Genomic DNA, 70,872 nt, shown 5'->3' on the forward strand with positions numbered 1-70,872 from the left:
GCATGTTGGCCGGAGAGTGCTTCTCGGGCCGCGAACTGCAACCTTGCAGGTACCTCCCAGGTTCCCGGCCCAACGAAAGCCCCCAGACCCAAATGGAGAGGGGCTGCTTGGGGACCCCCTGGGGGCACTTCAGGCCAGCTAGGTCTTTGGGTCCTGGCTCCTTCGCTTTGGGAGCTGTTGCTGCAGTTGGGCATGTTGGCCGGAGAGTGCTTCTCGGGCCGCGAACTGTAACCTTGCAGGTACCTCTCAGGTATACATGCCCAACGAAAGCCCCCAGACCCAAATTGAGAGGGGCTGCTTGGGGGCCCCCTGGGGGCACTTCAGGCCAGCTAGGTCTTTGGGTCCTGGCTCCTTCGCTTTGGGAGCTGTTGCTGCAGTTGGGCATGTTGGCCGGAGAGTGCTTCTCGGGCCGCGAACTGCAACCTTGCAGGAATCTCCAGGTTCCCGGCCCAACGTAAGCCCCCAGACCCAAATTGAGAGGGGCTGCTTGGGGGCCCCCTGGGGGCCCTTCAGGCCTGCTAGGTCTATGGATCCTGGCTCCTTCGGTTTGGGAGCTGTTGCTGCAGTTGGGCATGTTGGCCGGAGAGTGCTTCTCGGGCCGCGAACTGCAACCTTGCAGGAATCTCCCAGGTTCCCGGCCAAACGAAAGCCCCCAGACCCAAAGTGAGAGGGGCTGCTTGGGGGCCCCCTGGGGGCACTTCAGGCCAGCTAGGTCTTTGGGTCCTGGCTCCTTCGCTTTGGGAGCTGTTGCTGCAGTTGGGCATGTTGGCCGGAGAGTGCTTCTCGGGCCGCGATCTGCAACCTTGCATGAATCTCCCAGGTTCCCGGCCCAACGAAAGCCCCCAGACCCAAATGGAGAGGGGCTGCTTGGTGGCCTTCTGGGGGCCCTTCAGGCCAACTAGGTCTTTGGGTCCTGGCTCCTTCGCTTTGGGAGCTGTTGCTGGATATTGGGCATGTTGGCCGGAGAGTGCTTCTCGAGCCGCGAACTGCAACCTTGCTGGTATCTCCCAGGTTCTCAGCCTAAAGAAAGCCCCCAGACCCAAATGGAGAGGGGCTGCTTGGGGGCCCCCTGGGGGCACTTCAGGCCAGCTAGGTCTTTGGGTCCTGGCTCCTTCGCTTTGGGAGCTGTTGCTGCAGTTGGGCATGTTGGCCGGAGAGTGCTTCTCGGGCCGCGAACTGCAACCTTGCAGGTACCTCCCAGGTTCCCGGCCCAACGAAAGCCCCCAGACCCAAATTGAGAGGGGCTGCTTGGGGCCCCCCTGGGGGCCCTTCAGGCCAGCTAGGTCTTTGGGTCCTGGCTCCTTCGCTTTGGGAGCTGTTGCTGCAGTTGGGCATGTTGGCCGGAGAGTGCTTCTCGGGCCGCGAACTGCAACCTTGCAGGAATCTCCCAGGTTCCCGGCCCAACAAAAGCCCCCAGACCCAAATGGAGAGGGGCGGCTTGGGGGCCCCCTGGGGGCCCTTCAGGCCAGCTAGATCTTTGGGTCCTGGCTCCTTCGGTTTGGGAGCTGTTGCTGCAGTTGGGCATGTTGGCCGGAGAGTGCTTCTCGGGCCGCGAACTGCAACCTTGCAGGAATCTCCCAGGTTCCCGGCCCAACGAAAGCCCCCAGACCCAAATGGAGAGGGGCTGCTTGGGGGCCCCCTGGGGGCCCTTCAGGCCAGCTAGGTCTTTGGGTCCTGGCTCCTTCGCTTTGGGAGCTGTTGCTGCAGTTGGGCATGTTGGCCGGAGAGTGCTTCTCGGGCCGCGAACTGCAACCTTGCAGGAATCTCCCAGGTTCCCGGCCCAACGAAAGCCCCCAGACCCAAATGGAGAGGGGCTGCTTGGGGGCCCCCTGGGGGCCCTTCAGGCCAGCTAGGTCTTTGGGTCCTGGCTCCTTCGCTTTGGGAGCTGTTGCTGCAGTTGGGCATGTTGGCCGGAGAGTGCTTCTCGGGCCTCGAACTGCAACCTTGCAGGAATCTCCCAGGTTCCCGGCGCAACGAAAGCCCCCAGACCCAAATGGAGAGGGGCTGCTTGGGGGCCCCCTGGGGGCCCTTCAGGCCAGCTAGGTCTTTGGGTCCTGGCTCGTTCGGTTTGGAAGCTGTTGGTGGACTTTGGGCATGTTGGCCGGAGAGTGCTTCTCGGGCTGCGAACTGCAACCTTGCAGGTACCTCCCAGGTCCCCGGCCCAACGAAAGCCCCCAGACCCAAATGGAGAGGGGCTGCTTGGGGGCCCCCTGGGGGCCCCTTCAGGCCAGCTAGGTCTTTGGGTCCTGGCTCCTTCGGTTTGGGAGCTGTTGCTGGACGTTGGGCATGTTGGCCGGAGAGTGCTTCTCGGGCCGCGAACTGCAACCTTGCAGGTATCTCCCAGGTTCCTGGCCCAACGAAAGCCCCCAGACCCAAATTGAGAGGGGCTGCTTGGGGGCCACCTGGGGGCCCTTCAGGCCAGCTAGGTCTTTTGGTCCTGGCTCCTTCAATTTGGGAGCTGTTGCTGGACGTTGGGCATGTTGGCCGGAGAGTGCTTCCCGGGCCGCGGACTGCAACCTTGTAGGTATCTCCCAGGTTTCCCGCCCTAAGAAAGCCCCCAGACCCAAATTGAGAGGGTCTGATTGGGGGCCCCCTGGGGGCCCTTCAGGCCAGCTAGGTCTTTGGGTCCTGGCTCCTTCGGTTTGGGAGCTGTTGCTGGACGTTGGGCATGTTGGCCGGAGAGTGCTTCTCGGGCTGCGAACTGCAACCTTGCTGGTACCTCCCAGGTTCCCGGCCCAACGAAAGCCCCCAGACCCAAATGGAGAGGGGCTGCTTGGTGACCCCCTGGGCCCCTTCAGGCCAGCTAGGGCTTTGGGTCCTGGCTCCTTCGGTTTGGGAGCTGTAGCTGGACGTTGGGCATGTTGGCCGGAGAGTGCTTCTCGGGCCGCGAACTGCAACCTTGCAGCTATCTCCCAGGTTCCCAGCCTAAAGAAAGCCCCCAGACCAAAATTGAGAGGGGCTGCTTGGGGGCACCCTGGGCGCCCTTCAGGCCAGCTAGGTCTTTGGGTCCTGGCTCCTTCGGTTTGGGAGCTGTAGCTGGACGTTGGGCATGTTGGCCGGAGAGTGCTTCTCGGGCCGCGAACTGCAACCTTGCAGGTACCTCCAAGGTTCCCGGCCCAACGAAAGCCCCCAGACCCAAATGGAGAGGGGCTGCTTGGGGGCCCCCTGGGGCCCCTTCAGGCCAGCTAGGTCTTTGGGTCCTGGCTCCTTCGGTTTGGGAGCTGTTGCTGCAGTTGGGCATGTTGGCCGGAGAGTGCTTCTCGGGCCGCAAACTGCAACCTTGTAGGTACCTCCCAGGTTCCCGGCCCAACAAAAGCCCCCAGACCCAAATGGAGAGGGGCTGCTTGGGGGCCCCCTGGGGCCCCTTCGGGCCAGCTAGGTCTTTGGGTCCTGGCTCCTTCGGTTTGGGAGCTGTTGGTGGACGTTGGGCATGTTGGCCGGAGAGTGCTTCTCGGGCCGCGAACTGCATCCTTGTAGGTATCTCCCAGGTTCCCAGCCCAAAGAAAGCCCCCAGACCCAATTGGAGAGGGGCTGCTTGTGGTCCCCCTGGGGGCCCCTTCAGGCCAGCAAGGTCTTTGGGTCCTGGCTCCTTCGGTTTGGGAGCTGTTGCTGGACGTTGGGCATGTTGGCCGGAGAGTGCTTCTCGGGCCGCGAACTGCAACCTTGCAGGTAGCTCCCAGGTTCCCGGCCCAAAGAAAGCCCCCAGACCCAAATGGAGAGGGGCTGCTTGGGGGCCACCTGGGGGCCCTTCAGGCCAGCTAGGTCTTTTGGTCCTGGCTCCTTCAATTTGGGAGCTGTTGCTGCAGTTGGGCATGTTGGCCGGAGAGTGCTTCCCGGGCCGCGGACTGCAACCTTGCAGGAATCTCCCAGGTTCCCGGCCCAAAGAAAGCCCCCAGAACCAAATTGAGAGGGGCTGCTTGGGGGCCGCCTGGGGGCCCTTCAGGCCAGCTAGGTCTTTGGGTCCTGGCTCCTTCGCTTTGGGAGCTGTAGCTGGACGTTGGGCATGTTGGCCGGAGAGTGCTTCTCGGGCCGCGAACTGCAACCTTGCAGGTACCTCCCAGGTTCCCGGCCCAACGAATGCCCCCAGACCCAAATTGAGAGGGGCTGCTTGGGTGCCCCCTGGGGGCCTTTCAGGCCAGCTAGGTCTTTGGGTCCTGGCTCCTTCGGTTTGGGAGCTGTTGCTGGACGTTGGGCATGTTGGCCGGAGAGTTCTTCTCGGGCTGCGAACTGCAACCTTGCAGGTACCTCCCAGGTTCCCAGCCCAAAGAAAGCCCCCAGACCCAAATTGAGAGGGGCTGCTTGGGGGCCCCCTGGGGGCCCTTCAGGCCAGCTAGGTCTTTGTGTCCTGGCTCCTTCGGTTTGGGAGCTGTTGCTGGACGTTGGGCATGTTGGCCGTAGATTGCTTCTCGGGCCGCGAACTGCAACCTTGCAGGTACCTCCCAGGTTCCCGGCCCAAAGAAAGCCCCCAGACCCAAATGGAGAGGGGCTGCTTGGGGGCCCCCTGGGGGCCTTTCAGTCCGGCTAGGTCTTTGGGTCCTGGCTCCTTCGCTTTGGGAGCTGTTGCTGGACGTTTGGCATGTTGGCCGGAGAGTGCTTCTCGGGCTGCGAACTGCAACCTTGCAGGTACCTCCCAGGTTCCCGGCCAAACGAAAGCCCCCAGACCCAAATTGAGAGGGGCTGATGGGGGCCACCTGGGGGCCCTTCAGGCCAGCTAGGTCTTTTGGTCCTGGCTCCTTCGGTTTGGGAGCTGTTGCTGGACGTTGGGCATGTTGGACGGAGAGTGCTTCTCGGGCCGCGGACTGCAACCTTGCAGGTACCTCCCATGTCCCCGGCACAACGAATGCCCCCAGACCCAAATGGAGAGGGGCTGCTTGGGGGCCCCCTGGGGGCCCTTCAGGCCAGCTAGGTCTTTGTGTCCTGGCTCCTTCGGTTTGGGAGCTGTTGCTGGATGTTGGGCATGTTGGCCGGAGAGTGCTTCTCGGGCCGCGAACTGCAACCTTGTAGGTACCTCCCAGGTTTCCAGCTTAAAGAAAGCCCCCAGACCCAAATGGAGAGGGGCTGCTTGGGGGCCGCCTGGGGGCCCTTCAGGCCACCTAGGTCTTTGGGTCCTGGCTCCTTCAGTTTGGGAGCTGTTGCTGGACGCTTGGCATGTTGGCTGGAGAGTGCTTCTCGGGCCGCGAACTGCAACCTTGCAGGTACCTCCCAGGTTCCCGGCCCAACGAAAGCCCCCAGACCCAAATGGAGAGGGGCTGCTTGGGGGCCCCCTGGGGGCCCTTCAGGCCAGCTAGGTCTTTGGGTCCTGGCTCCTTCGGTTTGGGAGCTGTTGCTGGACGTTGGGCATGTTGGCCGGAGAGTGCTTCTCGGGCCGCGAACTCTAACCTTGCAGGTACCTCCCAGGTTCCCGGCCCAACGAATGCCCCCAGACCCAAATGGAGAGGGGCTGCTTGGGGGCCCCCTGGGGGCCCTTCAGGCCAGCTAGGTCTTTGGGTCCTGGCTCCTTCGCTTTGGGAGCTGTTGCTGGACGTTGGGCATGTTGGCCGGAGAGTGCTTCTCGGGCCGCGAACTGCAACCTTGCTGGTATCTCCCAGGTTCCCGGCCCAACGAAAGCCCCCAGACCCAAATGGAGAGGGGCTGCTTGGGGGCCTTTCTCCTGATCAAACCACAACTGAGCAGGACAATCACCTTTCTTTTTCTCCGCATTTGACAGGACCCCCTGGCAGGAATCAGCATGAGACTCTTTCCTCCTGTGAAAGGAATGGGTTTCAGGTGAACATTTGGGCATTTCTCAGTGTTTCAGAAGAATAAAATCAGGTAAAACAATTCTACAAATCTCTGCTCTGCAGTTCAGCAAATTAGGGACCACAATCCAGAAAAAATCCTGTATATCAAAAAAGACAGACCTTCTGCTGCAAGGGCAAGCTGACAGCGTGAGAGCTCACATCAGAGCCCCATAGCACCAGTGGCACCCTCAGCCGGCAGGAAATGGACCTCCCCAAATGACCTTTCCAATATCTAATAGAACAGGGAGAGGCAGTCCTTGGGTCTTCAGTGAGAACATTTTGCTCAGGGAAGAGTGACCCAAGTTCTCTCTGCCTTGTTCTCCTTGCACAGGGCTCCATGCAAAGAGGCAGGGAATGTCCAAGGGCAGCTTCATTCCCCACTTCCTCCTCCCACCCATGGCAGACACAAGGGAGCTGCAGTGGGTTTCTCAGTGCTGTGCTGCACACGGCCAGTACATGTTCCCTACCCCTCTGCAAGGGCAATGCTGTTGACCAGTTCTTCTATGAAATCCCCCAGATCCTCAGCCTTGCATGCTCAGATGCCTACTCCAAGGAGATTGGTCTTCTTGCATCTAGTACCGGTTTAGTTTTGAGGTGTTTTGTGGGCTACCTGGGGAGGTTCATGACCAGTAATACCTTTTGGCCCTCTCACCTTTTCTTTGGAGCTAGTGCTGGACATTTAGCAGTTTTGAAGATGGACACTAGTAGAGGCCGAAAATGACATCAGGCAATGTTAGGACCATTCCCTTGGCAAGGAATGCCCTTACCCCAAGGTTACTGGTGCTTCTAGTGCACAACACTGGGAGATTTTAGTCCAGAACTTTCTTTCATCCCTCACACTCTTTGTTTTGGAGATATTTCTGGACGTTTTGCAGTTTTGAATGTGGACTCTGGTATAGCCAGAAAAGGAAATCAGGCAATTTTAGGACTGTTCCCTTGGTAAGGAAAGCCGTGAACCCTAAGGTTACTGTGCTGCTAATGGGCTACCTGGGCATGTTGAAGGTCAGGAGCCTCTTTAATCCCTTGGACCTTTTTTTTTTTTCTGTTTAGCACATTCTAAGCTGGACACTAGTAGAAGCAAAAATGACGCCAGGCAATGTTAGGACTGTTCCCATGCCTAAGAAATGTCCTGACTTTCAAGGTTCGTGGTGGTTATTAGGCTACCAGGGGAGATTTCAGGTCAGGAACATCTTTTATACCCTGTTACCTTTTGCTTGGGATCTGTTACTGGACATTTAGCAGTTTTGAAGGAGGGCAGTAGTAGAGCTGGCAAATGTTTTCAGGCATAGTTAGGACATTTCCCTTTGCATTGAAAGCCCTGATCAGAAAGGTTACTGGAGCTGCTAGTTTGCTACCTTGGCAGTTTTCAGGCCTGGAAGATGTTTTTTGGGGGAGCTATTGCTGGACTTTTAGCATTTTGTAAGGTGGATGGTGGTAGAGACCGAAAATGATGTCAGGCACTGTAAGGACAGTTGCCTTGGGTTCAAAAGCCTCGAACCCCAAGCTTACTGGGGCTGCTAGCAGTCTGCCTTTAGAGTTTTCAGACAAGGAACATCTTTTAACCCTCACAATTCCTGTTCTAAAGCTCTTGCTGGGTGTTTAGAAGTTTCATAGACTGACACTGGGAAATGACAATATTGCACCCATTCCCTATGCTAGGAATTTCCTGAGCCTCAGGGTTACTGGGGCTGCTCGTTTGCTACATGGGGAGGTTTCAGGGAAGGAACTTTCCCTTTCGCGCCATTTCTTTGGGAGCTAGTGATGGGTGTTTAGATTTTTGAAGGTGAATGCTGGTAGAACCACAAAATTATGTCAGGCACTGATAGGACCACTGTCTTGGCTAGGAAAACTCTGAGCCTTAAGGTTACTGGGATGGCTAGTGGCCTTCTATGGTAAGTTTCTGGCCAGGAAACCTCTTCAACCCTCTTAACTTTTCTTTACGACCTACAATAAAGTTGGGAGATTCTCCCTGGCTCTCCTTTTGTTATTAATGTACTTATACAACTAATACCAAGAGGAGGGCCAGGGAGAATCTCCCACCTTCATTGGTTGCTGGGAGGGCGGGGGGTAGGGGCAACCATTCTGATGGAGGACAAAGAAAAGCCTGAGGTACTAATGCCTTTCTTTCCCTCAGTCTTTAGTAGTAAGACCAGTTTCTCTGCTGATACCCAGAGAAGAAAGATGGGGACAGGAAGTAGACAGAAGCCCCCATGATCCCAGGGGAATTTGTTAGTGACCTGCTCAGCCGCTTTGATCTGCACAAGTCGATGGGTCCAGATGGGATACACCTGAGGGCACTGAGGGAGCTGGCAGAAGTGCTCACCAAGCCACATTCCCTTATTTACAGGCTGTCATGGATGACTGAGGTGGTTCCGCCTAACTCAAAGGTGGCACATGTGACACTCATCTACAAGAAGGGCCAGAGGGAGTCCCAGGGAACTATAGGCCTGTCAACCTGTGCTGGGGAAGGTGATGGAACAAATCATCTTGAGTTCCATCATGTAACACAAGCAGGAACTCAGGCAACCAGGCCCACTCAACATGGGTTTAGCAAAGGCAGATAGTGCTTGACCAACCTCATGTCCTTCTATGACAAGGTGACCTGCTTAGTGGATAAGGGGAAGGCTGAGGATGTGGTCTACGTAAACTTCAGGGAAGCCTTCATCACTGTCTCCACAGCATCATCATGCAAACATGTGTACACCTTTCCAGGAAGACATGATGCAAAAAGAGCAGAGCTTTTCATTATGGAGTGTCTGGGTCACACAAGATCAGGAGATACTGCATCAGCAACGGGATGAATGTGCCCCACGTTATTAGAGAATAGACAAACTAGAAGAAAAAATAAAACAAACTAAAAACCTATTAGGTACAGACTGGTCAAATGTGAGTTACATGGTCAGTAATACACAGAAGAAGATGAGCAGTTTATTTGTGCTTAGAAACATCCAGGCATCAGTTTCCACACAGCATCCTTCAGCTCCTCTTTTCTCATGCTGTAGATGAGGGGGTTCACTGCTGATGGAAACACAGAGTAAAGAAATGACAATACCAGGTCCAGAAATAGGGTGCAGATGGAGGGGGGAATCAGGAAGGCAAACACACCAGTGCTTAGAAACGGCAACTCATTCCTTTCCTTTCCTGGGGGTCGTGTCTCATGGGGAGACAAGGAAAGGTGATTGTCCTGACCAGCTCTGGTTTGATCAGGAGAAAGGACTCTACTGGGCAGAAGGATTTCTCCACAGCTGAGAGAGGGAACATCAGAGAGGACTTCAGTATCTTTCCAAGATAGTTCCTTGGAGCTCCAGGGAAACCTTGAAAAAGCCCAGAGGGGATGGACTATGTAATGCCTTCACCTGCTCCTTTGCTGGTAGCTGGGCTGGTCTCCTGGGATGCAGGGAGCTCATGGCAACCCAGAAGCCCTGACAAGAGACAGCTCTGCCAGGAGCAGCTCCTCTGCCAAGCACACAGGGCTGGGGACACTGCCTGTAGGCACCGAGGGGAGAGCTGTGAGGCTGAGAGAGCTGATGGATGCTGAGAGCTCACTGCAGGAGAAATCTCCACAGCACTCTCCCTGGTATGTCTGTGGGTGCAGAGCAATGCAGGTTCTGTTCCTGGAGGGATCTGCTAAAGCTGGGACATGGGACAGTGTGTGGGGTCTGTCAGGAGGACAGACTCTCTGTAGGACCAGAAAGTGCTGCCTGGAAGGGATGCCCTTCTGCCCCATCAGAGGGACAGGGCAGGACAGCTGTCTTCTCCTGGGCATGGCTGCAGAGGTGTGAAGCAGCGTGTGCACCAAGGGGTGCCCAGGGCTTTCCATGTGCCACGAGGGCCCTGTGCTGGGGTAGGGACGCTGCTCCTACCAGGGTCAGCACTCAGCATGCCTGGTGGGCTTCCATCCATGTTGGTGCAGAAAAAAGCTCTGGGTGGAAAGTGTGACCCATGGAAGGACGGTGTAGGGTCCTTCTGCTGTCAAAGTGTGCAGTGTAGTTCAGGTTTGCTCCCAGCTCCAGCTCATCCCTGGCAACTTCCCAGACACTTTTCAAGAACACCAAGGATGCATTTTCCACTCCAGGGAAAGAGACTTTGCTTTGAATTTTCTGCTCCTGTGCACTGGGTGGGAAGTGAGAGCTGAGCTTTTCTTGATAACTTCTCAGAAAGCAGTGCTAACTCATTGGTCATTAGGACTTGTCAGAGCATCTCCTGAGCCCTGCACACACAGAGGTTCCCTGGGGCAGTGCCCTGATGCCAGGAGGGGTCTGCAGAGCAGAGCTGAGCACAGGGCAGGTTGGATGAGTTCTGTGAGGACAGAGCAGGAGGTGACATGCAAAAAGAGAAGCAGCTGCAGGGACAGCTCCAGGCCACAGAGACATTGTGAGGGAGAGAGAAAGAAGAAGCTACTCCCAGAAATGCCCTGCTAGTCGGGATTTGGGACCTCCCTGATATCCCACACAGTGCAGACAATGATGTTCAACAGGGAACCCCAGGGTGTGATCAGAGAGCATCCAGCACAGGGCAGCTGAGAGCAGGGCTGATGGACAGAGCAGCTCTCCCCACTCTGCACTCAGGGGAAGGTTTCACTGGCACTGCAGCAGCAATGTCAGGGAGTCCTGACAGAAGAAACACTCCTCAGGAACATTGAGGAGAAGACCAAAGCACAAAGCAAAGACTCAATCTCAAGGTTTTCCCTGAGAGTATCAAGAATTTTTCCTCAAAGCAAATTTCCCTTAAATCTCTCTACCTTTTCCTCTTTGGACAGGTCTCCACACTTGACAGCAGCAGATGTCCAACAGCAGCTCCATCAGCCTGTTCCTCCTCCTGCCCTTTGCAGACACACGGGAGCTGCAGCTCCTGCACTTCTGGCTCTTCCTGGGCATCTACCTGGCTGCTCTCCTGGGCAATGGCCTCATCATCATCACCATAGCCTGTGACCACCACCTCCACACCCCAATGTACTTCTTCCTCCTCATCCTCTCTGTTCTTGACCTTGGCTGCATCTCCACCACTGTTCCCAAATCCATGGCCAATTCCTTGTGGGACACCAGGGCCGTTTCCTACACAGGATGTGTGGTTCAACTCTTTTTCTTTTTCTTTTTGATCATTACAGAGTACTGTCTTCTCACTGTCATGGCCTATGACCGCTACGTTGCCATCTGCCACCCCCTGCACTACGGGACCCTCCTGGGCAGCAGAGCTTGTGTCCACATGGCAGCAGCTGCCTGGGCCAGTGGGTTTCTCAGTGCTGTGCTGCACACAGCCAGTACATTTTCACTTCCCCTCTGCCGTGGCAATGCAGTTGACCAGTTCTTCTGTGAAATCCCCCAGATACTCAAACTCTCCTGCTCAGATGCCTACCTCAGGGAAACTGGAGTCATTGTGTTTGGTGCCTGTTTAGTTTTTGGGTGTTTTGTGTTCATTGTGGTGTCCTATGTGCAGATCTTCAGGGCTGTGCTGAGGATCCCCTCGCAGCAGGGACGGCACAAAGCCTTTTCCACCTGCCTCCCTCACCTGGCTGTGGTCTTCCTCTTTGTCAGCACTGGTGCATTTGCCTATCTGAAACCCCCCTCCATCTCCTCCATCCCTCTTGAACTTTTCGCAGCGGTTTTTTACTCAGTGGTTCCACCAGCAGTGAACCCCCTCATCTACAGCATGAGGAACCAGGAGCTGAAGGATGCCATGTGGAAACTGATAAATGGATGTTTCTAAGCAACAATAAACTCATCTTCTTGGGCATATTGCTGGCCATGTAACTCACGTTACAAACAGTCTGGATTTAGTAGGTATTTTTGTTATTGGGTTTTTTTCTTCCTAATTTGTCATAGCTACAATAACATGGTCCACATTCTTCAGTTTCTAATGCAGTCTTGTTCGATCCAGACGCTGTGCTCTCTTTGCATCATATCTGCCTGAAAAGGGCCACAATTTTTTCTTCTGTTTCATTTTTTATTTATTTTTAAAATTTTCCAAGCACATTTTCAACGGTAGAACAATTTTACTATCTCTCTGAAATGCCAATGCTTTCCAAACATGACAGAAGAGGAATTTCAAGGTTAATACCAATGGTATCAGAAGAAATACTCACCTTCCCCTATACGTGCATTACCGCCAGTGTCTCTTTCATCTCCCCCATCATTCACGTGTTTCCACCTCTCGTGATGATACGGACATGCCTAAGGACATCTCTTCAGGAGACTGGCTGGACATATGCCCTTCACTCTCCTTACAGGTTTCTACCTCCGCTTGCTCTTTGGTTATTCGGATGCTGATCAGGTGTCTGGTTCCTGCTTTGAGCTTTAGAGAGTTGGAAAACTTCTTTCAAAAGTCTAATGAACTGTTCTGTCAGAAGGTCAGTGTGTTGATAAGTTACCTTTTCTATGGGGTGGGGCAAAGGAGGGAAAAAATAATCCCAAATCTTTCAGGTTGGGGTAGTGACAGCTTACTGTGAAAGCAGTGATAGAGAAATAACAATAAGCGAACTATATAGAAAATATATATAACAGACTGGTGATACACAATGCAGGTTTGCACTGAACCACACAGCTCACACCATACAGCTCAGAGCCATCCCAAAACAGGACAGTCCATAAAACTGTGCATCCTGGACCCGTGTGCTGCTCCCTCCACCCACCCCTTTTTATGCTGAGCATGACATAATTGGCATGGAATATGCTCTTTGGCCAACTTGGGTCACCTGTAGTGACTGTGTCCCCTCCCAGCTCCCTGGGTTTCCCCCACCTTCTCATTAGTAGGGCACTATGAACAACTGAAAAGTACCTGACTGTTTGGCAACACCTAAACCATCCCTGTGTTACCAGCACTGCTCTCATCTGAACTCCCAAACACGGCATTCCACTGGCTGCTAGAAACAAACCAACTCTATCCTAGCACAAACTATGCCACCTTTGTAGACAAGTGCAACACAACGGTGGGTTCACTCCTGTACTCATACAATGTGGATAATCCTGTTGGTCAGTTATGGTCAGCTGGGCCTGTTCTGTCCTCTGCCAGGTTCTTGTGCAGTGGAGGAAGTGAAGCTCATTTAGCTGACAGTTCCTGTGTGCTCGCAGATGGCTCTCCAACTTGTGGTGATCTGTAGGTGTTAAAGAAGGTGAGAAATAAGAAATAAAACCAAGAGATCCTTTCCAAATGACACTGGAGTGGGCCACTGGAAGAAGCCTCATGTCCTCACAGCCTGCTTCCCCTCGTCTTGGAACAGAACCACTGTTGTAGCTGCCTAAGGGTCAATATAGGAGGGATCAACCACTCCAGAAATCTTTTAGCAACCAGCGATGATATTAACAGAATCGTACAATCACTGACTACCCAGTTGGAAGGGAACTCAGGGATCATTTGGTCCAACCTTTTGTGACAAGTGCTCAGTCTACAAAAAATTACCACATACACCAGCTGTCCCCACGCCCTATCCCACTGAATCTTAAAAAGGTCTGATACTGGGGAATCCATCACCTCCCACAGGAGGTTATGCCAATGGCTGCATGTTCTCAGGGTAAAAGATTTTCCCTGTGTCCGGTGGGAATCTGTCCAGGAGTAATTCACACCCATTATTCTTCAGCTATTCCATGTGACTCCTTCTAAAAGCAAGAGTCTCTCCCTTCTTTGCAGACAGCCTTTAAGTCCTGGAACCTGTTGATGAGGTCTCACCTAAGCTTTTTTATCTGAAGACTGAAGAAACCTCCAGCTTTCTTAGGCTTTCCTCATATGGCAGGCTTCGCAGGTGTTGCAGTTTTGCATACCTAGGTTTTAATGGAGAAGAGGGGCCTGCAGACAGCTTCTAGATTCTTCTTGCAGAAGCCATCTCTGCAGGCCCCAGGCTGTAAACACCAGCTGATTCAAAGCCAGATTTGCTGCTGACCAAGGGCAAGCCAGTTGGTGATGGTCACAGCGCCTCTGGGAATCACATGTAGGAGAAAAAATACTGCAGGAACAAGCTGCCCAGAGATGTGATTGAATCGCCTTCACTGGATGTGTTCAAAAAAGGGGTTGATGAGGTACTTAGGGATATGGTTTAGCTTAGGATGGGAATGGTTGGACTTGATGATCTTCAAAGGTCTCTTCCAACCTTGTGATTCTGTGATTTTGCCACCAGAGAACAGAGTGAGAAGATGTAACAGGCTGCACAGACACCAAGGCCAGGGAAGAAGGAGGGGGAGAAGAATGAGGCGCTCCAGGTGCTGGAGAGATTACCCTGCAGCCTGTGGAGAAGACCATGGTGGAACAGGTATCTCCCCTCAGCCCATGAATAAAGACAGGGAGCAGAGAGATCTGTGGCCTGTGAAGAGATTGATCCACGCCAGAGCAGGTTTGCCAGGGGACTTGTGATTCTGGGGGGACCAGGCTGGAGCAGTCTGGGCCCGAAGGTCAGCCCCTCATGGAAGGGAGATGAGGTGAGGTGATTGCTGAGCCGCTATCTATCGTCTTCAACAGGTCTTGGAGGACAGGAGAAGTGCCTGAAGACTGGAGGATAGCCAATGTCACTCCAGTCTTTAAAAAGGGCAAGAAGGAGGTACCTAGTAACTATAGGCCAGTCAGCCTCACTTCTGTCCCCAGAAAGGTGATGGAACAGCTTGTTCTGTATGCCATCTCCAAGCAATCGGAAGAGAAGAAGGTTATAAGGAGCAGTCAGCATGGATTCACGAAGGGGAAATCATGCTCGACCAATCTTATAGCCTTCTACGATCTCATGACAGGCTGGGTATATGGAGGGAGAGCAGTGGATGTCATCTACCTTGACTTCAGCAAGGCCTTTGATACTGTCTCCCATGACATCCTGTTAGCAAAGCTGAGAGAGCATGGGATAGATGAGTGGACAGTGAGGTGGGTTAAGAATTGGCTGTCGGACCGAGCCCAGAGGGTTGTGATTCGAGGAGCAGAATCTGACTGGAGGCCTGTGACTAGTGGTGTTCCCCAGGGCTCGGTGTTGGGTCCAGTCCTGTCTAATATCTTCATTGACGACCTTGATGAGGGAACAGCATCCACCCTCAGCAAGTACCCGATGATACAAAGCTGGGAGGAGTGGCTGACACGCAGGAACACTGCGCTGCCATCCAGAGAGACCTGGACAGGCTGGAGAGCTGGGCAGAGATAAACCAGATGAGATTCAACCAAAGCAAGTGTAAAGTCTTGCACCTGGGAAGGAACAACCACTTGTATCAGTACAGGCTGGGGGATGACCTGCTGGAGAAGAGCTCAGTGGAGAAGGACCAGGGGGTCATGGTTGATGACAGGTTGGCCATGAGCCAGCAGTGTGCCCTGGTGGCTAAGAGAGCCAATGGGATCCTGGGGTGCATCTGGAGGAGTATAGCCAGCAGGTCAAAGGAGGTGATCCTCCCCCTCTACTCTGCCCTGGTCAGGCCCCACCTGGAGTATTGTGTCCAGTTCTGGGCTCCTTGGTTTAAAAAGGACAGGGATCTCCTGGAGAGAGTCCAGAGAAGGGCCACGAAGATGATTAGGGGCCTGGAACATCTCCCCTATGAGGAAAGGCTGAGTAAGTTGGGACTCTTCAGCCTTGAGAAAAGAAGGTTAAGAGATGATCCTATTAATGTTTATAAGTATCTGAAGCAGGGGATGCAGGGGGAATCAGCCAGCCCCTTTTCAGTGGTCTGTGGGGACAGGACAAGGGGCAATGGCTGCAAGTTGGAGCACAGGAAGTTCCGCACCAACATGTGGAAGAACTTCTTCCCAATGAGGGTGACAGAGCCCTGGGACAGGCTGCCCAGGGAGGTGGTGGAGTCTCCTTCTCTGGAGATATTTAAGACCCATCTGGACTCCTATCTGAATGATATGTCCTAGGGAGCTGCTTTGGCAGGAGGGTTGGACCCGATGATCTCTCGAGGTCCCTTCCAACCCCTACAATTCTATGATTCTGTGATTGCTGGCAAACATCAGAGGTGGGAGGCTGCTGTATGGAGTCCTACACAACTAGTTGCAGAAGCTGCCTATGCAGAAGGCAAATCCAGCCAGTTTGCAGAGGTGAAAGCCATCCAGCAGGATTTAGGCATTGCCAAAGGAGAAAAAAGGCCAAATATTACGTATTTCTCTATACTATTTCCTGGATGGTGTTCCATGGCAGATGGTCTAAATAATAAATGATGTTATGAACGTCCCAAATACTCTGAAAATGTAAGATCTGGGCATGATTTAGATGTTGTGGAAACAGGGGTGGATAATGTCCTGGTACTGGACAGGCCAGAGCTCACCTCCCCAAGCAGGCTGCTCAGCTGAGATGAGTTCGTCTGGACTGTTTTCCAAACCACCTGACATCACTTCCCCATCAAAGGGGCTGGTTGGGGAGGGGTGATCATGGCACGGTGCAGCGCTGTTATGGTTGGGTTTGTAAAGTACTCTCTGTGCTATCACTGGGTGTGAGTGCTATTGGGGCTGTTATTGTTCCCCTTCTATGGTGCTTTTGTCTGTAAACTGTCCTTATCCCAACCCACAAAGGCTCTGTCTGTTTCTGCTCCGGGAGTGAGTGTGCAGCATGTGGTGCTCAGCCATTGTTTGGGGCTGAACTACCGCTGTTTCCAAGCCACAAGCAGTGAGCTTCTCTAGGAGAAGGTGGTGGGAAACTGTGTCCAAGGACTTGCTGAAGTCAAGGTAGACAACATGCAGAGCCCTTCCCTTGTCCAAGAAACAGGTGACACTGTCATAGAGGGAGATCCGGTGGTCATAGAGGACCTGCCCTTATGAACCCAAGTTGACTGGGCCTGATCACTTGGGGGTTCTTCATGAACTGGATAATGCTGCTCAGGATGATCTGCTCCACCAGCTTCTCTTGGACTGAAGTCAAACTATGAGGCCTGTAATTTCCCTGACCATCCTCCTTTTCCTTCTTATATAGGGGGTTATGTTGACTGATCCAGTCAGCCAGGACTAATGGGAAGTGGCTTGGTGAACCCCCCTTGCCAGCTCTTTCAGAACCCTTGGGTGCACCCCATTCAGCCTCACAGATCTCTGCACCTCTCTGTGGTGCAGCAGGACCATCTCCTCCTGGACTGAGGTGGGCTCATTCTGCTCCCTGTCCCTGTCTCCTAGCTCAGGGAATTGGATTCTCTCTGTACAACTGCTCCTATTACTAAAGAGAGTGGCAAAGATTTCATTAAGCACCTCAGCCTTGCTCTCATCTTTCAACAATGTTTCCTCCTGAATCTGATAGGGGATGGAGGGTGTCCCTGCTCTTTCTTTAACTCAAATGGAGACCAGATGAAATTCTAGCTGGGCTTTGGACCACCAAGGAGGAGAAACTTTGATCCTGTTGTTCTTTCCTCAGCATTACACATCCCACACTGGCCCAGGAAGAGCCTGAGCAATGCCTGAGGGGCAGGACCTGTCTTTCCTGGGGCTGGGGGTCAGGGCTTGGCCTTTCTGCTTCATCAAACCAACCCAGGGCTTGCTCAGCATCTCAGTTGCTTGTACATTGCCTTTGCCTACGAGCCAACATGGCCTCCAATTACCTGTTCTAACGAGTCCCTGGGGAGGCTCAGCCAGCAATGGCTCTCAGCGGGACTCATTAATACTTCAGGGTACTTTGGCTTCTACTTTTGACATGGAGTTTCTTGTGTAATTTCCTGTCAGTACCTGAGCTTCAATCACTCAGCACCAAATGCACCCCAGAGCTCATTAAAAGTAAAAACCAAGCCCTAACGAACTATGTCTCTTCATGTAATTATCTTCAAGTATTCAAGAGATGTACAGATCATTGAAGCTGTTTCAAAGGGAGCTCAGAGTAAAATTGATTTCTTTTTAAGGGTGTAGGTTATTATTTTCACTGTAGAGGAGAGGTGACAACCTCTGACTGAGGTTGATCCAGGGGGTCTCCTAAGGAGGTCTGGACTGGTCTGAGAAAGGGTCTCTTGAGGCAGTGGGGACAACCTTGCTGCACATGTCCACAAGTCCACCATGACTCTCACCAGACAATTGGGACTTGCATCCCTTGTCCTTACATCACGTCTCTCTGCTGCACTCCACAGTGGGGCATTACAGCCCCTCTGTACCAGCTCCCCTGCTTTCCTTAGAGAACTGGCTGCACACAGGCAGCACACAGGGAGTTATTTTCCCAACAACACAAGAAACCTGACAAGATTCACCATTAAATTAAACACTCCTCACCCTATGCCAAGTGCAATCTGCCACCAGTGAGGTTCACCTGCCACAAAGCTTAACCCTGTCAGAGGTGTTCTAGTGAGGAAGGAGACTGTGAAATCACCACAACTCAAGAGCTGGCTAAAGACAGAATGAGTCAGACAACTGCCAGAAAGGCAAGGGTTTAACTCCCTGAAACTCAGAGCAGCAGCTGGATGGTTGAGAGGTGTCTGAATGGTCCAAGGGAAGGGAAATCTAGAGAGCAACCACAAGTGCTGGTGTGCAGATCCACTGCTAAGTGGTGATTTCAGTCATGGTCATAGAATCATAGAATCTCCTGAGTTGGAAGGGACCCATAAAGATTGTCAAGTCTAACTCCTGGCTCCACACAGGGCCAGCCAAGTCAGATCAGGGGACTGAGCGCATCATCCAGATGCTTCTTGAACTTGGTCAAGCTCAGTGCTGTGACCCCCTTCCCTCTGGAGCCTGTTTCAGTGCCCGATCACCCTGTCAGTAAAGAACCTCTCCCTAATATCTAGCCTAAACCTCCCCTGTCACAGCTTCATGCTGTTCCCTCAGGTTCTATCACTGGCCACCAAAGAGAGATCAGCGCCTGCCCCTTCTCTCCCCCTCCTTATGATGCCACAGACCACAATGTGGTCTCCCCTCAGCCTCCTTTTCTCCAGGCTGAACAAACCGAGGAACTTCAGCCTCTCCCCATGAGACTTCCCCTCCAGACTCTTCACCATCCTCATTGTCCTCCTCTGGACACTTTCCAATATTTTAATGTCCCACTTGTACTGTGGAGCCCAAAACTGCACCCAGCACTTGAGGTGAGGCTGCACCAGCACAGTGTAGAGCGGGATAATCCCCTCCGTGACCGTCTGGGAGTGCCATGCTTGATGCCCCCCAGGATACGCTTGGCCCTCCTGGCTGCCTGGGCACACTGCTGGATCGTGTCTAATTTGCTGTCGACCAAGACCCCCAAATCTCTCCAGTGTCTGACCCCCCCCAATCTGTATACACAGCCAGGGCTGCCTTTTCCCAGGTGCAGGATCTGGTGCTTGCCCTTGTTAAACTCCATGGTGTTGGTGACTGCCCAGCTCTCTGACCTTTCCAGGTCTCTGCAAGGCTTCTCCATGCTCAGCAGAGTCAACAGCTCTTCTGAATTTGGTGTCATATGCAAATGTACTTAAGACACCCTCTAGTCCATTTGTCTGGTCATTTATGAAACCATTAAAATGAATCACAGAATCACAAGATTGGAAAAGACCTTTAAGATCATCAAGTCCAACTGTTCCCATCCTAAGCTAAACTATATACCTAAGTACCGCATCTACCTGTTTTTTAAACACATCCAGGGAAGGTGACTCAACCCCCCTACCTGGGCAGCCTGTTCCAGGCCCTGACAACCCCTTCAGTAAAAAATTTCTTCCTAACATCTGACCCTTACCTTGTGCAGCTTAAGGCCATTTCCCCTTGTCCCATCTCCTGTCCCCTGGCTGAAGAGACCATCGCCCACCTCTCTGCACCCTCCTGTCAGGTCAGTGTGGGTGGTGAGAAGATCTCCACTCAGCCTCCTCTTCTCCAGGATGAACACCCCCAGCTCCCTCAGCCACTCCTCACAGGATTTGCCCTCAAGCCCCTTCCCCAGCCTCATTATCCTTCTCTGGACTCACTCCAGGACCTCAATGTCCTTCTTATGGTGAGGAGCCCAGAACTGGACACAGCACGCAAGGTGTAGTCTCACCAATGTCGAGCACAGGGGTACAATTCCCTCCCCAGACCTACTGGCCACACTGTTTTTGATACAAGCCAAGATGCCGTTGTCCTTCCTGGCCTCCTGGGTGTTGCAGAATGCCTTGAGAGGAAAGGCCATGAGCCTATGGAGCAGTTGCTCAAGCAGTCGCCTCTGTAGCTCAGTCAGACCAGGCCCCACGCCGTGTTGGTGAGAACAGAAGGGTCAACAATCGGTCAGTGTATTCTTGTGTATCATGCAGCAAGGCCACAAGATGTGGGAGCAGGAGGTGTGACAAGGATTCAGTGTTCCCGGGACTGAGAAAGAGACATGATTCCCAGGAGTGCAGATGGGTGGAGTATGTGAATGTAACCTTTAGTTAAGAGCCAATTAGAATACGACAAGTATAACACGTGGTAGGAACAGTATCAAAGGAAGGGTGTGCTTGCAATGAAGTTGAAGTTGCTTTATCACATTTATCACATTATTTTATAGTCACATTGACTGGCAGCATTCTTCCCTCTCGTCGCGGCACCCATCCTTGGTAATAGTCTTGGTAATAGCCTCTTCCCTTGAGGGAATTTTGGGGAAAATGTGAGAATTAGGGAACTTGGGGGCAAAATAGATGATTTTGGGGGAAACATGAGGATTTTGGGGGAGATATGAGGATTTGGGTTAATTCCTGGTTCCTTGGGCATGGAGAACATCCTCGAGGTGAAGCTGGATGAGTCCTGGCTGGGATTCCGGGAAGAATTTCAGTGAAATTCCAATGGTTTTGGGGTTTGTGCTTGAACGAGACCTGGATCTTTGTGCCAGGATGCCAGGGAGATGCCGGGAGGTGGGGACATGGCAATGGGGTGGTGACCACCACCAGCACCACCACCACCATCTCTGGCACAGTAGTCAGTGGCCGTGTCATCGTCATTGACTGATGATGTGTATCGGGCGTCCCAACCATCTTCAGCCCCTTACTAGAAAACCCCCATCCCTGTGTCTTTGATGGTTGGATCAAGAGTTGACCCAGTTGACCCAACCCTTGGCCACTGGCCTCCGGCTTTGACTGTTTCCCTCCAACATCAACCCCTTTCACCCCAACACTCAACGATCACCCCAACCCTCAACTGGTCACCCCAACCCTTTACTCCCTCAGTGTCAGGGCACTCTCTCTTTCCCTCCCCCTCCAGAGGATCAATTGGGTTTCTCGACAGTGGCAGAGATTTTACTCTGTGTGGGATTCCACATCAGCAGTTTTGGTAGCAGAGAGGCAGCAGGAGCACCAGTGAGAAGAGAAATTGGGTTCCCCATTCTGGTTCCCCCAAGTCCAGGCAGCCCTGCAGCAGCCCTACTGCTGCCATCAGCTGAGCACATCAGCAGAGGGGGTGCTGCTCTGTGAGGGTGGATTTAGAAAGGGCACAAATGCCAGACTGGGACAGGGGTAAGGGAGGAGGGGGGAAACATGAGGAAAGATCCCAGACACACCAGAGTCAGTGAGGATGGAGGGGGAGGAGGAGTTCCCTCCCACAGAGTTAAGAAGGAGAAAAATACCCCTTCCTGTCCCAAAGGCTTTTAATAGGAACAAGTGGGGAGGCACAGAGTAACCACAGGACAATAAACAGAGAGCAAACCCCGGGCTGTTTCTGCTGCCCCTGGGAAAAGGGAGACAGGTCCCTGGTGCTCAGGGCTCTCCCAGCTGCACAGACCTCTCCTCCCTCCTGGCTGCACCCAGCTGCATGGCCGGGATGGGCTGTGCTGGCCCAGGGCTCAGGGGCTGCTGTGCACTGAGCTCTGGTGTCACAGCCTTGGTGTCCTCAGGGGGATGTGCCAGAGACACCTCTTCAGCATCGTCATAGCCTGTGCTGTCCTGGGGAGGGGACCAGGCATCTCCCTCAGCTCCAGGGGCCGCAGCACTTCTCTGAGGGAGTAGGTGTGTCCCTGCAAGCAGCAAGACAGCCCACTAAGTGATCATTCCACGAGGTGCCCGTCCTGACATGAAAGGTGACATGTCACCTTTCTCCCTTCTCCTCACCAGTGGAGAAATATTTACCTCCCTCTTCCACCAAGGGTCCCCCCCAAGGAAAACTCCCAGGGTAGGTTTGTCTCTTGCCAGATTGTGGGCTCTCAATATGGCAGCAATTCATCTGGCACCCCAGGAACCCACAGCACTGTCCTTGCCTCTCACCTCCAGGTGCATGCCTGAGACCCGCTCCATCCTCTGGTACCCTGGGCATTTCCCAGTCTCCTTGCCCAGACACAGGATCCTCCCCAGGCTCAGAAACCTCCCTGGCATCGTCATAGCCATCTGCTGGGTCACCTCTGGGCAGGACAGGCATGTCTGAAAGGAGAGGGGAGATGCTGACAGTGAGAAGAGACATCCTGCAGAGCAGAAGAAGGAAGGATGGGCAGGGACATGGGCCTCAGACACTGGATTTGGCAGCACCAGAGGATTCTCCTGTCCATTTCCTCCCCTGCTGCTCACGGTGACACTGGTGTCCATCATAAGTGTGCAGGGAGGAATGATCCACCCCTTCCTGCCCCCCATTACCTGGTGCTGATTCTGGACCATCCTCCTCCACAATGTCCTCATAGTGGGTCTGCACCTTGTTCAGGGACCCCTCTGAATAGGAGCCTGGAGAGAGTGATGGAAGTGTTATGGGGGTGAGTTCTGCTGACCCAGCTTGTGCTCAGTGCTGCTGGGGACAGGGGACCCACCAAGCCAGGGTTGCACTGGATGAGGGGTCAGGAGTTTCCTTGCTCCCCTGGGAAAACCCCAACTCACACTGGCTCCCAGAGCTGCCCCGGGACAGCCCCTTCCCTCACCCCTCAGGTGACAATGGGATGTAGGGACATGCAGTGAAGGACTGTCCACTGGCTGGGACAGGATGAGCTGGTGAGGATGAAGCTCTTCAACAACAAGACCTGGCTGCTCTCCACACAGAACCCACAGCCCCAGTGCTGCAGGGACCTTGGGCCAGGGGGCTGCAGGGGGTCAGTCTTAGGTGTGGCCCAGGGGAAAGAGCCTTAGAAATATGGCCCCCATGAGGGACCCACACCCACCTGACATGCTGAACCTCGCCTGCTTCTCCAATGCTGGGCTGTACCCGATCTCCTCGTACAGGGCCTCAGGGAAGGGCTCCCAGGCTTGCTCAGAGGCTGCAGACAGAGGCAGGGCTGGCTCAGGGATGTGGCTCAGGGATGGGCAGGGAAGGGATGGATCCTGGTCTGCTCCCCCAGCCCTGTTCCCCCAGCTCAGCTCAGGGCTGTCCCCACAGCACAGCCCCACTGTGCTGTTCAGTCACTGCTGCCACTTCCTCAGGAAGGGCAATGTCCCCATGGAGATGGTCAGGGGCAGCAACACCCTCACACCCTCCCTCAGAGACAGCCCTTGTGCCCCTCTGGACCCTGGATCCTGTTCCTGGTGCTGAGCTTGGAGCAGCTCCTGGATTTCCTCTCCCCTGGAGCTGTCCACTCTTTGCCCAATGGATCCATTACACAGCCCCTGCCCTGCTGGGGGGATGTAAGGGTTGGATGGAGGAACAGACAGGGGTCCTGATGCTGAAAGGATGGGAGGTGCTGCCCAATGATTCTCCCAGCATCTTGCACCCCCAGAGCCCCCTCCCCATCTCCCTAGAGCACTCCCAGTGGCACATCCTCATCTATCCCCCTTTATCCCTTCTCCCCAGCCCAGCTGTGCCATTTCTCTCCTGGCCCCATCCCTGACTCCCCCCACGTCTGGACTCTCTCTCCCCCTTCCTGCTGTTTGCCCATGGTCAGGCAGTCAATGGGGTGACACATGGGACTGTGGGCAGCACACACTCCTGTCCCCCCAGCTCTGCCTCTACCACTCACTGACACCCCACAGCCCCCCTGGCCTTGCCAACACACATCTTCTCCTGGGACCATGGAGAACAAACCCACCTCTGCGCCCAGCCCTGGCGCTCCATGCTTGCCCAGCCAGGAGGGCCAGGAGCAAGCAGAGAAGGGCTCCCAGGATGATGCAGATGATGACAAGCAAGGACTCCCTCCTGCTGCTGGTCGGATGGCCCCGAGTGGCATCTGCACAGGCAGGAAGCCAGAAATAGCAGCCCCAGGGCTGGGAGAGGTGGGGGGCTGTGACACCACAATCCTGACCCCGTGACACAGGGGTAAGGGACCCCAGGGGTGAGTGATGGGGAAGGTCCCACCCTTTTGGGGACTGACAGCCCACCTCAGTAAGTCCTTCCCTGGCAAGGAGCCCCTTCCCCCTGGCTGTGGGTCACAGCCCGGCCCTGGGAAGAGCCAGCGCTGACAAACAGGTTACCTGCTCGGGGGGTTGGTGCTGCAGTCCTGGGTGCAGCTGCAGAGGAGGAGAAGGAGAGCTGTGGGATAACTGGGATACTGTGGGTAATGGGAATACTGAGGGGCTGGTTACTGGGGACACTGGTGGGGTGGTTACTGGCAATACTGGTGGGGCTGCCATGTGGCTGCCATGGGGCTCTCCCAACCAGTATGCACCCATCCCCAAAACTGTACAAACCCCCCAAAAACCATTATATACCCCCCGAAACTAGTATGAACCCTCCAAACCAGTACAGAACTACCCAAACCCAGTATAGATGCCCTAAAACCAGTAAAAACCCCAAAACATGTATGAAACCCCAGAAACCAGTATAGAACTCCCAAGGCCAGTATAAAACCTCACAAACCAGTATGAATTCCCCTAAACCAGTATCGACTGCCAAAACCAGTATAGACTCCCCCAAACCAGTGCAGAACCCCAAACCAGTACAGAACCCCCTCAAACCAGTATGAACCCACAATAAAACCAGTACAGAATCCCCTCAAACCAGTATAGACCCCACTGAAAACCAGGATGTACCCCGCAAACATGTATGAACACCCCAAAACCAGTATAGCACCCCTCAAAACAGTATAGAGCCCTGAAAAATGGCTGGAGAGGTGGAGGAGGAGAGCTGTGCTGAGATACTGGGTGTGCAGCTCCCGGGGAGCCTCCTCTCAGACACCCCGGGGGTGTGTGCACGTGTGCAGACATCCCTGGCACATCCCACCCACACTGGCCCGCCTGTGGGGCTGCTCCTTCAGGGGTGGCCAGGCAGGAGCCCAGGGCCCTGCTCGGGGCCACGGGCAGGACAGTGCAGCCTCCGGGAGATGCTCACCCGAGCAGTTCACGGCAGTGTCCTCCTTATGCCGGCAGGCGCCGCTGTCCCCGGGCCGGGCCCAGCAGTGCTGCAGAGACGGCTCTGTGCCCCGGCACTCCACCTGCTCCAGCCAGATGGGGCCCGTCCCCTTCCCAAACGCCGCCTTGCCCAGGGCAGACACTGCGGGGCCACAGCCCAGCTGCCGGCACGCCACCGCCGTGTCCAGCATGTCCCAGGAGTCGTCGCACACCGTCCCCCAGGAGCCGCGGTGCCAGACCTCCACTCTGCCCGAGCACCCGCTCTCGCCTCCCACCGCACGGATCTTCTCCCTGTCTGGAGATGGCAGAGACTCCTCAGGGCACCAGGGCAGCAGGCAGAGCCCTGCCAGGGGAGAGAGGCCTGCAGAGGAGCAGCTACCTGTGCAGCTCGTGGAGTTTGGGCATGTGGGATCCAGGGCTGGGGCCGTTCTTGTCTCTCCGCCTGTAGAAGGAAATGCCGTGGTGAGGGGCTGCAGCAGGGGGGTCGTTTGGCAGAGAGAGGGGCTGAGTTTTGCCTGTGCATCCCTGAGTCACCTTGCTCAAGGGAGCAGCTGAACCCCGGTCACTCAGGGGACACACCCGGCAATGTGGGGGACCCTGACTGCTCAGCCCCCAAGGGAGCCTGGTTCACAGAGGGCAGCATGGGGGACACTGTTTGGAGCCCTGATGGGTCTCTGTTGAGACCTCTCCTGCAGACAACTCTGCCTCTCCCAGGCTCTGCTGGCAGCCTGGCTGCCCACTGCTGCTGAATGTGTGGGGTCTGAGAGCTGAACGCTCCTTTGTGCCACCACCAGCAGCAGAAGGGTCTGGCATAGAAAGGAAAAACCCCTGTGGGCTCTGTCTGTGTCTGACAGTGCCGAAAAGGGAGCAGAATCTGGGGATGCTGGTGCCCAGGTGGCTCTGAGTTACCCTTGCAGGTGATGTGCGTCTCATCGTGCAGGTCAGTGCAGGACTGTGGGTGCCAGGGAGTGGAGGGACAGTGCCAGAAGGAGCTGTGACTCTTCCCACACTCCACACGATCCACCCAGGCAGGGCCAGGCAGCATTCCATAAGTGAGGAATGGATCCAAGGATACTGCATCCCCGCAGCCCAGCTCCTTGCATGCCAGAGACACCGTTTGGAGAGTCATTGAGTTGGAGCAAACGCTGCCTCAGGTCCCGTTATAGAAAACCTGCAGGCGCCCTGAGCAGCTGTCATTCTTCTCCAGCCTCAGAACCACAAACTCTGTGAGGAGAGACACCAAAGGGAACAGGATGGTGCAGGGCTGTAGGATCAGGGGTGCCCCTGAAGCCCCCAGATAAGGAAAATGCATGGCCAGACAGTCCCCCTGGCAGCCCCTGACAGACAGACAACCCTTTCCTCCCCGCTAACCTTTGGGAAAACTCCCCAGAGACGCCATGTGGGACAGAGAGGACCTGTGCGTGGGTGTCCCCATGATGGGCTTGCGCAGGGGCTCAGCAGCAGCCAGGGACAGCCTTGGCCATTGCCAGCTCTCCCCTTGTCCCGAGCTCCCCTGTCCCTGGGCTCCCAGCACAGCTCCCAGCACAGACCTGAGCAGACAACTCCGGCGTCCTCTTTGTGCCCGCAGTCGGGCTGCCCCCAGGGCCATGCCGGGCAGTCCCAGAGAGCAGCTTCGGCCCCCGAGCAGCTCACGCTGCCCAGCCAGATCTGCCCGGCGCCTTCCCCAAAGCCAGCAGAGCCAACGGCCTCCACCGCCCCTCCGCAGCCCAGCTGCTGGCAGACGACGGCGGCGTCGGGCAGGTCCCAGCCGTCATCGCAGATGCTCCCCCAGCTGCCCCGGTAGTAGATCTCCACTCTGCCTGCACAGCGCCCGGGCCCGTTCACCAGCCGCACCTGACGGCTCCCTGCAGCAGGAAGAAGCCCAGCTGCTGTCAGGGGATGGCACCCACCCAGCCCACAGCCCGGGGGTCCCTGCAGTGCCACTCACCCCAGCAAACGACCCCCATGTCCTCGGCAATCCCAGCTGCCAGCGCGCTCTCGGGCAGGGAGGTGTTGCAGAGGGTCAGGTGGGGCTCATGCCCTGCGCACCGCACCCCTCGCAGCCCCACAGGACCCGTCCCTCTCTCAGGCTTTGGGGGGTTGTAGGCTCTCTCTGCCTCTCCACACCGCAGCTGCCGGCACACCACGCTGGCCTCCTGCACGTCCCACTGGTCATCACTCTGGCCCAGGTCCCGCGCTGGAAGATCTCCACTCGCCCGTCACACCGGCTGCCTCCACCCACCAGCCGCAGGGCCCCGGAGCTGTCTGAGCCTGGGGAGAGCAGCCATGGCCCAGCCTCAGCAGCACCAGAGAACCCAAAGACCTGCAGTGCCTCTCCAGGCTCTAGAAACCTCACAGTGCCTTAGAGCTTTGCTACCTGCCCCAGGGCTGTGCAGTGACCTTTAGGAGCAGGTTTGCCCATGGTCCTTGAGCTCTCCTGGGCAAGACAATACCCAAAACCTCCCTGCTGAGGCAGATGGAGCAGCTCCCACAGGAGGGAGGACCAGATGGTACAATGGGGATGGGCAGAAGTAGGACAAAACTTCCTCATCCTCAGCTGTAGCATTGCTACTGCTGAGCCATGGGGAACCCCACACATCTCTGCCCCTCTTCACCCCTGGGTTCAGAGACTGGGAGCTGGTTTGACTCTGAGCCTGCCAGTTTCCCAGGAGGGCAGAGATGTCTGACCCTGTTCAGTGTCAGCTCTCCCACCTCAGAGCGTTCAGATGGAGCAGATCAAGCTCTCCAGATCACTCCAGGTGAAGGGAGTTTTTCTCCAGGGAGAAGCTCACCCTGCACCCACCATGGGATCCCTTGCTTTGGGTGACCATGTCACACCCCAGGGGAAAATGGGGGTAAGACTCTGTTTTCCCAGCACTCACCTGAGCAAATGACAGCAGCGTCCCTGTCGTGGGAGCATGGGGAGGCTCCCAGAGCAGTCACTGGGCAGTGTCTCAGGTTGGCTTCAGTCCCGTCACAGTGGAATGACTCTCTCCAGGTGGGGCCGGTGCCTCTCCCAAAACGCCCTCCTCCAGGAAGGGACTCAGCAAACCCGCAGCCGAGGTGGCGACAGAGAACGTGGGCGTCCAAGAGGTCCCAGTGGGAGTCACAGAGGGTGCCCCAGGTCCCCAGCACCTGGACCTCCGCCCGCCCATCACAAGCCGTGCTGCCATTCACCAGCCTGAACCCTGTGTACTCTGGGGACAGAGGAAGAGGAGAAAAGGGGCATTGGTGCTCTTCACCTGTGTCAATGGGAGGACTGACCAGATGGACAGCCTTCTCTTCTCCTGCTTCTTCATTCTATTAGGGCTGCAGAAAACATCACCCCTCCTGCCTTCAAACCCAGTTGTGTGTCCTATCCCCATCCTGCTCCCTCCCCCCAGCTCATCCTCAGCATTCAACACCCCACCCTGAGTCCTTACTTGTGCAGGTGACACTGGCATCGTTGGCATGGGTGCAGGGTGGGTCCCTGGGGGACCCTGTGGGACAGAAAACCAGAGAGGATTCATTCCCCAAACACTGCAGCTCTTTGTCCCAGATGGAACCAACACCTTCTCCAAAATGAGCTGCCCCAAGGATGGACAGGGCTACATCACACTGCAGCTCTTCACAGACCACGTCAGCGGCTTTGGGACCAAAGTCTGAGTCACAGACAGTTTTCCACTGGTTCTCATCATAGATCTCCACTCGTCCTGAGCAGGGGCTGCCCCCTCCAACCAGCCGCACAAACCCTGGAGCAAGCAAAGACCCCTGTGAGTTCCCAGAGCCCTCTGGCAACGTCCTGAGCATGTCTCACCCCATCTCTCAGCTGGCTACAGGCAAAGAGTCTCAACCATCCCAGCAGCTCCCAGTGGGTGCTGATGGCACAAACGCACCAGAGTCCCTCCCTGCTCTCCAGAAATCAGCACAGCACTGGGGGCTGGCTGTTCTCACACAGCCACAGGCACAGGCACCACTCAGTTAAACTGCTGCTCTTCTGGAGACCCTGGGCTGCTGGGCACCAGCCCCAGACCCTGAAGGACCCATTGGTGATGGACCCAAGGTGATGGGCCCAGGTGCTGTTGGCTGTGGCAGCCTGCTCTGCACCACCGAGCTCATGCCCAGGCCCAGAAACCCCTTGGAGACGCCAGAAATGCCCCCTAGTCCCAGAGGGTTCTGCAGTGTGGGTGTACCCACAGCCACTGTCTGCACCAGCCCCAGGCTCCAGCACCCACCCAGGGAGAGATCCTCATCCAGGGCAAGAGCGGACCGCAGGTGTGCACAGCACCCATCTCCCTGCTTTAGGCACCCACAGAGGGTGGGCTGAGCTACAGCAGGGATCAGCCTGTTTCAGGTTCCTGCTGGGCTTTCCTTAGGGACCAGGGTACCAAGAATGAGAATCCCAGCTCAGCAGTGTGACTGGCAACACTGGGCCCTTCTCCAGTACCCCCTTGTTGCCCTGAGGACACAGCCAGGTCCCTTCCCCCATCCTGGGCACAAAAGTGGGGAATGGGTTGCATCCTTACCTGAACATGTCACTCCAGCATCCAAGCTGTGATCACAAATCCGTCAAAACTCTTCTGTGTTTCTGCACTCAGACAGGGCAGACTCAGCGCCATGACACTCAACACCAGCCATCCAAATGGGGCCAGATCCTGGCCCAAAGCGTGCAGACCAATGAGGTTCAACAGCATCCCCACAACACAGCTGCTTGCAAACCACTGCAGCATCAGTCTTGTCCCAAAAATAATGACACACGGTCCCCCACTGTCCCTGTTGTTTCACCTCCACTCTTCCAGCACAGCGTCCAAACCACAGGTCTGGAGGTTCCTCCTTCCCAGAAACCTCCAGAGGTACTCTTCCATGCTGTCCTCAGGGCAGTGTCAGGCTCACATTTGTCCCCAAGGCTTTCACCATGCTGGAGGTGCTCAGCTCTAACCCCACCGGGTTATTCACAACCCCACTGCCAGCAGCACCTCCTCCAAACTCAACCACCATCTTCCCCTTCCCACCCATACACTGTGCCTGGATCTTCACAGGGCACAATCTCCCCACAAGCCCAGACCCCCCCTGCAACAGCCCTGTGCCCCCAGACCCACAGGGAAAGGCACAAGTTCAGTTGACTTGAGCACTGTCTGCCTCTCATCTCAGTGGCACCTCCAAAGACACCCCATTCTCAGAGATACCTCCATGTTCCCACTAGTGCCCGCTGACCCTCTCTGTGGGACAAGGATGCTGCACTTACCCCTGCACAGATGAACCCAGATTAGCAGCCACAGCACCCGAGGGGACAGGAGACCCTCCATCCCCAGCCTCAGCCTCCTGTCCTGCTGGCACAGCCGTGCAGCACCACACTGCCTGTCACGGCTCCTGGGGACCCACAGAGACGACAGTGATGAAAGGGTACTATATCTCTGTAGATGCAGACCCAGCTGCATGAGGAGCCAATCAAAGCAGCAGCACCTTTTTAGACATTATCAGGAGGTATCTCCCCTCCAACACAGCCCAGCTCTCCAACGAACTCCTCCAGCTCCGTTCATGACCATATATGAGGGACACAGAGGTCCCGCTGCGCATGTCACGGTCACCGTGGCAGGGGTTCATCATGGGACAATCTGGGTGTGGAGGAGAAATGGGTCTGTCCCCGCTCGGTCCCTGCTGGGGGCACTGGGAGCGATGAGCATCTCCTCTGCTGGGCTCATCCAAGAACCCAAGGCCAAGAACATCCAGACACCGCCAAGCCGTGGGAGCCACGGAGCTGGGACTGCTCCGGGTCTGTGTCAGGCTGGAAAGGAAACTGCCCCTGCTCCTGCTCCAGCCCCGCTGTGCTGGGAGCAGCAGCTGGAAAAAGCCCTTGGCCAGGGGCAGAGCTCCACCCCAGGAGTGCTGGCTGGCCCCTTCCTCCCCGCAGAGCCCCACGGTGGGTCCCTCGCAGGAGCCCGGGCTGGGACATGTCCCTGCCCTGGCAGCAGACACGCAGCCCAGGGGCTCAGCCGTGTCCCTGGCTCTCAGCGTGTCACCCAAGGGCCGTTATTCCCCCCGGGCAGAGCGGGAGCTGGAGCCTGCAGGTGCACAAACCACAGCCAACGTGGCCTCGCAGCGCTCGCCCTGCTCCCCCCGGGCAGCAGCCTGTGGTTTCCTGCTGGCACCGTGCCCAGGCACATCCCTGCAGTGCCCTGAGACACCCCCAGCCCCACTGCTCCAGCCAGGGCTGCAGCTCCTGAGCCCTGTGATGCCCCTCTGATGCACAGGGCTGCTCTGCACCGAGCCCATGGCCACGGGCTGCCCTCGGTGATGTGACCTCACACCCTCCTGTTGCCACCGCTCTCTGCTCCTCAGTTCAAGGGATGGTGACCTCACTCACAAGTCACTGTGTCCCACGGGTGTGTGCTGTGTGCAGGCTTCTGGTGATGATGGTTCTTCCTAAAAGCCATATTTGGGTGAGGCCTAACTCTGCTTTTGATGACATCAGAAGGGCCCCCACAAGCCATATGCCTTCTCTTGGCATCACAGCTACTCCAGCACCAATGAAATCACAATGTCATACACAAGCAATATGCACCCTCCTGGCCTATCCACCCCTCAGGCAAAGGTGATGTCACAGCATCTACCACTGCCATGTCCCCATTGATTCAATGAAATATAACAATACTGAGTCAATTGATATATATTTAGCTTAAGATACAAATAATATAACTATAATATAAGAAGAATTTGCATGTTTTAAGAATAGAAAGAATTTGTGTGTTTTGAGAGTAGATTTGTTTTGGGTTTCAGTAGGATATGGCTGTACCTGTGATTGAGAAACTATGGAGAAAACTGCAAAGAGCACATGCTGAGAGAGAAGACATCCAGCCTTCATCCCTGAAGACCACCAGAAGACCCCCTGAGTGTCACTGAGCATGCTCTGTCTGGGAGGAGTTAATGTAAATGGCTTCCTGGAAGTAATTTGCATACCCCTGCCTTGCCTTAGAAATGTACTGACTGTGTATATGGATACAAGTGCCATAGCAGCTGAAATAGATTTAACTGCTTTCCACATGCTGATCCTTCTTTTATAACGAATTAGAGCCAGTCCTAAGCAAAGTGCATGAGAGAGAGCTGAGGGGATTTGTCAGCACCGCTCAGGTACGACCTCCAGAGCTCTGTGTGGCTCCCAGCTGTGGTCAGGGTGTCCTACGTGATCCCTGAGGGGCAGGATGGACCGAGACGAATGCTGTTTCCAGCGACGTTCTTGCTCCTGGGAATGAACCAGATGCTCCTGGACCCCCCCAGCTCAGGCAGTTGAGTTGGAATAAACTTTGGAACTGAAATGGGTGTTGGGTGCTTATTCCCCTCCGTGTTTTCAAATGCAAACAGGAAATTGTCATAGTGTGGAGACTCCCTTCTAAAGGGAACAGAGGGCCCAATCTGCCGGGCTGAGCCTCATCACAGGGAGGTCTGTAGTCTTCCTGGAGCTCAGATCAGGGCTATTACTGAGAAACAACCCAGCCTGGAGCAATCACCAGACTATTACCCGCTGCTCATCTTCCAGGCAGGGGAGAAGGAAGCTGCATCCTGTAGCCTGAAGGGATTGAAAAGAGACTTCAAGGCCTTGGGATGGTTGGTGGAAGACTCTGGGGTGCGAGTTATTTTCTCTTCCCTCCTTCATGTTCTGGGTGAATACATGGGATGTAATAGAAGGATCATGCCTGTAAATACATGCCTCAGAGACTGGTGCTACAGGCAGGGTTCTGGCTTCTTTGGTCATGGCTGATTTATTACATACCAGGCCTGACAGGGGTATGTGGGAAGAGCATATCATCCAGGGGGAATAGGGTTCTAGGCTTGCTTCCTGAAACACCTGTACAGCAATGCACGCAGGATGGGGAATAAACAGGAGGAGTTGGAAATCTGTGTGTGCTCAAGGGGTGATGTTCTAGTTGCAATTACAGAGACTTGGTGGGACAACTCACATCACTGGAGTGTGGCCACGGATGACTAAGTCCTTTTTAGGAAAGACAGGCCAACAAGGAAAGGAGGTGAGAGTTGGTCTTCCTGTGAAAGAACAACAGGGATTCCTTGAGTTCTGTCCAGGGGCAGCTAAGGAACAAGTTGAGTGTTTATAGGTGAGAAATAAAGGACAGGCAAGCATAAGCGATACCCTTGTGGGTGTCTATTACAGACCGCCTGATCAAGAGAGACTTCCCCTTATCCATTTACCCGCTTTATGGATGAGGGGAAGGCTCTGGATGTGTCTACCTGGACTTCAGGAAAGCCTTTGACATGGTTTCTCACAGCATTCTGAATGAGAAACTGGCTGCTACTGGCCTGGATAGGTGGACCCTCAGATGGGTTAAAAACTGGCTGGACGGACGGGCCCAAAGGGTGGTGGTGAATGGAACCGAATCCAGCTGGAGGCCGGTCACGAGTGGCGTCCCCCAGGGCTCAGTCCTGGGTCCAGTTCTGTTCAACATCTTTATCAATGACCTGGATGAAGGGATGGAATGCTCCCTTAGTAAATTTGCAGATGACACTAAACTAGGAGGAAGTGTTGATCTGCCTGAGGGTGGGGAGGCTCTTCAGAGGGATCTGAACAGACTGGACCGATGGGCTGAGACCAACGGTATGAAGTTTAACAAGACCAAGTGTAGAGTGCTGCACATAGGACAGAACAACCCCGTGAAGCGCTACAGGCTGGGGGAGACTGGCTGGAGAGCTGTTAGGCAGAGAGGGACCTGGTGGTGTTGAGTGACTGCAGTATGAATATGAGCCAGCAGTGTGCCCGGGCAGCCAGGAAGGCCAATGGCATCCTGGCTTGTATCAAAAACAGTGTGGCCAGTAGGTCTGGGGAGGTAATTGTACCCCTGGACTGAGCACTGGTGAGGCTGCACCTAGAGTGCTGTGTCCAGTTCTGGGCTCCTCACCATAAGAAGGACATTGAGGTCCTGGAGTGAGTCCAGAGAAGGGCAACCAGGCTGGGGAAGGGGCTGGAGGGCAAATCCTATGAGGAGCAGCTGAGGGAGCTGGGGGTGTTCAGCCTGGAGAAGAGGAGGCTGAGGGAAGACCTTATCACTGCCTACACTGCCCTGACAGGAGGGTGCAGAGAGGCAGGAAATCGTCTCTTCAGCAAGGTGACAGGTGATAGGATAAGGGGAAATGGCCTCAAGTTGTGCCAGGGCAGTATCAGATCATATGTTAGGAAGATATTTCTTACTGAAAAAGTTGTGAGGGTGTGGAACAGGCTGCCCAGGGAGGGGGGTGAATCATTGTCACTGAGTGTGTTTTAAAAAAGGGCAGATGAGGTACTCAGGGACCTGGTTTAGCTTAGGATGGGAACAGTTGGACTCGATGATCTTAAAGGTCTTTTCCAACCTTGTGATTCTGTGATTCTTTTTAATGTTTTCATAAATGACCAGATAACTGGACTGGAGGGTGTCTTGAGTAAATTTGTATGGTGAAGAGTATGGAGAAGAAGTCTTATGAGGAAAGTCTGAAGTCCCCTGGTTTGTTCAGCCTGAAGACAAGGAAACAGAGGGTCTCATTGCGGTCTGTGGCATCCTGAGGAGGGGGAACAAAGGGACAGGTCCTGATCTCTCTTTGATGACCAGTGATAGAACCTGAGGGAACAGCATGAAGCTGTGATGGGAGGTTTAAGCTAGATGTTAGTAAGAGGTTCTTTACTGAGAGGGTGGTCAGGCCCTGGAACAGGCTGCCCAGGGAAGGGGTCACAGCACTGAGCTTGTCCAAGTTCAAGAAGTATCTGGATGATGCGCTCAGTCCTGTGCTCTGACTTGGCTGGCCCTGTGTGGAGCCAGGAGTTGGACTGGATGATCCTTATGGGTCCCTTCCAACTCAAGAGAGTCTATGACCATGACTGAAATCACCACTTGGCAGTGGATCTGCACAGCAGCACTTGTGGTTGCTCTCTAGATTTCCATTCCCCTTGGACCACTGAGACACCTCCCAAACCATCCAGCTGCTGCTCTGAGTTTCAGGGAGTTAAACCCTTGCCTTTCTGGCAGTTGCCTGACTCATTCTGTCTGTAGCCAACTCTTGAGTTGTGGTGATTTCACAGTCTCCTTCCTCACTAGAACATCTCTCACAGGGTTAAGCTTTGTGGCAGGTGAACCTCACAGGTGGCAGATTGCACTTGGCATAGAGTGAGGAGAGTTTAATTTAATAGTGAATCTTGTCAGGTTTCTTGTGTTGTTGGGAAAATAACTCCCTGTGTGCTGCCTGTGTGCAGCCAGTTCTCTAAGGAAAGCAGGGGAGCTGGTACAGAGGGGCTGTAATGCCCCATTGTGGAGTGCAGAGAGAGACCTGATGTAAGGACAAGGGATGCAAGTCCCAGTTGGCTGGTGAGAGTCATGGTGGGCTTGTGGAGATGAGCACCAAGGTTGTCCCCACTGCCTCAAGAGACCCTTTTTCAGACCAGTCCAGACCTCCTTAGGAGGCACCCTGGGTCAATCTCAGTCAGAGGTTGTCACCTCTCCTCTACAGTGAAAATAATAACCTATACCCTTAAAAAGAAATCAATTTTACTCTGAGCTCCCTTTGAAACAGCTTCAATCATCTGTACATCTCTTGAAGACTTGAAGATAATTACATGAAGAGACATAGCTCGTTAGGGCTTGCTTCTAAGTTTAATGAGCCCTGGGGTGCATTTGGCGCTGAGTCCTTGAAGCTCAGATACTGAGAGGAAATTACACAAGAAACTCCATGTCAAAAGCAGAAGCCAAAGTACCCTGAAGTATTAATGAGTCCCGCTGAGAGCCATTGCTGGCTGAACCTCCCCAGGGACTTGTTAGCACAGGTAATTGGAGGCCATGATGGCTGGTAGGCAAAGGCAATGTACAATCAGCTGAGATGCTGAGCAAGCCCCGGATTGGTTTGATGAAGCAGAAAGGCCAAGCCCTGACCCCCAGCCCCAGGGAAATCAGGTCCTGTCCCTCAGGCATTGCTCAGGCTCTTCCCGGGGCAGCGTGTGGTGTATAACACTCAGGCAATAACAACAAGGCTGAGGTGCTTAATGAAATCTTTGCCACTGTCTTCAGTAATAGGAGCAGTTGTACAGAGAGAATCCAATTCCCTGAGCTAGGAGACAGGGACAGGGAGCAGAATGAGCCCCCCTCAATCCAGGAGGAGATGGTACTGGTTCACCACAGAGATGTGCAGAGATCTGTGGGGCTGAAAGGGTGCTGAAAGAGCTGGCAAGGGGGTTCACCAAGCCACTTTCCATCAGTCCTGGCTGACTGGATCAGTCAACGTAACCCCCTATATAAGAAGGGAGAGAAGGATGATCAGGGAAATTACAGGCCTGATAGTTTGACTTCAGTCCCAGAGAAGCTGATGGAGCAGATCATCCTGAGCAGCATTATCCAGTTCATGAAGAACCCCAAGTGATCAGGCCCAGTCAGCTTGGGTTCATAAGGGCAGGTCCTGTTTGACCGATTGGATCTCTCTCTATGAGAGGGTGACCTGCTTCTTGGACAAGGGAAGGGCTCTGCATGTTGTCTACCTTGACTTTAGCAAGGTCTTGGACACAGTTTTCAAGAACTTTCTCCTATAATAGATCACTGCTTGTGGCTTGGAAACTGTGGTGGATCAGCCCCAATCAATGGCTGAGCACCACATGCTGCTCGCTCACTCCCGGAGGAGAAACAGACAGAGCCTCTGTGGGTTGGGATAAGGACAGTTTACTGACAAAAGCACCATAAAAGGGAAACAGTATCAGCCCCAATTGCACTCACACCCAGTGATAACACAGAGAGTACCTTACAAACCTTAAAATAACAGAGTGCTGCACCATGCCATGACCACCCCTTCCCAGCCAGCCCCTATGACAAGGAAATTATGTGAGTGTGCTGGTTTTGGCTGGATGGAGTTAATTTCTTTTCTAATAGCAGATGGAATGCTATGTTTTGGAGTTGGGAGGAGAGCAGTGCTGATAACACCCTGATGTTTCTAATTGTTGCCAAGCAATCAAGGACTTTTCAGTTGTTCCTATTTCCCTACTAAGGAGAAGGAAGGGGACACAGACAGGACAGGTGACCCGAACTGGCCAAAGGGGCTATTCCACGCCAATTACATCATGCTCAGCATAAAAGGGGGGCTGGTTGGAGGAGGAGGCAGCTCCAGGTCATGCAGTTTTTGGGGAACGGTCCCGTTTTCGGGACAGCTCGGTCTGAGTTGTGTGGTTCAGTGAGAAACTGCATTGTGTATCACCAGTTTCATGTATTTTGCTACAAAGTCCTGTTATCATTGTTATATCTCTCTTTCTGTTAATCTAGTAAACTATCCTGACCCAATCCGTGGGGTTTTGCTTCCTTTTATTTTGCTTTTTTCCCTTTCCCTTCCCTCTCCCTCCCCCCTCTTAATTTCCCCACCCACACTCTCTTTTAAAGAACAAGCGACTGTGTGGTGCTCAGCTCTCAGCAGGGGGAAAACCACATCTACTAAAATCCAAAACAAATCTATTCCTAAAAACATGAAATTTCTAATATTAAAGTTGTATTAATTTTCTCTTAAGTTGCATCTCCATCAATCTATTCAGCATGATTACATTTCATTGAATCGACAGGGCCAGCAATACAATGAAGATCATCAGTTGGTTGCTGCTTAGAAACATCCAGTCATCAGTTTCCACATGGCATCCTTGAGCTCCTGGTTCCTCATGCTGTAGATGAGGGGGTTCACTGCTGGTGGAAACACTGATTAAAGAATTACCTCTACCAGGTTAAGTGGTCTGTGGAGACTGGACAATGGCTTCAAGTTGGAGAATAGGAGATTCAACACCAAATGGAGAAGAAATTTTCACAGTGAGGGTGACAGCGCCTTGGGACAGGCTGCCGAGTGGAGTTGTGGAATCTCCTTCTCCGCAGATATTAAAGACCTGTCTGGATGCTGACCTGTGTGATCTGTCCTGCAGATTTGGCAGCGGGGTTGGACTGCATGGTCTCTGGAGATCCCTTTAAACTCCAATTCTGAGAATCAGTGAATCTGTAAATAGGAAGAAGATTGAGAGGGGCTTCAGGTAGGCAAACATGTCAGTGCTGACAAACAAGAGGTCCACTCCCAGATAAGGAAGGCACAAGGAAAAGGCTTTGTGCCATCCCTGCTGCGAGGGGATCCTCAGCACAGCCCTGAAGATCTGCACATAGGACACCACAATGAACACAAAATACCCAAAATGTAAATAAGCTCTGGCCACAATATCTCTAAGCGTGGCCCATGAGCAAGAAACCTTGAGGATCTGGGTGATTTCACAGAAGAACTGGTCAGCAGCATTGCCATGGTGGAAGGGGAGGGAAAATATATTTGCTGTGACAATATATTTAAGGAAATTGGAATTATCTGCTGCTTTTGGCTGTCAGAGAAAGGAGAGAGAATCTATAAGGAACTTTGCAGACTGTGTCCTGTGACCCAATGCTGGAGCACGGGAAGACTGTGAGGAGTCCTCCCATGAGGGGGAAGGAGCAGCTGAGACAATGTGTGATGAACTGACCCCAATGCCCATTCCCCATCCTCCTGTGCTGCTCAGTTAGAGGAAGGAGAGAATTAGAGAGTGAAGGGGACCCTGGGAAAAACAGGGAGGGATGGTTGTGGGTGTCTTAATTATTATTTTTCTTTCTCATTCCTCTGCTCTCTTTGATTGGGTAATGAATTAGATGGGTTTATGGAGAGTAACTCAGGAGAGTGACCTCTGCATGATCTCTCCCTGTCCTTATCCTGACCTTTTGTTACATCTTCTTTCCCTTATGCAGCAGAGGAAGGGGAGCGATAGAGCAGCTTTGGTGAGCACCTGGGTCAACACACTTCAACAATAGGTTGAAAGGAAGTACATGGGCATGTGGAGTCAATGGTCATAGGCTACAGTAATGATCATGTCACTCTTGCCCAGAAGAGCAGCCAGGTAGATGCTCAGGAAGAGGCAGAAGTGCAGGAGCTGCAGCTCCCATGTGTCTGCAAAGGGCAGGAGGAGGAACTGGCTGATGGAGCTGCTGTTGGACATCTGCTGCCTCTGGGTATGGAAAAGTGTTTTCAGAAGTAAAAGACAGGAGTGAGGAGAGATTTCTGACAAGGAAAACTAAAATCTTGATTTGTCTCACAAACTCCCAGGTGTGCAATAGGAGTAGAAGCCTCTGGCATGGGCTCCCAAAGAGTCATTCCTGGTCTTCAGTTATGGGTACAGCAAATGAGGGTGACACACAGTTTCCATCAGATCAAGTCCACTCTCATGGAGAAGGGGATCTTGGAAACTTGGCTCTGCCCCCAGTAATTCCCATGGGAGCTGGGAAGAGCAGCCCCAAGGCTGTGATTTTTGTGCCACAGAAACTGGGGCAAGAGGAATCCCAGCTGCAATGGGTTTGTGGCAGTCAAAGGTCAGAGCTGTGTCCCCTTCCAGCCCCTGGGCTGCAAAGCAAGGATGAGGGGTCTGCAGTGACTCTCATAGGGGGAAAGAGACACTTTCCTGTCCCTGCCTGGGGGTCCTGTCTCATGGGGAGACACGGAAAGGTGATTCTTCTGCCCAGCTCTGGTTTGATCAGGAGAAACAACTCTGCTGGACAGAAGGAATTCTCCCCAGCCAAGGGAGGGAAAGTCAATAAAAACTTAGTGTCTTTCCAAGTTAGTTACTTGGAGCTCCAGGGACACTTCACAGGACACTCTGGGGAATGGAGTATGTGACGTATTCGCCTGCTCCTCTGCTGTGAATTTGGCTGGGCTCCTGGGATGGAGGGAGCTCACTGCAATCCAGCAGCCCTGACAAGAGACAGCTCTGCCCAGGAGCAGCTCCTCTGCCAAGCACACAGGGCTGGGGACACTGCCTGGAGGCACCGAGGGGAGACCTGTGAGGCTGAGAGAGCTGATGGATGCTGAGAGCTCACTGGAGGAGAAATCTACACAGCCTCTCCCTGGTATGTCTGTGGGTGCAGGGCAATGCAGGTTCTGTTCCTGGAGGGATATCCTAAAGCTGGGATACGGGACAGAGGCTGTGTGCTGGGACAGAGACTCTGCTGCTGCTAAGGGTTAGCACTCAGCCTGCCAGATGGAGTTCCATTGACACCGCAGAAAGAAGCTGTGTGCTGAAGCAGTGACCCAGGGAAGGGCAGCATAAAGTCCTTCTACTGTAAGAAAGTGCTGCATTGTTCAACTTTGCCTCCAGCTCCAGCTGATCCCTGAAAAATTCCAAAGGGAGTATTCCTGCCAGGAAGAGTCTTTGCTTTGACTTTTGCTCCCTTGTGGTCTGTGCTGAATGTGGTAAATGTGAACCTATTTCTCCCCTCAAGACAGTGCAGATACAACTGGATTCTCATTAAGATTTCAGAGCATTGCTTGAGTTTTCACACACAGAGGTTCCCAGGGCAGTGCCCTGATGCCAGGTGAGGTCTGCAGAGCAAAGCTGAGCACAGGGCAGGTAGGATGAGGTCTGTGAACAGAGAGCAGGAGGTGACACGGGAAAAGAGAAGCAGCTACAGGGATAGCTCCAGGCAGCAGAAACAGAAGGAGATGATCCCAGAAATGCTGTGGCAGTGGGGATTTGAGAAACGAACCTCAGGTACAGTCAGGAGAAAACCAAAGCTCCAAAGCTCTGCTCTGCTTTGGGTGAAACTGGAGTGACAGTGCTGAAAAGCTCATTCCTATCCACAGGGGATTTAGTCTGAGATCGCACCATCCTGCTATGTACTGACTGCTGCCAGGCAGGACTGAGTTCTCAAGAGACCACAGAAAACCCTCCTCCCAGCAGTGGCACGCTCAAGCCAGCACAAAGCAGACCTCCCAAAAGGGACCTGCCAAAATCCTCCTGAATCCAGAGAGTCAATGTGAATTGGAAGAGGTTTTCTTCAAGAAAGATTCTTTTTAAATTCACTCTGCTTTTTTCCTCCTTGGACAGGTCTTTCCACTGGATGGCAGCAGCTGTCCAACAGCAGCAGCTCCATCAGCCAGTTCCTCCTCCTGCCCTTTGCAGACACACGGGAGATGCAGCTCCTGCACTTCTGCCTCTTCCTGGGCATCTACCTGGCTGCTCTCCTGGGCAATGGCCTCATCATCATCACCATAGCCTGTGACCACCACCTCCACACCCCCATGTACTTCTTCCTCCTCAACCTCACTGTTACTGACCTTGGCTGCATCTCCACCACTGTTCCCAAATCCATGGTCAATTCCTTGTGGGACACCAGGGCCATTTCCTACACAGGATGTGTGGCTCAACTCTTTTTCTTTCTATTTTTGATCTCAACAGAATTCTGTCTTCTCACTGTCATGGCCTATGACCGCTACGTTGCCATCTGCCACCCCCTGCACTACGGGACCCTCCTGGGCAGCAGAGCTTGTGTCCACATGGCAGCAGCTGCCTGGGCCAGTGGGTTTCTCTATTCCATGTTGCACACAATCAATACATTTTCACTGCCCCTCTGTCATGGCAATGCTGTTTACCAGTTCTTCTGTGAAATCCCCCAGTTCCTCAAGCTCTCCTGCACAGATGCCTACCTCAGGGAAACTGGAGTCATTGTGGTCAGTGTCTGTTTATTTTTTGGGTGTTTTGTGTTCATTGTGGTGTCCTATGTGCAGATCTTCAGGGCTGTGCTGAGGATCCCCTTGCAGCAGGGACGGCACAAAGCTTTTTCCACCTGCCTCCCTCACCTGGCTGTGATCTCCCTGTTTCTAAGCACTGGTGTGTTTGCCAACCTGAAGCCTTCCTTCCTCTCCTCCTTCTTTCTTGACCTGGTAGTGGCATTTCTTTACTCGGTTTTTCCACCAGCAGTGAACCCCCTCATCTACAGCATGAGGAACCAGGAGCTCAAAGATGCCATGTGGGAACTGATGGCTGGATGTTCTAAACAGCAATGAACTGCTCATATCAACACTAGTTTGTCCCTTTCACCTCCCACATCATGCAGGTGTTTCCACCTCTCCTGATGATGTGGCCATGCCTAAGGACATGTTTTCAGCAGACTACGTGGACGTATCCACACTACATTACACCTTAGATTGCTCTTTGGTCATTCAGATGCTGCTCAGTCTCCAGTTACTGCTTTGAGACTCTGAGAGTTGGAAAATGTCCCATCTTTAAGAAGTCTAATGAACTGGTCTGTCAGAAGGTCAGTGTGTTGATAAGTGACCTTTCTATGTACCTGATTCAAACTGTTCTGGGAGAGAATCTCCTCTGAAAGCTGACCCCCTTCACATGCTGCTTGGCCGTAGCAGCAGCTGAGGAGAGAGATTTCATGGATATTAAACTGTGTCATGTTGAACTGCTGTTTGTTGTCAGAGAAATCTGTCTGTGCCTGTGAGCACAGATGATGCCAGGAAAAATGTTGGGAGTCCCAGGAGGCCAGTGAGGGAACTGTGGGGCTTGGGGAAGAGCAAGGTTCTCCAGACAGGCTTGGACCTTCAGAGACTGCTTTTCCTGCCTGTCCAGATCTCCTCAGGAGACCTCTGGACCAGCCCCTATTGCAGCATGCTGCTGAACTTTCTTCCATGATCTGAGATATGACGGAAACTTTTTTTCTATGAAAAAACCCTCCATTGTGAAACTCCTTTGAAATTTTCATCACTCAAATAAAACCTCTCCAATTAGTCATACAAGTCTTAATTTTTTTAATTAAAATGTGTTGAAGAGCCATGGTTGTAAGGGATTTCTGGATGTTAATGAGCCCCATGGTGTCTTTTCTTCAGAGTCCACAGACCTCAAGATACCAAAAGGAGACTCAAGAAACCTCGCCAGAAGTCCAAGTCAGGAGTAATGCCCAAAGTACCTTGAAGCACTAATAGGTCCCACTGGGAACCATTCCTGACAAAGCCTCCCCAGGGGCTCGTTAGAGCAGACAACTGGAGGCCATGAGGACAAACACAGGCAAAGCACAGGCAGCTCTGATGCTGAGGACACCCTGGCTTGTTCTGATGAAGCAGCAATGCCAAGTGCTGACCCCCAGCCCCTGGGCAGGGAGATCCTGACCCCCACCTGTGTCTCAGGGCTCTTCCTTGGGATGTGGGCAGTGTGACCCCATGGAAGGACAGTGGTATAATACATGGTGTCCTCCCCTGGCATGGGTGCAAGGAGGTAACCATGCTCCATGGCCACGAGGACAATGTGTCTCCTCTGAGGTCTCTGTGTCAGCGCCATCAGCCATAGCCAAAGGGGTAAAGACCTCGTTTCTATCAGGCTCTTTCAGCCTGTCCAGCACCCTCGGCCATCTACCACAGTCCATCCTACAGTTCCCCACACCTGTGCCTGTTTCCCTGCAGGCACCTTATCCCCTTTCCTAACCATGTTCTCACCCCATGATGTCCCTGCCTGTACTGCTGTCTCCATACTTGCCAGCTGTTCCCAGAAACACAAAGCCACCAGCTCATCCACACTTCCTCCAAGTGACATTTTTGCACCACAGCACTGCCTTCAGAATGACATTTCTTTATCCTCACGTCCACTCTGACCTTCAAATCTCCAGTTTCACGTAGACTTCCTTTCTTATGTTCTTTATCTGTAGCAAAAAGAGGGCTGCCCTCAGGCTGCACTTCCTCAGGCTAAAGAAGCCTCTGCCTCTCAGCCTATCCACACAAGACCCCTAACTGTATCTGGTCAGACTTTCTGTGACCACACAAGGGTTTCTCCACATTCCACAAGTGGGGAGCCCCACACTGGGACTGGCTGCTCCAGAGGTGGCTTCACCGGTGCTGAGTCCAAATGGACAAGAAGGGTCCTTGTCTGCGTGGCCACTCTCCTCCCAGTGCAGCCCAATGTGCTCATGGCCAGATCCCTGTTCAGCACCTCTGACTGCTATGGCATCCCCTGGAATGACTAAATTCTTCTCCCTGCAGCCTGTTCTCCACCTGTCATGTCTGAGCCTGTCTTGATGTGCTGGAACCTTTTGTCATGGTTTCGTTCCAGCCAAGAGCTGGACATCAAGAGGCCACGTTCTCTCTAGGAGGATGATGTGGGGTGGGAGGGATTGGAGACAGGGGGAAGGGAGGGAAATGAAAACAAAACAAATAGTAAAATATACAACACTGGTGATGCCCAGTGCAGTTTCTCACCAAATCACACAGCTCAGGCTGTACAGCTCAGAGCCCTGCGCTCCTCCCCCCCACCAGCCCCCTTTATGCTGAGCTTGATGGAATTGGCATGGAATACCCTCTTTGGCCAATTTTGGGTCACCTGTGCAAGTTTGTCAAGGTCTGTTTGAAGGGAAACTTCATCTTTTTAATGATCCACATGTGCTTGCAGGTGTCTCTCCAACTTGTGGTGCCTCCAATGAAATGACAGCAATAGGTGTTAGAGACCCTGGGACTCCATTGCTGGACGTTCAGCATGTTCAATGTGTGACTATGGAAGAGCCTGATAATGACTGCTGGCACTGTTAGGACTGGTCCCTTGGCTGGGAATTCATGAGCCACAAGGTTTATGTGGCTGCTTGTGTACTCATGGGGAGGTTTCAGGCCAGGAACATCTGCCATCCCTCACACCTTTTGCTTGGGACATACTGCTGGACCTTTAACAGTTTGGAAGGTGGGCGCTCGTATAGCCGGAACATATAGCACCATATTACTACCCTGAACCTCCCCTTTTACCCCACAGATTTCCCCATATCCACCCCCAGAACCATTGTACATCATCCCCACACCCCTCCAATCACCCATGGGTGCCCCCACAATTAACCCTCCCAGCACACCTGGTGGCCCCCCAAAACCTAATTACCCCCACCCCTTCATTTTCACCTCCAAATCCCCTCATATCTCACCCAAACACTCCTCTACTCCCTCCAGATGCCCTGCCTTTTGCAATCATGGGTGGCCTCCACACCTTCATCCTGCCCCCCAGCACACCCTTAATCCTTCCCAGGCACCCTGGCAGGCACCCCCCACCCCCCTGTATCCCCCTTGGCCCCCTGCTCCCCCCAAAGAAATCCCATTCATACATCCCAAGCACTTCCTATGCCACCCACAGGTTCCCTCCAGAACCCATGGGCGCCCTACCTCACTCCCCAGCACTGTGTTAAACCCCCAGCACCACTGGTGGTCGCCCAACACCCCCCATAACCCCAAACCTCCTATTTTCCCCCTCAAATTCTAACATATCTCTCCCCAGTATGCACTATAACTCCCTCAAAACACCTCCTCGACCACCTATGGGTTCCCCCCAATTTAACCCCCACATCCAGCCCAACCTTAAACCTACCTAGTACCCCTGTTTGCCCCTCAAATGCCCCCATAAACCCCAAACCCCACCCTCCCCCCAAAAATTTACCCATGTCTCCCACAGCACTACCCTGTGTCCCCCATGCCCCGCTCCCCCAGCACTAATGGGTTCCTCAGCACCACTTAAGCCCCCTCAGCCAAACATTAACAACCCAGCAAACTCTATACCCCCCAGCACCACATTACTCCTCCACAGCCTTCCTTTTCACCTTCAAATTCCACCATACCTTCCCCCAATACCCTGCCTCAACCCCTACACCCCCCCCCCAGCAACAGTAAGTGTCCCCCCTCCCTCTCCAGCCCTATCTTAACTCCCCAAGCATGTTTATACCCCCAAACACCATGCAACTCCTCAAAACCCTGCTGTAGCAGGGGGCAATATGGTGCTGAGGGGGTGTGCAAGTAAGTGCTTGGCAGGAGAAAGGTCTCCTTTATGCCAGTGCTGAGATCAAGCGTGTTCACTCTTGAATGGGCCACCTTGCTTCGCCTCATCCTTCTTCTGCTGGCTCATTTTGCTCCTGGGAATGAGCTGTTGTTCCTGAGCCTGTTCATCTGCAGAAGGGAAGGGACTGGCATGGATAGAAATAAAGCAGGTGTGTTTGGAATAGCAGGAAAGGGAATGAGGAGAAAATGCCTTTGTCCTACACTGTAAAAAGCCCGACACCAGCCCCACCCCCCAATAAAGCAAGGAAATGGGAATAGCACTTCTGAAGGTAAAGGAGACTTTGCAACAGGTGATAGAAGTAGTGCCACAGAATCACAGAATCACAGAAACACAGAACATTGGGGGTTAGAAAGGACCTAGAAAGATCACACACTCCAACCTTCCCTGCCAGAGCAGGATTATCTAGACTAAATCATGCAGGTGGCTTTGAATGTCTCCAGATAAGGAGACTCCCCAACTTCTCTGGGCAGTCTGTCCCAGTGCTTCATCACCCTCACAGTGTAAAAGTTCCTCTTTACATTCACATGGAACTTCCTCTGCTCCAGCTTGCACCCATTGCCCCTTGTCTTATCACTGACCATCACTTAGAAGAGCCTGGCTCTGTCCTCCTGAATCTCGCCCTTTATATATTTATAAACATGAATAAGGTCACCCCTCAGTCTCCTCTTCTCCAAGCTCAAGAGGCACAGCTCCCTCAGGCTTTCCTCATAAGGAAGGTATTCCACTCCCTTAACAATCTTGGTGGCCCTGCACTGGCCTCTTTCAGCCCACACCACACCTTGAGTGCTGTGTCCAGTTCTGGGCTCCTCACCATCAGAAGGACATTGAGGTGCTCGAGCAAGTGCAGAGAAGAGCAGCCAGGCTGGGAAAGGGGCTGGAGGGAAAATCCTATGAGGAGCGGTCGAGGGAGCTGGGGGTGTTCAGCCTGGAGAAGAGGAGGGGAGACCTTACCACCGCCTACAACTACCTGAAGGGAGGTTGTCAAGAGGTGGGCGATGGTCTCTTCAGCCAGGTAACAGGTGATAGGACAAGGGGCGATGGCATGAAGCTGGGCCAGGGCAGGGACAGATTGGATATTAGAAAAACATTTTTACTGAAGGAGTTGTCAGGGCCTGGAACAGGCTGCCCAGGGAGGGGGTTGAACACATCCCTGGATGTGTTCAAAAAAAGGGTTGATGAGGTAGTTAGGGATATGGTTTAGCATAGGATGGGAATGGTTGGACTTGATGATCTTACAGGTCTTTTCCAACCTTGTGATTCTGTGATTCTTTTAAGGAGTTCTCTGTCCTTCTTGAACTGAGGGGCCCAGAACTGGACCAAACATTCCAGGTGAAGTCTTACTAGGGCAGAGAAGAGGGGGAGAAAGGTGTCTCTTGACCTAGTAACAGCACCCCTTCCAATACACCCCAGGGTGCCATTGGCCCTCTTACCAAGGAGGGCACATTGCTGGCTCATGGTCATTCTACTGTCTACCAGGACCCCAGGTACTCTGTCACTCTCCAACAGGCCATTCCCCAACTGTCGCAGATGGGATAGGTAAGAGGGATACACTTCACTCTTAAGAGAGAGGCAATAATGTGTTTATTGATATAAACCAAAAGGGATGATGGAAGAAAGTTCAGCAGCATGCTGCAATGGGTGCTGGTGCAGACATCTCCTAAGGAGATCTGGACAGGCAGGAAAAGCAGTCTTTTCAGATCAAACCTGCCTGGAGAACTTTGCTATTCTGATAGAGCAGCAGTTCCCTAACTGGCCTCCTGGGACTCCCAATACTTTTCCTGGCATCATCTGTGCTCCCAGGCACAGACAGATTTCTCTGACAACAAACAGCAGTTAAACATGATGCAGTTTAATAAACATGAAATCTCTCCCCTCAGCTGACTGTTACAGCCAAGCAGCATGTGAAGGGGGTCAGCTTTCAGAGGAGATTCTCTCCCAGAACAGTTTTAACCAGATACATAGAAAGGTCACTTATCAACACAATGACGTCTTGACAGAGCAGTACACTAGACTTCTTAAAGATGGGATGTTTTCCAACTCTCTGAATCTAAAGGCAGACACTGAACATTTTATCAGCTTCTCAATCACCAAAGAGCAAGTAGAGGTGGAAACCTGTGAGCAAACTGAAGTGCACATGTCCACGTAGTCTGCTGAAAACATGTCCTTAAGCATGGCTGTGTCATTAGGAGAGATGGAAACACCTGAATGGCGAGGCAGATAAAAAAAAACGACTAGCAGTAATGCAGGTAACAGGGGAAGGTCATTCTCTCTCCTGCTGCCATAGGTAGATTTCTGGAAGTTCCTAAGTAGTCAAGTGATTCAGCTGATAAAATGTGCTTGTAAATTGTTTGTGTAAGACAGGAATCTTTGGACCCCTTGGAGGCAGACATGATGCAACAAGAGCACAGCTCATCATTACTCACGGTCTGGGTAACAGAAGACTAGGAGACACAGCATTAGGAATGGGATGAAGGTGAACCATGATTTTGAGAACTATGGAAAACAGAATCAAAAAAAGCCCCACAACTAAAAATCTACTAAGTATAGACTCGTCCTAATGTGAGTTCCATGGCCAGCGATATACAGAAGAAGATGAGCAGTTTATTGCTGCATAGAAACATCCAGTCATCAGTTTCCACACTGCATCCTTGAGCTCCAGGTTCCTCATGTTGTAGATGAGGGGGTTCACTGCTGGTGGAAACACTGAGTAAAGAAATGACACTAACAGGTCCAGAAATAGGGAGGAGATGGAGGGGGGCTTCAGGTAGGCAAACAAACCAGTGCTGACAAACAGGCAGATTACAGCCAGGTGAGGGAGGCATGTGGAAAAGGCTTTGTGCCGTCCCTGCTGCGAGGGGATCCTCAGCACAGCCCTGAAGATCTGCACATAGGACACCACAATGAACACAAAACACCCAAAAGCTAAACAGGCACTGACGACAAGGACTCCAGTTTCCCTGAGGTAGGCATCTGAGCAGGAGAGCTTGAGGATCTGGGGGATTTCACAGAAGAACTGGTCAACAGCATTGCCATGGCAGAGGGGGAGTGAAAATGTATTGATTGTGTGCAACATGGAATAGAGAAACCCACTGGCCCAGGCAGCTGCTGCCATCTGGACACAAGTTCTGCTGCCCAGGAGGGTCCCGTAGTGCAGGGGGTGGCAGATGGCAACATAGCGGTCATAAGCCATGACAGTGAGGACAAAGTACTCAGTGGAGATCAAAAAGAAAAAGAAAAAGAGTTGAGCCACACATCCTGTGTATGAAATGGCCCTGGTGTTCCACAAGGAATTGGCCATGGATTTGGGAACAGTGGTGGAGATGCAGCCAAGGTCAAGAACAGAGAGGTTGAGGAGGAAGAAATACATGGGGATGTGGAGGTGGTGGTCACAGGCTATAGTGATGATGATGAGGCCATTGCCCAGGAGGGCAGCCAGGTAGATGCCCAGGAAGAGGCAGAAGTGCAGGAGCTGCAGCTCCCGTGTGTCTGCAAAGGGCAGGAGGAGGAACTGGCTGATGGAGCTGCTGTTGGACATCTGCTGCCATCAAGTGTGGAGACCTATCCAAGGAGGAAAAGGCACAGTGAGAAGTTAGAGATCACTTCTTTCAGGAAAAGCTCTTTCAATTCACTTTGTCTCTGTATTCACAAGAGTCCTTAGGAGAGCAGTCCTAAGGGCCATTTTGGGAGGCAACCTGCGCCCCAGCAGGAGAACCCGGGAAGTCCTCAGTCCTAAAGATGGGGGTCCTGAAGTGAGGGTCAGCTCAGTTCCAGCCACACCAATGGACATGCCCCGAGCCCCAGGTAACAGTGGGACAAATGCAGCAAGGACCGAAGGGGAAACAGCAGAAATGCTCCAGCAAAGGCTGAAAGGACAGGGACAAACAGACAGGAACGCAGGGTGTTCTCCTCACTGTGGGCTGGGCTGCCAAAGAGAAGACTCAGCCTTAAACCCTGGAACTCTGGGTGCAGAGCCTGTGCTGGGTGGCAGAAACCAGGGGATCACTGAGGAAAAGTGTCAGCACTGAGGAGGATGTCAGGGAGGTACCAAATCCCCACTGCCAGGGCATGTCTGACAGCAGCTTCTTCTCCCTCCCTGACAATGTCCCTGCTGCCTGGACCTGTCCTTGGAGCTACTTCTCTTTGCCCGTGTCCCCTCCTGCTCTGTGCTCACAGACCTCATCCAACCTGCCCTGCGCTCAGCTCTGCTCTGCAGACCCCTCCTGCCATCAGGGCACTGCCCCAGGGAACCTCTGTGTGTGCAGGGATCAGGCCAGGCACTGACATCTTAATGAGAATCAAGTTTTCACTGCATATTCTCAAGGGGAGAAATAATTTCTCATCTACCACACTCAGCACAGCCCACAGGAGAGGAAAAGTCAAAGCAAAGACTCTGCCTTTGGAGAAATATTCTCTTTGGCATTTCTAAAGGATCAGGTCTGGCTGGGAGCAAAGCTGACCCAGGCAACACATTCTTACAGTACAAGTTCGTTATGTTGCTCTTCCCTGGGTCACTATTTTAACCCCGAGGTCCCTGATTAAAGCCCACAAGCCAGGCTTAGTGCTGACCCTTACAGCAGCAGTCTCTGCCCCAGTACACAGACACTCAGGGCACAGGTACCCTGCTCACAAGGACTGCCCTGTGCACCCCTGGGTGCACACTCTGCTTCACACCACTGCATCCATGCCCAGGACAAGACAGTTGTCCTGCCCTGTCGCTCTGATGGGGCAGAAGGACATCCCTTCCAGGCAGCACTTTCTGGTCCTAGAGAGAACTTGTCCTCCTGACAGACCCCACACACTGCCCTATGTCCCAGCTTTAGCAGATCCCCCCAGGAACAGACCCTGCATTGCCCTGCACCCACAGACATACCAGGGAGAGTGCTGTGGAGATTTCTCCTCCAGTGAGCTCTCAGCATCCGTCAGCTCTCTCAGCCTCACAGGTCTCCCCTCGGTGCCTGCAGGCAGTGTCCCCAGCCCTGTGTGCTTGGCAGAGGAGCTGCTCCTGGGCACTCTGTCTGGCTCTCTCTGCAGTGCTGCAATATTTCTTCAGCTCCCACTGTCCATCCCAGGAGGCCAGCCCAGCTCACAGCAGAGCAGCAGGTAAAGACATCATACCCCCTTCCCCTCTGGGCTCCTCCCTGGACCTCCAGGGGACATACTTGGAAAGAAACTGAAGTTCTCACTGACAGTCCCTCCCTTGGCTAGGGAGAAATCCTTGTGTCCAGAAGAGTCATAGAATTGAATCATAGAATTGTAGGGGTTGGAAGGGACCTCCAAAGATCATCGGGTCCAACCTCCCTGCCAAAGCAGCTCCCTAGGACATATCACTCAAATAAGCATCCAGACGGGGCTGGAATCTCTCCAGAGAAGGAGACTCCACCACCTCCCTGGGAAGCCTGTCCCAGGGCTCCCTCACCCCCACTGTGAAAAAGTTTTTCCGCATGTTGGTGTGGAACTCCCTGTGCTCCAACTTGCAGCCATTGCTACTTGTCCTGTCCCCACAGACCATGAGTCCTTTCTCCTGATCAAACCAGAACTGGGCAGGACAATCACCCTTCCTTGTCTCTGCATGAGACAGGACACCCAGGCAAGGAGAGGAAGGAGAGTCTTTCCCCTTGGGGATGGTAAGGAGTATGACAAGTCACTCGAGGCACCTCATCCTTGCTTTGCAGTTCTGGGGCTGGAAAGGGATGCAGCTCTGGCCCATGGGAGCTGCGAGTACTCTTTCCCCAGTTCCAATGGGCACAAAACAGGCACCTGCTTCCTGGGAGCTGCTTGTCCCAGCTACCATGGGAATTAACGGGGGGGGGAGGACAAGAAGGAGGTGTTCAAACACCAACACCAGGTGAAACCTGAGGGGCCAGAGGGAGTCCATGAGACATGAAGGGGGATCCAAGGTCCAAGAATCACAGAATGTTAGGAGCTGGAAGCAACCTCAAAAGATCATCTAGTCCAATATTCCCTGCCAGAGCAGGATCCCCTAGACTAAGCTGCACAGGAACACAGTCAGGTGGGTTTGAATGTCTCCAGAGAAGGAGATTCCCCAACCTCTCTTGGCAGCCTGTCCAAGTGCTCTGTCACTCTCACAGTGAGAAAGTTTTTCCTTTTATTCACATGGAACTCTGCTCCAGCTTGCACCCATTGCCCTTTGGTTATTTCTAAACCTGAATAAGGTCATCCCTCAGTCTCCTCTTCTCCAAGCTAAAGAGGCCCAGCTCCATCAGGTCAGAGGCCAGCATTGCCTCTCTGCAGAAGGACAACCTCAGAAAATTGGGACAGGCTCCTGGAATGACTGCATGTTAAATGTGGTGTCCTGATTTTGGTCAGGATGGAGTTAAATTCATTTGTAGCAGCGGATGGAATGTTGTGTTTGAGAGTTAAAATGGGAGTAGTGCTGATAACACCCTGATGTTGTTAATTGCTGTCAGACAGTCAAGGACTTTCTCAGCTCTTCATGAGCGGGACGCGCGGTTCTTGGGGGATGGTCGGGTTCTGGGACGGCTCTGGGTGGCACGGCCTGAGCTGTGTGGTTTGGTGAGAAACTGCATTGTGTACCAACAGCTTCATATATTTTTGCTCTAAAGTGCCGTCAGCATTGTTATATTGTATCTTTCTGTTATCTTAGTAAACTATCCTTATCCCAACCCACGGGCCTCTTAGCTCCTTGGTTTTGGGGTTATTTGCCCCTTCCTTTTCCCTTCCCTTACCTCTCACCCCCCACCCCCCCTTCCCTTTCCCCTGCTCTTTTCCTTTAAGGAGCAGGCAGCTGCATGGATCTCGGCTCTCAGCCGGGGTGAAACCACAACAGAATAATAAAAACAGTTTTTAGGAATGAAATGGCAAGATGGGCATCGTCAGATCCCCATGAAAGTTATTAATAAAACAGCAGTGATGTCTCCTCTGACCAACACAAAGGAGACACAAGCTTTCCTAGGCATTGTGGGTTTGCGGCAAATGCATATCCCCAGCTATGGTCTCATTGTCAGCCCTCTCTACCATGGAACCCAGAAGAAGAAGGATTTCCAGTGGGGCCCTGAGCAGCGACAAGCTTTTGAACAGATCAAACAGGAGACAGTCCCTGCAGTAGACCTTGGGCCTGTCTGGACAGGGCCAGGTGTCAAAAACTTGCTCTACACCACGGCTGGGGAGAATGGCCCTACCTGGAGTCTCTGTCAGAAAGCACTAGAGGAGACTCGAGGCCGACTGCTGAGGTTTGGAGTCAGGGCTGCAGAGGATCCGAGGCCCGTGATACACTGACAGAAAAGGAAATACTGTCAGCATATGAAGGGGTTCGAGCTGCTGCAGAAGTGATTGGAACTGAAGCCCAGCTCCTTCTGGCACCCCGACTGCTGGTGCTGGGCTGGATGTTCAAAGGGAAGGCCCCCGACATGGGGCAAATGAGTCGCACTTATCACGCAGCAGGCTCAAATCAGAAACTCCAATCATCCAGAGATCCTGGAACTGAGCACAGACTGGCCAGAAGGCAAAGATTTTGGAATATCACCAGAGGAGGAGGTGATGCATGCCAAAGAGGCCCCTTTGTATAATGAACTGCCAGAAAATGAGAAAAAATATGCTCTGTCCAGCAATGGGTCCTGTCATCTTGTTGGCAAACATTGCAGATGGAAGGCTGCTGTATGGAGCCCCACGTGACAAGTTGCAAAAGCTGCTGAAGGAGAAGGTGAATCCAGCCAGTTTGCAGAGGTTAAAGCCATCCAGCTGGCTTTAAACATTGCCAAACAGAAAAGTGGCCAAAATTGTACCTCTGCAGTGACTCCTGGATGGTGGCCAATGCCCTGTGGGGGTGGTTACAGTGATGGAAACAAAGCAACTGGCAGCGCAGAGGCAAACCCATCTGGGCTGCTCCATTGTGGCAAGACATCTCTGCCCAGTTAGAGAACCTGACTGTAAAAGGACGGCATGGAGATGCCCACGTAGCCAAGAGCCGAGCAACCGGAGAACATCAAAGCACCCAGCAGGTCCATCAGGCTGCTGAGATTGAAGTGGCTCAAATAGACCTTGATTGGCAACGTAAGGGGGAATTATTTATAGCTTGCTGGGTCCATGACACCTCAGGCCATCAAGGAAGAGATGCCACATACAGATGGGCCCACGATCTACTTGTGGATTTGACCGTGGACACTGTCTCACAGGTCATCCATGACTGTGAAACATGTGCCTCGACCAAGCAGGCCAAGTGCTTAAAGCCTCTGTAGTGTGGAGGACAAGGGCTGAAATACAACTATGGAGAGGCCTGGCAGATGGATTCCATCCCTCTCCCACAGACACCCCAAGGCCGGTGGTGTGTGCTCACAGGGGTAGAAGCAACCAGCGGCTGGCTAGAAACTTCTCCTGTGTCCCACCGCCCGGAACACCATCCTGGGTCTTGAGAAGCAAATTCTCTGGCGACATGGAAAAAGAATCCAGAAAGAATTGAGTCAGACAATGGAACCCATTTCCAGAATCATCTCCTAGACCCCTGGGCCAAAGCACATGGCATTGAGTGGGTAAATCATATCCCCTCCCATGCACCAGGCTCCGGGAACATCGAGAGGTACAATGGGCTGTTAAAAACTACTCTTAAAGCAATGGGTGGTGGAACCCTAAAAACCTGAGAGATGCATTTAGCCAAAGCCACATGGCTACTTAATTCCAGGGGATTTACCAATGGAGCTGGCCCCACCCAATCAAAAGTCCCACAGACCGTGGAGGGGGATCAAGTCCCTGTAGTGTGCATGAGAAACCTGTGGGGGAAAACAGTCTGGGTTGTTCCTTCTTCAGGCAAAGGCAAACCCTTTTGTGGGATTGCTTTTGCTCAGGGACCTGGGTGCACTTGGTGGGTGATGCGAAAGGATGGGGAAAACCAGCGTGTACCCCAAGAGGATTCAATTCTAAGGGAGGAGAGCTGCTAAATTCTTGGTGTATAAAATCAGTCCATCACAGAAGTTCTACATAATAGATAAATGATGTTATGAACCTCCCCAATACTCTGAAAATGTAAGATCTGGGTATGATGTAGATGGTGTGGAAAAAGGGGTGGATAATGTCCTGGCTGTGGCCAGGGCAGGGCTAATCTCACCAAGGAGCCAGCACAGGAGTTAGCCTGGGCTGTTTGCCACACCACGTGACACCACTTCCTCATAAAAGCAACTGGCTGGGGAAGGGCAGGGGCTTGTTGCCTCCAGGACAGTCTGAGCATTGGGTTGGTCCATCCCTCAGTCCTTGCTGTCAGGCAGCTCTCTCTAATCATTGGGTCAGTAAGGTACTCTCTGTTAGCACTGGCTGTGAGTGTAATTGGCCATTATTGTTCTACATTCACAGTAATTCTTGTCAGTAAATTGTTCTTATCTCAGACCGCAGAGTCTTACTCCCACAGAGTCTGTCTCTGCTGTGGGAGTGAGCAAGTGGTGTGTGGTGCTCAGCGACTGTCTAGAGCTGAACCACCACAAGAGGCCTGGGGGTCAGCACTTGGCATTGCTGCTTCATCAGACCAAGCCAGGGTGTCCTCAGCATCAGAGCTGCCTGTGCTTTGCCTGTGTTTGTCCTCATGGCCTCCAGTTGTCTGCTCTAACGAGCCCATGGGGAGCAGACAGATTTCTCTGACAACAAACAGCAGTTAAACATGACCCTTCTTAATAACCATGAAATCTCTCTCCTCAGCTGCCTGCTACGGCCAAGCAGAGTGTGAAGGGGGTCAGCTTCCAGAGGAGGTTCTTTCCAAGCACAGTTTTATTCAGACATATAGAAAGGTCACTTATCAACACCCTGAACTTCGGACAGAACAGACTTCTGTGAGATGGGACATTTTCCATCTCTCTGAAGCTCAAAGCAAGCAGCAGAGAGCTGAACTGGGAGCTGAGTACTTGATGGACCAACGAGCAAGCAGAGGTGGAAAACACTGATCAAAGTGAAGTGCATATGTCCAGCTAGTCTGCCAAAAAGATGTCCTTAGGCCTGGCTGTGTCATCAGGAGAAGTGGAAACACCTGAATGATGTGGAACATGAAACAGGCAGACTAGCAGTAAGGCAGGTACAGGGGATGGTAAGTATTTCTTATGCCTGCATCAGTAAATTGTATATAAATGTAAGAAATAATTGTGGCCCTTTGCAAGCAACATGATACAAAGAGAGCACAGCTCATCACTATGCAGTGTCTAGGTACAAGACCTGGAGATACATCATAAGGAGCAGTAGGAATTTGGCCCATGTTAATACAGCTTAGACAAAACAGTCTGAAAAGAAAATAAAACAACAAAAAACCTACTAAATACAAGCAAGTCCTAACAAGAATTACATGGCCAGTGATATACAGATGAAGATGGGTAGCATATTGCTACTTAGAAACATCGAGTCATTAGTTTCCACATGGCATCCTTGAGATCCTGGTTCCTCATGCTGTAGATGAGGAGGTTCACTGCTGGTGGAACCACCGAGTAAAGAAATGACACTACCAGGTCCAGAAATAGGGAGGAGATGGAGGGGGGCTTCAGGTAGGAAACCATGCCAGTGCTGACAAAGAGGGAGACCACAGCCATGTGAGGGAGGCATGTGGAAAAGGCTTTGTGCCGACCCTGCTGCGAGGGGATCCTCAGCACAGCCCTGAAGATCTGCACATAGGACACCACAATGAACACAAAACACCCAAAACCAAAGAAGACAGCAACCACAAGGACTTCAGTTTCCCTGAGGTAGGCATCTGAGCAGGAGAGCTTGAGGATCTGGGGGATTTCACAGAAGAACTTGTCAAGGGCATTGCCATGGCAGAGGGGAAGGGAAAATGTATTGGCTGTGTGGAGAACAGCATTGAGAAACCCACTGGCCCAGGCAGCTGCTGCCATGTGGACACAAGCTCTGCTGCCCAGGAGAGTCCCGTAGTGCAGCGGGTGGCAGATGGCAACGTAGCGGTCATAGGCCATGACAGTGAGAAGACAGAGCTCTGTGGAGATCAAAAACACAAAGGAAAAGAGTTGAGCCACACATCCTGTGTAGGAAATGGCCCTGGTGTCCCACAAGGAATTGGCCATGGATTTGGGAACAGTGGTGGAGATGCAGCCAAGGTCAGTAAGAGAGAGGTTGAGGAGGAAGAATTACATGGGGGTGTGGAGGTGGTGGTCACAGGCTATGGTGATGATGATGAGGCCATTGCCCAGGAGAGCAGCCAGGTAGATGCCCAGGAAGAGGCAGAAGTGCAGGAGCTGCAGCTCCTGTGTGTCTGCAAAGGGCAGGAGGAGGAACTGGCTGATGGAGCTGCTGTTGGACATATGTTTTTGCTGGCATGTGGACCTGTCCAAATAGGAAAAGGCAGTGAGAATTTAAGGAACTCTTCTCTGAGGAAAAACTGTATTTTGGAAGAATTTTTGCAGGTCCCTTTTGGGAGGTCTGTTTTGTGCTGCCTAGATCATGCCACTGCTGGGAGGAGGGTCAGCTTTGGGCTCTCGAGAACTCAGTCCTGCCTTGCAGCAGTCAGTAAACAGAAGGATGGTGTGATCTCAGACCAAATCCCCTGTGGATAGGAATGAGCTTTTCAGCACTGTCACTCCAGTTTCACCCAAGGACAGAGCAGAGCTTTGGAGCTTTGGTCTTCTCCTGCCTGTACCTGAGGAGAGTTTCTCCTGTCAGAACTCCCTGACATTGCTGCTGCAGTGCCAGTGAAACCTTCCCCTGAGTGCAGCGTGGGGAGATCTGCTCTGTCCGTCAGCCCTGGTCTCAGCTGCCCTGTGCTGGGCGTTCTGTGATCACACCCTGGTTTTCCCTGTTGAACTTCGGTGTCTGCACTGTGGGGGATATCAGGGACGTCCCAAATCCCCACTGCCATGGCATTTCTGGAAGCAGCTCCTTTATTCTCCCTCCCTGACAATGTCTCTGCTACCTGGAGCTGTCCCTGGAGCTCCTCTCTGCCCATGTCACATCCTGCTCTGTGCTCACAGAACTCATCCAACCTGCCCTGTGCTCAGCTCTGCTCTGCAGACCCCTCCTGGCATCAGGGCACTGGCCCAGGGCAACCTCTGTGTGTGCAGAGATCAGGAAATCCTCTGATGTGGAGAAATAAGTTCTAATATATCACAATCAGTAAAGCCCACAGGAAAGGAAGTCCCTGCCCCAGCACACAGCCCCCAGGACGCAGGGACCCTGCTCAAAATAACAGCCCTGGCCACCCCTGGGTGCACACACTGCTTCACAACTCTGCAGCCATGCCCAGGACAAGACAGATGTCCTGCCCTGTCCCTCTGATGGGGCAGAAGGACATCCCTTACAGGCAGCACTTTCTGCTCCTACAGAGAACCTGTCCTCTTGACAGACCCCACACACTGCCCCATGTCCCAGCTTTAGGAGATCCCTCCAGGAACAGAACCTGCATTGCCCTGCACCCACAGACATACCAGGGAGAGCGCTGTGGAGATTTCTCCTCCAGTGAGCTCTCAGCATCCATCAGCTCTCTCAGCCTCACAGGTCTCCCCTTGGTGCCTACAGGCAGTGTCCCCAGCCCTGTGTGCTTGGCAGAGGAGCTGCTCCTGGGCAGAGCTGTCTCTTGTCAGGGCTGCTGGGTTGCAGTGAGCTCCCTCCATCCCAGGAGCCCAGCCCAGCTCACAGCAGAGGAGCAGGCAAATACGTCACATACTCCATTCCCCAGAGTCTCCTGTGAGGTGTCCCTGGAGCTCCAAGTAGATAACTTGGAAAGACACTAAGTCTTTATTGACTTTCCCTCCCTTGGCTGGGGAGAAATCCTTCTGTCCAGCAGAGTTGTTTCTCCTGACCAAACCAGAGCTGGGCAGAAGAATCACCTTTCCTTGTCTCCCCATGAGACAGGAACCCCCAGCAGGGACAGGGAGGTGACTCTTTCCCCCTGTGAGAGACCCCTCATCCTTGCTTTGCAGCCCAGGGGCTGGAAGGGGACACAGCTCTGACCTTTGACTGCCACAAACCCATTGCAGCTGGGATTCCTCTTGCCCCAGTTTCTGTGGCACAAAAATCAAAACCTTCTGCCATGGAGCTGCTGTTTCCAGCTCCCATGGGAATTACTGGGGGCAGAGGCAATTTTCCAAGATCCCCTTCTCCATGAGAGTGGCCTTGATCTGATGGAAACTGTGTGTCACCCCCATTCACCTGTACCCAAAACTGAAGACCAGGAATGACTCTTTGGGAGCCCATGCCAGAGGCTTCTACTCCTATTGCACACCTGGGAGTTTGTGAGACAAATCAAGATTTTAGTTTTCCTTGTTATAAATCTCTCCTCACTCCTGTCTTTTACTTCTGAAAATACTTTTCCATACCCAGAGGCAGCAGATGTCCAACAGCAGCTCCATCAGCCAGTTCCTCCTCCTGCCCTTTGCAGACACACGGGAGCTGCAGCTCCTGCACTTCTGGCTCTTCCTGGGCATCTACCTGGCAGGTCTCCTGGGCAAGATTTTAATGATCATTACTGCAGCCTACAACCATTGACTCCACATGCCCATGTACTTCTTCCTTTCAACCTCTTGTTGAAGGGAGTTGACCCAGGTGCTCACCAAAGCTGCTCTATCGCTCCCCTTCCTCTGCTGCATAAGGGACAGTAGATGTAACAAAAGGTCAGGATAAGGACAGGGAGAGATCATGCAGAGGTCACTCTCCTGAGTTACTCTCAATAAACTCATCTACTTCATTACAATCAAAGAGAGCAGAGGAATGAGAAAGAAAAAAAATTATTAAGACACCTACAACCATCCCTCCCTGTTTTTCCCAGGGTCCCCTTTACTCTCTAATTCTCTCCTTCCTCTAACTGAGCAGCACAGGAGGATGGGGAATGGGCATTGGGGTCAGTTCATCACACATTGTCTCTGATGCTCCTTCCCCCTCATGGGAGGACTCCTCACAGTCTCCCCGTGCTCCAGCATTGGGTCCCACCCACAGCAGACAGTCCTGCATGAACCCCTCCAACATAAGTCCTTCCCACATAGCTTCAGATCATCACCAACTGCTCCAGGGTGGGTCAGTTTAATGGGCTGCCGTCCTTCTAGCAACAGACTGCTCCAGCGTGGGTCCTCCACAGCCCTGCCAGCAAATCTGCTCCAGCACAGGCTTCCTATGAGGTCACAGCCTCCTTCAGGTATCTGCACCTGCCTGAGCACTGTGATGTCTACAGGCTGCATGTAGAATGACTGTTTCACATCATCCAGCATGGGCTGAGGGGGAACAGCCTCATTTACCATTCTCTTCTGCATGGGTTGTAAGGGTATCTCTGCAATGAGGCTTGGAGGACCTTCTCCCCATACTTCACCGAACTTGTTCTCTGCAAAGTTCCTTACACTTTCTCTCTCCTTTCTCTGACAGCAAAATGCAACAGATAATTTTTAATTTCTTTTTAAATATATTGTCACAGCCAATATATTTTCACTTCCCCTCTGCCATGGCAATGCTGCTGACCAGTTCTTCTGTGAAATCCCCCAGATCCTCGAACTCTCTTGCTCACTGGCTACACTCAGGGAAATTGTGGCCAGAGCTTGTTTGGCTTTTGGGTGTTTTGTGTTCATTGTGGTGTCCTATGTGCAGATCTTCAGGGCTGTGCTGAGGACCCCTCAGAGCAGGGATGGCACAAAGCCTGTTCCACATGCCTCCTTACCTGGGAGTTGGCACCTTGTTGGTCAGAACTGTGATGTTTTCCTACGTGACGCCCCACTCACTCTCCTCCCTATTTACAGCTTCACTGATTCACAGAAGTCTAGGGGTTGGAAGGGGTTGGAAGGGGCCTCCAGAGGTCATCAAGTCCAAAACCCCTGCCAAAGCAGGGGCCCTAGGACAGATTGCAGAGGTTGGTGTTCAGACAGGTCGTGAATATCTCCAGAGAAAGAGACTCCACAGCCCCCTGAGCAGCCTGTCCCAGGGCTCTGTCACCCTCATTGTGTAAAATTTCTTCTGAATTTTGTGCGGAACTTCCTGTGCTCAAACTTGGAGCCGTTGGCCCTTCTCCTGTCTTCACAGACCACTGAACCTGGTACAGGTATTTCATTACTCGGAGTTTCCACCAGCATTGACCCCCCTCATCTACAGCATGAGGAACCAGGAGCTCAAGGATGCTGTGTGGAAACTGATGACTGGATCTTTCTAAGCAGCAACCCACTGATCATCTTCTTCATTGTATTGCTGGCCCTGTCGATTCAATGCAATGTAATCATGCTGAATAGATTGATGGAGATGTCGCTTAAGAGACAATTAATACAACTTTAATATAAGAATTTTCATGTTTTTAAGAATAGATTTGTTTTGGATTTTAGTAGATGTGGTTTTGCCCCAGCTGAGAGTTGAGCACCACACAGTTCCTTGTTCATTAAAAGGAAGAAGGTGGGGGGACAAGTTGGAAGGGAGGGAGAGGAAAGGGAAAGGGAAAAAAACCCAAATCCAAGGAAACAAAATTTCACAGGTTAGGATAAGGATAGCTTACTAGAATAGCAGAAAGAGAGATATAACAATGATAACAGGACTTTGTAGCAAAGTATATGAAACTGGTGATACACAATGCAGTTTCTCACTGAACCACACAACTCAGGCTGCAGCCAGAGCTGTCCCGAAAATGGTACTGTCCCTAAAAATGCATGTCCTGGAGCTGCCTCCTCGTCCTCCAACCAGCCCCCCTTTTATGATGAGTATGACATAATTGATATGGAATATCCCCTTTGGCCAGTTCAGGTCAGCTGTCCTGGCTGTGTCCCCTTCCTTCTCCTTAGTAGGCAAATAGGAACAACTGAAAAGTTCTTGATTGCTTGGCAACAACCAGAAACATCAGGCTGTTATCAACACTGCTCTCATCCCAACTCCAAAACATGGGAATCCATGTCCTATTAGAAAAGAAATTAACTCCATCACAGCCAAAACCAGCACACTGACATAATTTCCCTGTCAAAGGGGCTGGTTGGGGACGGGTGGTCCTGGCATGGTGCAGCACTCTGCTATTGTTGGGTTTGTAAGGCACTCTCTGTGCTATCACTGGGTGTGAGTGCAATTGGGGCTGTTATTGTTCCCCTTTTATGGTGCTTTTGTCTCTAAACTGTCCTTATCCCAGCCCACAGAGACTCTGTCTGTTTCTCCTCAGGGAGTGAGCGAGCAGCATGTGGTGCTCAGCCATTGTTCAGGGCTGAACCACCACAATTTCCAAGCCACAAGCAGTGAGCTTCTCTAAGAGAAAGTTCTGGAAAATTGTGTCCAAGGCCTTGCTGAAGTAAAGGTAGACAACATGCACAGCCCTTCCCTTGTCCAAGAAGCAGGTCACCCTGTCATAGAGGGAGATTCAGTGGGTCAAACAGGACCTGCCCTTATGAACCCAAGCTGACTGGGTCTGATCACTTGGGGGCTTTTCATGAACTGGAAAATGCTGCTCAGGATGATCTGCTCCATCAGCTTCTCTGGGACTGAAGTCAAACTATCAGGCCTGTAATTTCCCTGATCATCCTTCTGTCCCTTCTTAGATAAGGGGTTATGTTGACTTATTTCCAGTCTGCTGGTACCTCTCCAGTCAGCCAGGACTGAAGGAAAGTGGCTTGGTGAACCCCCCTTGCTAGCTCTTTCAGGACCCTTGGGTGCATCCCTTTCAGCCCACAGATCTGTGCACATCTCTACGATGCAGCAGGACCCTGTCCTCCTGGATAGAGGAATTGAGGTGGGCTCATTCTGCTCCCTGTCCCTGTCTCCTAGCTCAGGGAATTGGATTCTCTCTGTACAACTGCTCCTATTACTAAAGACAGTGGCAAAGATTTCATTAAGCACCTCAGCCTTGTCCTCATCTTTTGACAATGATTCCTCCTGAATTGGATAGGGGATGGAGGGTCTCCCTGGTCGTTCTTTAATTTAAGTGGAGGCCAAATGAATTTCTCGCTGGGCTTTGGACCAATAATGAGGAGAAACTCTCATCCTGTTGTTCTTCCCTCAGCATTACACACCCCACGTTGCTCCAGGAAGAGCCCTGAGCAATGCCTGAGGTGCAGGGCCTATCTTCCCTGAGCTGGGGGTCAGGGCTTGGCCTTGCTGCTTCATCAAACCAACCCAGGGCTTGCTCAGCATCTCAGCTGCTTGTACATTGCCTTTGCCTACCAGCCAACATGGCCTCCAATTACCTGTTCTAACGAGTTCCTGGGGAGGCTCAGCCAGCAATGGCTCTCAGCAGAACTCATTAATACTTCAGGGGACTTTGGCTTCTGCTTTTGACATGGAGTTTCTTCTGTAATTTCCTGTCAGTACCTGAGCTTCAAGGACTCAGCACCAAATGCACCCCAGGGCTCATTAAAAAGGAAAAGCAAGCCCTAACGAGCTATGTCTCTTCATGTAATTATCTTCAAGTCTTCAAGAGATGTACAGATCATTCACCCATCTGAAGCAGGCCTTCCCCTGTTCCAGAAAGAATCCCACACTACGAGGCATCCTGTGGTTCTCTCTGCATGACCGTGGCAAAGACATGAGGAGGTGACCATGGGAAGCCCACCTGTTGCAGTTTTGTGAGGCTGTGCTGCTGAGACGGTTTCTTTAAGCAGCAGTTAGAGTTTTCTGCCAGTCTGAACTATAAACAACGAGCAATTCAAGGACAAAGTCGTGGCCGAGAGATACTCGAGCGCCTCTGAGAATCACATGGAGGAGAAAACAACCTGGAAGCAGCTGCATTTTGCCACCAGAGGAGGAAGGGAGGAGATGTAACAAGCTGTGCAGACGCAGGGCAGGGGAGGAGGTGTCCCAGGTTACAGAGAGAAAGATGCCCCTTCAGCCCCTGGAGAAAGCCGTGGAAAAGGCTGAGACCCCACCTGCAGCCCGTGGAGGGGCTCCACGCTGGATGGAGCAGGTGGAGACATACAGGAGATGCTGTGACCCCACGTTGGAAGGAGCCCCTGCCAGCACTCGCAGCCATGAGGAGAATCAGAGAGACAGAGATGAGTGAGAGAGAGATTTGCACTGGAACAGGTTTGCTGGGGGAGGCTTGGAACCCTGTGGAGGGACTGAGAGACACTGTGATTTATGACTGCACCCATAGCAGTGACCCACGTCAGGGCAGCTGGTCAATAAAGCCCTGTGGGAAAGGACTCACGTTGGAGAAGTTCGTGGAGGACTGTCTCCTGTGGGTGAGACCCCACGGTGCAGCAGGGGGAGGGTGTGGAATGAATGCTCCCCCCACACACCCAGGCCAAGAAGGAAAACAACTTGCAACGGACTGACTGAAGCCCCATCTCCCAGTCCCTGCCCCCCTGTGCTTCGATCAGGGGGAAGAAGGGAGTGAAATCATGCCTAGAGTGAAGTCTGCTAAGAAGGAAGCTGGGGGGGAGGTTAGAGGTGTTTTAAGTTCCGAGAGAGGAAAACAGCTCATGAAGAAGTAACCGAGAACCCCATTTTCCCCAGTCCCTGCCCCCCTACGCTGCCAATGGGGTGAAGACGGGAGCAAAATTCTGACTAATGTCTGCTAAGAAGGGAGAGGTGGGGAGAAAATGTTTTAAGATTTGGTTGTGCTTCCGACTCCAGTTTCACTCTTTTTGTCATGTAGACTAAGAAATTAGACAGTTTTCCTTCTTCACTCTGTGTTGAGTCTGTTTTTCCCATGTCGTTGATGACAGGACAATCTCTCCCTGTCCTTACACTGATTCCTAAGCCTCTCAATATATATTTTCTCCCCTGTCCAATAACAAAGGGGAGTGACACACCGCCTTTGGTGGGCATCTTGCCTCCAGCCAGGTCTAAACCACCACAATGGACCAAAAGATGTTCCTGTTCCAGAGAATCTCTTCTGAAAGCTGACCCCCTTCACACGCTGCTTGGCCGTAGCAGGCAGCTGAGGAGAGAGATTTCATGGTTATTAAACTGGATCATGTTTAACTGCTGTTTGTTGTCAGAGAAATACGTCTGTGCCTGTGAGCAGAGATGATAGGAGGAAAAGTGTTGGGAGTCCCAGGAAGAGCAAGGTTCTCCATGCAGGGTTGGATCTCAAGAGACTGCTTTTCCTGCCTGTCCAGATCTCCTTAGGAGACCTCTGGACCAGCACTCATTGCAGCATGCTACTGAACTTTCTTCCATGATCTGAAATATGACAGAAACATTTTTTCCTATGAAAAAACCCTCCATTGTGAAACTACTTTGAAATTTTCATCTCCAACTATTTTTAAATGTCTTATTTTTTTTAAAGAAAATGACTTGAAGAGCCATGCTTGTAAGGGCTTCCTCTATGATTACTGAGCCCCATGGTACACTTTCTTCTGAGTCCAAGGACTTCAAGATACGAAGAGGAAAGTGAAGAAACCTCTCTAGAAGTTCAGTCAGGAGTAATGCCCAAAGCACCCTGAAGCATTATCAGGCCTCACTGGGAGCCATTACTGACAAATCTTCCCCATGGGTTCATTAGAGCAGACAACTGCAGGCCATGAGGACAAACACAGGCAAAGCACAGGCAGTTCCGATGCTGAGGACACCCTGGCTTGTTCTGATGAAGCAGAAATGCCAAGTGCTGACCCCCCACTCCTGGGCAGCGAGATCCTGACCCTCACCTGTGTCTCAGAACTCTTCCTTGGGATGTGGGCTGTGACACCAAGGGACGGACAGTGGTATGACACATGGTGTCCTCCCCTGGCATGGGTTTATGGAGGCAATGATACTCTATGACTGTGAGGACAATGTGGTGCCTCTGAGGCCTCTGTGGCAGGGATATCAGCTCTAGTCAAGGAGACAAAGACCTGGCTGGCACCCTTGGCCATCTGCCCCACAACCCATGCCACACTGCCCCACGCCTGTGCTGTTTGCCTGCAGACTTCAGTCACCCAACCCCCTTCCCCACCTTAATCTCATTCCATGATGTACCTGCCTGTACTGCTGTCTCTCCCTCCTCACCAGCTGTTCCCACAAACACAAAGCCACCAGCTCGTCCACACTTCCTCCAAGTGACTTCAAGCACCACAGCACTGCCCTCAGAGTGACATTTCTTTATCCTCATGGCAACTCTGACCTTCAATGCTGCAGTTTCACGTGGACTTCCATTCTTATGTTCTTTCCCTGTAGCACAAAGAGGGCTTCCCTCAGCCTCCCCTTCCCAAGGCTAAAGAAGCCCGGATCTCTCAGCCTTTCCACACAAGACCCCTAACTGTATCTTGGCAGACTTTCTGACCACATTACAGTTCCTCCCATTCCTCCAAACTGGAGAGCCCACACTGAGACTGACTGCTTCAGAGGTGGCATTGTCTGTGCTGAGTCCAGATGGACCAGAAGGGCCCTTGTCTGTGTGGCCACTCTCCACCCAGTGCAGCCCAATGTGCTCATGGCCAGATTCCAGTTCAGCACCTCTGACTGCTATGGCATCCCCTGGAATGACCAAATTCTTCTCCTTGTGACCGCTTCCCCATCTAGTCATGTCTGAGCTGCCTTGATGTGCGGGTGTTGTGGTGGAACCTTTTGTCATGGTATCTCCCTTGAAGTTTTAAGAGAAGGTTTAAGAAGATTTGAGAGAGAGAGAGAGAGAGAGAGTGCATCAGGGGAAGGGGGTGTGGATTTACACACCCACCCCCCCCCCCCCAGCTAAGAAGGAAAACATTTCAGAGGAACTGACTGAAACCCCATTTCCCCAGTCCCTGCCCCTCCCTGTGCCACTGTGGGGGGGGTGATGGGAGAAAAATCATGACTAAAGTGAAGTCTGCTAAGAAGGGAGGGATTGGGGAAGGTGCTTTAAGACCTGGTCACTCTTCTCACTACCTGACTCTGGCGTCACTGGGTGTGTAGCTGTAGTGTCAGAAATTAGTTTTCTTTCCTTTATTTTGTGTTGAGTCTGTTTTTCTCATGACACTAATTACAGGGTGATACCTCTCTGTCCTTATCTCAAATCCTAAGCCTCCCAATATCTATGTTCTCCCCTTTCTGGATGCAAAGGGGAGTGATAGGGGGATTTTGATGGGCATTTGGCCTCTAGCAAGGCAAAAACCACCGCAGACTTCAACAGACCGTGGAGGGGCATAAAGTCCCTATATTACACATGAAAAACCTGTTGGGGAAGACACTCAGGGATGTTCCTTCTTCAGACAAAGGCAAACCCATTGATAGGGTTGCTTTTGCGCAGGGACCTGGGTGCGCTTGATGGGGGATGTGAAAGGATGGGGAAGTCCAGTGTGTACCCCAAGGGGGTTTAGTTCTAGGAAAGGATAGCCAGTAAATTTTTGGTGTATAACTAAATCTGTCCATGGCAGATGTTCTACATAATAGATCAATGATGTTCTGAATGTCCCCAATACTCTGAACATGTAAGATCTGCCCATGATGCAGATGATGTGGAAACAGGGGTGAATAATGTCCTGATACTGGCCAGGTAAGAGTTAACCTCCCCAAGCAGCCAGCACAGGTGATCTGAGTTCACCTGGGCTGTTTTCCACACCACCTGACACCACTTCCACCTAAAAGAAGCTGGTTGGGGAAGGGTATGGGCTTGGTGCCTCCAGAAGAGTCAGTCAGTCCGTCAGTCAGTCAGTCAGTCCAGTCAGTCAGTCAGTCCAGTCAGTCAGTCAGTCTGTCTGTCTGTCTTTCCTTTCAGGCAGTACTCTATAATTGTCAGGTAAACGAGGTACCCCGTGTAAGCACTGGGTGTGGGTGTAACTGGCCATTATTGTTCTACATTCATGGTGAATTTTGTCAGTAAACTGTCCTTATCCTGTCCTGTCACGGTTGGAAAGCATTGCCATTACAGACAAGTACTCTAGCTGTTCAGCTGATGAAAATGTCCTTCTAAATTTTTTATTAATAAAAGGGGGAAAAAAAGAGGAAAATTATGGCTCTGTGGAAGCAGACATGAGGCAAAGAGAGCACAGCTCATCCTTACACGGAAGAGCAGGTGATACTGCATTAGGAATGGGATGAACGTTGACCATGTTACTATAGCTTAGACAAACTAGAGAGGAACCAAAACTCAGCAACTAAAACCCCTATTAAATATGAACTTATCATAACAGGAGTTACATTGTCAGTGGTATTCAGAAGACAAGCAGTTAATTGCTGCTTAGAAACATCCAGTCATCACTTTCCACATGGCATCCTTGAGCTCCTGGTTCCTCATGCTGTAGATGAGGGGGTTCACTGCTGGTGGAAACACTGAGTAAAGAAATGCAAATACCAGGTCCAGAAATAGGGAGGAGATGGAGGGGGGCTTCAGGTAGGAAAACACACCAGTGGTGACAAACAGGGAGACCACAGCCAGGTGAGGGAGGCAGGTGGAAAAGGCTTTGTGCTGACCCTGCTGCGAGGGAATCCTCAGCACAGCCCTGAAGATCTGCACATAGGACACCACAATGAACACAAAACACCCAAAAGCTAAACAGGCACCGACCACAGTGACTCCATTTTCCCTGAGGTAGTCATCAGAGCAAGAGAGCTTCAGTATATAAGGGATTTCACAGAAGAACTGGTCAAGGGCATTGCCATGGCAGAGAGGCAGTGAAAATGTATTGGCTGTCTGCAGCACAGCACTGAGAAGCCCAGTGGCCCAGGCAGCTGCTGCCATGTGGACACAAGCTCTGCTGCCCAGGAGGGTCCCATAGTGCAGGGGGTGGCAGATGGCAACATAGCGGTCGTAGGCCATGACAGTCAGAAGACAGAGCTCTGTGATGATCAAAAATACAAAGAAAAAGAGTTGAGCCACACATCCTGTGTAGGAAATGGCCCTGGTGTTCCACAAGGAATTGGCCATGGATTTGGGAACAGTGGTGGAGATGTAGCCAAGGTCATTAACAGCGAGGTTGAGGAGGAAGAAGTACATGGGGGTGTGGAGGTGGTGGTCACAGCCTACGGTGATGATGATGAGGCCATTGCCCATCAGAGCAGCCAGGTAGATGCCCAGGAAGAGGCAGAAGTGCAGGAGCTGCAGCTCCCATGTGTCTGCAAAGGGCAGGAGGAGGAACTGGCTGATGGAGCTGCTGTTGGACATCTGCTGCTGTCAGATGTGGAGACCTGTGCAAGGAGGGAAAGGCAGTGAGAAATTAAGAAATGCTTCTTTGAGGAAAACCCCTTCTACTTCTCATGGAATGCCCTCATCATATCAGCACTGTGGGGCTGTCAGGACGTACCAAATCCCCACTGCCAGGGCATTTCTGGGAACAGCTCCTTCTCCATCCCTAACAATGTTTCTGCTTCCTTGAGCTGTCCCTGGAACTACTTCTCTTTGCCCATGTCACCTCCTGCTCTGTGCTCACAGACCTCATCCAAACTGCCCTGTGCTCAGCTTTGCTCTGCAGACCCCTCCTGGCATCAGGGCACTGCCCTGTGAACCTCTGTGTGTGCATGGCTCAGGAGAAGCTCTGACAAGTCCTAATTACCAACGATTTTGCACTGCCTGCTGCAAAGTTATCAAGAAAAGCTCAGCTCCCACTTCCCACCCAGTCACCAAGAGCAGAAAATTCAAAGCAAAGTCTCTTTACCTTTCTCCTCCAGTGAGCTCTCAGCATCCATCAGCTCTCTCAGCCGCACAGGTCTCCCCTCGGTGCCTACAGGCAGTGTGCTCAGCCGTCTGTGCTTGGCAGAGGAGCTGCTCCTGGGCAGAGCTGTCTCTCTGCAGCGCTGCTGGGTTGCCATGAGCTCTTTCCATCCCAGGAGCCTGGCCCAGCTCAGCAGGAGAAGACCAGTATTTCCTGGTGTCTCAGGACTCATGGGGATCATTCTATGACCTCATCTCTGAGATCATTCTGCCTGGGAGCAGAATGATCAGGACAGGGAGAAATCAGGCAGGGAGAAAGCACAGGGGAAGGTCATGCAGCTGTTACTCTCACTGGCAATACAGACATGACAACAACAATAAAATCAATCTAATTCATTACTCAATCCAAAGAGAGCAGAGAAATGAGAACAAAACCTAAAGAAATAAAATTTTAAACACCCACCTACGACCCTCCCTTCTTATCCCAGGGTCCACTTCACTCTTTAACTCTCTACTCTCTACTCTCTCCAACTGAGAGGCACTGGGGGACAGGGAATGGGGGTTGGGGTCTGTTCATCACACATCATCTCAGCTGCTCCTTCCTGGTCAGGGGGAGGACTCGTGACAGTCTCCCCTTGCTCCAGCATTGGGTTCCACTCACAGGAGACAGTCCTCCATGAACCCCTCCAACGTGAGTCCTTCCCACATGGCTTCAGATCATCACAGGCTGCTCCAGGGTGGGTCACTTGAATGGGGTTTCGTCCTTCAGCAACAGACTGCCCCAGCGTGGGTCCTCCACAGCCCTGCCAGCAAACCTGCTCCAGCACAGGCTTCCTATGAGGTCACAGCCTCCTTCAGTGTCCTCACATGCTCAGCCTTGGGACCTCTACAGGCTGCAATTAGAATCACTGTTCCACATCGTCCAGCATGGGCTGTGGGGTACAGCCTCAGTCACCATGGGCTTCTCCACGGGCTGCAGGGGAATCTCTGCAATGAGGCTTGGAGGACCTTCTCCCCCTACATCACCGACCTTGTTCTCTGCAAATTCCCTTACACTTTGTCACTCCTTTCTCTGGTGGCAAAAAGCAGCTGCTGGTTATTATTTCCCTTCTTAAAAATGCTGTCACAGTGTTGTGATTCACAGTGCTCTGCTCCACACGGCCAATACATTGTCACTGCCCCTCTGCGAGGGCAATGCCTGGGACCAGTTCCTCTGAGAAATCTCCCAGATCCTCAAGCTCTCTCGCTCATGGTCCTACCACAGTGAAATTGTAATCAGAGCGTGTCTAGCTTTTGGGTGTTTTGTGTTCATTGTGGTGTCCTATGTGCAGATCTTCAGGGCTGTGCTGAGGATCCCCTCGCAGCAGGGACAGCACAAAGCCTTTTCCACCTGCCTCCCTCACCTGGCCGTGGTCTCCCTGTTCCTCATCACTGCTGTGTTCACCTACCTGAAGCTCCCCTCCGTCATTTGCACCTGGTAGTGACAATTTTTAGCCAGTGGTTCCTCCAGAATTAAAGTTTCCCATCTACAGCATGAGGAACCAGGAGCTCAATGATGCCATTTGGAAAGTGATGACTGGATGTCTCTAAGCAGCAACAAACTGCTCACTCTGTGTATCACTGGCCATGTAACTCACGTTAGGACCAGTCTGTATTTAGTAGGGTTTTTAGCTGTTGGGTTTGGGTTTTTTTTCCCCTCCTAGTTTGTCTCAGCTTTAATAACATGGACCGGCTTCATCCCATTGCTAATGCAGTATCTCCTGGTCTTGTGTGACCCAGACACTGCGTAATGATGAGCTGTGCTCTCTTTACAGCATCTCTGCCTGGAAAGGGGCACAACATTTTCTTCCTTGTTTTTCCCCCATACATTTATAAAAGTTTTACAAGCACATTTCCAACAGCAGAACCACTCAACTATGTTTCTGAAATGACAGTGCTTTCCTACTATGACAGAAGGGGAATTTCCTGGAACTGTACCATAGAATCATAGAATCACTTAGGTTGGAAGAGGCCTTTATGGTCATTGAGTGCAACCAAAGCCTACCCCTGCCTAGTCCACCTCTAGGCCATGTCCTCAAGCACAACATCTATAAGAAC

At 52.5% G+C, this 70,872-nt stretch overlaps 2 protein-coding genes across 2 annotated transcripts; one reads left to right on the forward strand and one right to left on the reverse strand.

The window, feature by feature from the left end:
- Nucleotides 1–22,159: 22,159 nt before the first annotated feature.
- On the reverse strand, nt 22,160–30,373 carry LOC311204621 (scavenger receptor cysteine-rich type 1 protein M130-like; the record flags this gene model as incomplete). The annotated part of the gene is given in 10 exon segments (XM_084281022.1): nt 22,160–22,243; nt 22,672–22,767; nt 24,771–25,133; nt 26,341–26,655; nt 26,739–26,970; nt 26,973–27,051; nt 27,669–27,987; nt 28,213–28,269; nt 28,387–28,521; nt 30,313–30,373. Coding segments are annotated over 10 exon segments (1,741 nt in total), but the record flags the coding sequence as incomplete, so codon positions are not given.
- Nucleotides 30,374–30,445: 72 nt separating this feature from the next.
- Nucleotides 30,446–41,717, forward strand: LOC311204622 (olfactory receptor 14A16-like; the record flags this gene model as incomplete). Its single annotated transcript, XM_084281023.1, has 3 exons — nt 30,446–30,512; nt 40,812–41,426; nt 41,653–41,717. Coding segments are annotated over 3 exons (747 nt in total), but the record flags the coding sequence as incomplete, so codon positions are not given.
- Between the last annotated feature and the right edge of the window lie 29,155 nt (nt 41,718–70,872).

The sequence above is a fragment of the Gallinula chloropus genome (genome assembly GCF_964237585.1).
Source record: "Gallinula chloropus genome assembly, contig: HAP1_SCAFFOLD_257, whole genome shotgun sequence".
NCBI classification, from domain to species: Eukaryota; Metazoa; Chordata; class Aves; order Gruiformes; family Rallidae; genus Gallinula; species Gallinula chloropus.